Raw genomic sequence first — 72,089 nt, 5'->3', positions numbered from 1 at the left:
AAAAGAGCAAAAATTGCACGTAAATGAACAATCCAGAAATAAACACTATTACTGATATTTTGGTGTATGACCTAGGAACCTGTATCAATCCCCACATATACTTACATACATAGACATATATGCATGCCCCCTCTACAATCATCAGCTTTTTAAAAAAGAGATCATAATGTAATTAATACATTTTTTGACATCTATATCATTAAATATTCAATGTTAAAGTGCTTTAAAATTAGCATACTATAGTGATCCATGCATACCAAATTTATATCAGTGCAGTGCAAAATAGCGGAGTAATGGAAGCAGTCTAGGTGCCCATCAGCAGATGAAAGGATAAAGAAAATGTAATATATATAATGTAATTCTACTCAGCCATAAAGAGGGATGAAATCATGGCATTTGTGAAGTAAACGAGACTCAGAAAATCAAGGGCAAATGTTTTCTCTCATGCTGAAGCTAGAGCAAAATAAGGGGGAAAAGGCAGGGGCCCCATGAAAATAGAAAGGAGACCAATGTAGTAGAAGAGGAGGATTGAAAGGAAGGAGGAGGGACTGTAAAAGGGAGGATGCACAATAAATTGACCAAATTTATGATCTGTACATATATGATTGTACCATGATGAATTCCACCTTTATGTGCACCTATAAAGCACCAATTTTAAAAAAAAAAAACAACAATAAATACATAGAAGGAAGATCAGCAGAGCAGAGGAAGGGAATAGAGCCAGAGAAGAAGGGAGGGAAAGAGAAAGTATCTGGGACTGAAATGGAGCAAATTGCATTCCAGTCATGTATGATTGTATCAGAATTAACTCCACTATTATGTATAATTATAATGTGCTAATAAAAACGAAAATGTTTTAAATAGATGCATATCATTCTATTTTATTAATTTTCATGATTTATTGTACCAACCTTTTGTAGCAGTCGGGTTCTTGTTCTTATTTTGAGATGCTCTGTATTGGACCTCTACCTCTGGGCCATATCCCCATCTCTTTTTTTCCTTTGTAATTAATATTTTTATAAATAAACCATCATAAACATCCATATAGCCCAATTTGGTGCATGATTATTTAGGATTAACACTTAGAAATGGAAATATCTAGTAATGCATGCATGTTTTTAAAACATTTGACATATACTGCCAGTTCACCCTTTTGCATTAAATTGAGTTTTGATGATGAACAAAACTAATAATTATTAAATATCAAAAGTAACCAATATTAGAAAATGCTGTTTGAACATATGGCAGATAATTGTTTACACCCTGGCTCCAGCAATGGCCCTTCTGGGTATGTATACAAAGGCGATTAAATAATTATGCTGAAGAGAAGTCTGCACTCCCACATTCATTGCAAAATTATTCACAATAGCCAAGACACTGAAACAACCTGTCTGTAACAGATGAATGGATTTTTAAAATGTGGTATATCCAATGAAATAATATTCAGTCTTTAAAAAGAAATAAATCCTGTCATTTGTGACAAGGTGGATGAACCTGGAGGACATTATGCTAAATGAAATAAGCCAGGCATAGACAGTGCACATGTGTAACATGAAAAAGGCCAACTCGTGGAAGCAGAGAATAGAATGGTGGTCTCCAGTGCATAAGGGTGGAAGGTATGGGGAATTTCTAATTTCTGTTAGAATGAATAAGTCCCAGAGATATATTGTATATCATAATTATTAGAGTTCATGTACTTTTAGAAATTGTTGAGAGTGGATGATAAATGTTCTGAGAACAAAAAACAAGTGAATTGGTAAAATTATTAACTTAATTGAACCATTTCACAATGTACACATATATCAAAACATCATTATACACCATGTAATAACACATTATGAAATAAATATATAATTGAGTGCATAATTTTTGGTCAACTATATATTAATATAAATAAAGATGTAAGAACAACTCTTTATATCCTCACTGGAAATGGAATCATCAGTTCACTTTATTATAATAGCTGTGATCTACTAGTAGCTAACACTTATTTTAGCACTTTCCTAATATATATATATATATTTTTTTTCAATTAAATTATATGTATATGATCATGTGTATGTATAAAAGTACAAATTTCTCATTCATTAAACACCTTCTGAATACCTAGTAGGCACCAGACATTGGGAAGGGTGTTAGGAATCTCTAGTAATGATGACATCGATACTGGGAATTAAACAGCAGACTTTTCTCTGGAGCCTTCTATGAGGTAGGCATGGAACAGGAATCCTCCACCTAATTTAGTTCCCATTTTATAACTGAAGAACAAAGAATTAGAGAAAATATCTAATGCAAATGATCAGCTCTACTTGCAAAGTGGTTAACTAAATTATGGTCTGTTAGGCTCCAAAACGTGTCCAGCTATGTCACACTGTGCTCATAGAGAAGACGGATGTCCTTTCCCCAAAGACCAAAGGTCACAAAGGACAGTAGATGTGTGGAGAGTGAGGAGACACCATGGTACATGCTGTCCTCCAGCAGGAACTTCACAGATCTCTAACAGAGAAGGGTCAGACCAATACTACAAGGTCCATGGATTTTCTCGTGCATATTTTCTCTGTCTCCAATGCTTCATTTTTAAGTGCCTTCCTTCTGGTACTGTGAAGTTGACTCAGTCAGGCTGCTCTGGCCTGCAGGTCACAGGTGCAGAGGCCACAGGACTCGCTGGATGCATGTGGCGTTAGGCTGCCTGGGGGCCTGTGTAGGGCAGAAGAGCACAAACCTGCTCAGCACACCTCCTAGCTGGCCTGCCACCAAGCCAGACCAGACTCCCTCATGGTGGGATACTAACAGAATCACCAGGGGTCAGAGAGAACAGAGTCTGTTTGTTTAGCCAGCACCCCAGTGGAATCAGCCATTTGTTTCTGCTGATCTCATTTTTTCATCTCTTCCAAGGCCTAATCAGTTTAGTTTTCTTTAAGTTGTGTTTATGTTAGTCACAAGAAGTGGCTGTTGGTGACAAAAGAACTCAGTTAACAGAGGGTATCTACGTGCTGGAGCAACCGAGTGCTCCTCAGGGGTCTCTTCCTTTAATTGTCAGCAAAGCAGATGTGGTAGAAAGGAAATTATGGGCTCTACATGAGAAAGCTGGGGCACAGAGATGTCAGGTCAACTTCTCCATGCCACACAGCTAGGCAGTGATGGAGCTGTGACTCAAACTGGGGTCTGTCAGACCTCTGAGTTCACATCTGGAGCCTTCCTGTAGTCACCACCTCAGTGAAATGTCAGGTGCACACAGTGCTATGGGGCCAGGGAGATGGATGCAGTCAACCCAGCTTATGGGTCAAGAGGGACCTTGCTGCCCAGCTGAAATCCATCAGATGCATCCACAGAGAGGGGACAGGTGGGCCAAGCACACTAGGTGACCAAGTTAGGAAGGACATCGCAAGCAGAGCGCCTGTCCGTGAGACCTGGTCTCTTGCTGGTCTTCAAGAGACCAGGAACATGGATGGCCCAGCACTAGTTGATTTGTAGCTCTTCCCCCTTGGAATGAGGTTCTGCATTCACCTGGATTCTGACGTTTCACCCCAACTCTTGGGGATCAGGCAAGCATTCCCTATCTTATCCCCCACCTCTCAGTGACCCGTTCTTGTGCCTGCTTCTTCCTGGGCATCCGATTACCTTCTGTCTGAATCCACCAGCCACCTCTGCCTCAGGGGTCACTGGAACCAGTGCCTGTTTAGGGGGTGTTCATGGAAAGCTCACAGGGTCCTTGGGGAGATGGGCTCCAGGCACCCCTATCAGGTGGACCATGAACCAACTATGCAGTACCCAGGGCTCCTTCATGGAAGCCAATGGACCATCCCAGACTTACAGAATAAAGGCTTGTTTGAACCCTTTTTGAAAACACACTGTTTGCTTTCTACACATGCACTGGTGGGAATTTCTCCAGGATTTTGTTCAGTTGATGCCCAGGGTTAAATTTTCAGCTTTGGAATGAATTCAGAGGTGTTGAATTGGAGTAGGTTTTGGAGTGAAATTTCAAACAGCTTCACAAAGGATGCTTACTGGGGAAGAGCAGCTGCTTCCAGAGGCTTTGCTGCCACCTTTCCGGCTCCTCCCATGAGCATCTTCTCTCTTTCCTGATGGCTTACCTGACCACCCTTCAGTGGGACATGATATGGTGACAGCATGCAGGCTGTCAGCCAGAGGACTGGACATGGGGGTCAGAGAGCAAGCACTGGAGTTATTTTGGCGGGCTTACCTTGAATAGGCACTTGGATTTAGGTGACCAACATGTTGATCTTGGTTCCTACTGGAGGTCAAAGTCACTAATATGGAGCTGGGAAGAGTCATGTGGATCCCAGGCTTGGTGCTGAGGCCAGCTGTTCTGCTCTCTGTGTTAGCCTTACTCTGGTGCACGCCCCAGAGCGGTGTGTCGGTTGTGCCCAACCTGATGGCAAGGTGCAAGGCGGCTGGGCCCGGCTTCTTGGGCAGACCATGGTCCAGAACTCGTGGTCCAACTGCAGTCAGTTCTGCTGACCAGTGTCATCTATGAACGTTATCCCAAAGTACTCCTTTTGTTTCAGGTTGAAGAGTGAAGCCACAAGGTCCAGCAGCTCTCTTGACAGAACTTTGGGCTGAACCACCAGCTCCAGCCTTCTGTCATCCAGGAGCTGCACCTGTAGTGCCTGTCCTCTGTCATCTGGTACACTTTCACAGCCTGCACAAGTCCGCAGCACCTGGTGGCAAGCCCGCTGCCGCCGCTCTGTGGACCATGTCCGTAGCGTGGACACTGTCAGGTTGCATACGAAGGGGCTGCTGGTGAACAACAGGACCTCCACGCAGCACATGAACACCGAGGCCATCCTCTTGGATCTGGCTGGGGTCCCCACCGCCGTCCCAAAGCCACCTCCGCGGGCAGCAGTGTTAAGCCTGTTGCCTGCCTGGTCTACAGTGTGCATCCCGGCCGGTTCTGGGCGACATGCCATGGGATTGGGCACCGGCCAGCCAAAGGCAGCGGCTGGCACTGGCAGCCTGCCTGAGCACTGCCCGCCGCAGTGCCCAGCAGGCTGCACTAAGCTCCACCAACTCCTAATATATTTTTAAGTCTTTACGTTAATCCTCAAAATAATCCTATGAGGAAGTACTAATATTTTCTCATTACTATTGCTATTATTACCATTGTTGTTGTTATTACTCTCATTTTATACCTGAAGAAATAGAAACACAAAGAATTGTTGAAAAGTCAGCTAGTAAGTGCAGAGCCAGGAGGCAGGCAGGCTCCAGGGTCCATTTTTAATCACTAGACTTTAATGCTGCTTACTGTTTGGGTTGTAGGCTTTCTCAGCTTTATGTTTTAGAAAACCAATACATAAATCTATGTAGTATGATTTTTCCTGAATGTTAGTTATAGGAAATTGGTTCCAATATGTGATACCACTAAATGGGTTAGTAGACCTGGACCTTTTACATTTGCCTCAAGATAGTCATATATAAAAGATAAAAAAAAAAAACATAATACTCATGCATATATACTCTATTTTTCAAGCTTTCTAGTTCTAAGTCTGCAGTATTCTGTCTTATTACTAGGTATTCATGCCTTGTAAAACTTTTGCTAATGCCATTTTATGCCACTAAGTTAATATTCACCATTATATCATTAAACCATGCACACAAGGCAGGAGAATCTGAAATTCAAAACAAGTTTGGGCAACTTGGAGAGGACCCAAAATTTTAAAAAGGGCTAGAAAGTGGCTCAGTGGTAATATACACTGAATTCAGTTCCTCAGTATAAGAGAATGGGGGAGAGATGAAGGTCTTCAAATGCTGAGAATTGAACATATATATATATATATATATATAGACACACACACACACACACACACACACACACATATATATATATATATGCTTATATAGTATATAAAAAATATACATGTATAGTCTAGCTCATATATATACTATATATGCATATATATGCATGTATATTTTACATTCCTAATTTTACCCAATTCTTACAAAACCCCTTTAACAGAAGTAAAAAATCATTGCTACTCTTCTTGGATTAGCAGATATGTGATAACACATTTTTTAAATTTTTAATGTTAAGGAAATTATCAGAATAAGGGTTCAGAAAAAGGAAAATATTCAGAAAAGACCATTCATCCTATTACATGAGAAATAATTGAAGTGCTAGATAGTTTAGGAACTGTATCATAGAAAATAAGTAGATCTGGGGCTGGGGTTATGGCTCAGTGGTAGAGCTCTCACCTCCCACATGTAAGGCCCTGGGTTCGATCCTCAGCACCACATATAAATAAAATAAAATAAAGTTAAAAAAAAAGAAAAAAAGTAGATCTGAACTTACTGTCACAAGAACACAAAATTAGGACCAATAGGTGGGAGCTCCAGGGGAGTAGATTTATAATCAACCTAAAGAGCATATCCCAATGCTTTTTATTGACTGGACATGAATGGGTTTCTTTGAGAGGATGGTGGAGTCCTAAGCACTGACTGAATAACTGTTTTGTGAAATGTTGAAGAGAGAATCTTTGGAAGTTTTTTTTTTTAAATACTTTTTTAGTTGTAAATGGACACAATGTTTTTGTATGTATTTATTTTTATGCGGTGCCAAGGATTGAACCCAGTACCTCACAAATGTGAGTCGAGTGCTCTATCACTGAGCTACCACCCCATCCCAGAATCTTTGCAAGTTTGCTAAGTATTCTGTTCCCCTCTCTCTCCAGTAGATTAAATACCTGTGGAACTCAGAAGTGATCATATGACTTTCTCTGACCAATGAGATGTGAGCAAAAGTGATATCTTCCATTTCTGGGCAGAAGGTTTAAGAGAAATGATGCAGTTTGCTGTGTCTCTTTTCCTTTACTACAAACAGCTGTCCATATGTGGTCAACCTGGACACTAAATGAATATGGTATGGTTCAGAACCTCAGGTGACCTCCACTAGACATTAACATGAACAGAAACAAACCCTTGGAAGTTTTTTGAACCATTAGAATTTGGGGGTTGCATATTAACTGAAGCATAATGGACCCTATCCTGACTGATACAGACTCTTCTTGATTTAGGTGACCCCTAAAACCAATCCTATACATGAAGTTTTCAGGATGTGATATCATCTGCAGTATTTTTTAGTTGTTTACTTCCTGTATTTCTTCTTTATAGTTTAGTTGTAATTGTCAAAGCTTATAGAGTCAAGAAAAAAATCATGAATTGTTGGGTTGTAACTCAGTAGTAGAATGCTTGTCTCATCAGCATGAAGGCCTGGGTTTTATCCCCAGTGCACCCTCCCCCCCACATACACAACATACAAGAATCATGAATTGTCAAAGTTACCCTTGAAAATAATGAGAAATACCCACAAAACCAAAACAATAAATGCAGTAGTATTTGCATATCTCCGTCAGTATTATACATAAATTTACAATGAAGTTGTTGGATTATTTTTTAAGGATAATATTGCATGACAATACATATCTTTAAATTCTAGAATTATACCTGTGTAGCAAGATGTGCATGTTTTAATATTTACCAGGAAACTAAGGACAAAGTAACTGAAGAAATTGAAATTGGTGTTTCCCATTTCATGCTGACTGAGGGCTTATGCTCTCTGAGTGGAGTGGTGGTGGAGACCCTGTGCTCTTTTTCCCCACTATGACTCTAAGTGTTATGTTCCCTAAGTTACATGTGCCATGCCATGGTGCAATTGTACGGTACTTCTTTTCTTCCTTATAGTTTGAGTATTAAGGGCTGGGTTGTGGCTCAGTGGTAGAGCTCTCACCTAGCACATGTGAGGCCCTGGGCTCAATCCTCAGGACCACATAAAATAAATAAAGATACTGTGTCCATCTACATGTAAAAAATAAATACTTCAAAAAAAAAAGTTTGAGTATTAAAAAGGGAGCTTAGGTCCTGAACCAAAATTTCAGGTGACCACAGATTAGAGGAGACCCACAAATTTGGACTATATGTTCTTGTGTCATAACACATTTATTTTTAAAAAGTAACAAGAAACTTAAACTAAATAGAAGTTTATTTCTCTCTTATATAAAGTCCAAACTGGAATGGTAGTTCTGTCTTGTCAAGTTGTCAGGGGCCTGGTCTTTCTTATCTTGTTTTCAGGCTATTGTGCTCACCCACAGGGATTAACTTGGCTCACCCTACATCCAAATTCTAGCCCCAACCTTTGGGAATGAGGAAAGGGGATGAGGAGGTCTTTTCTGCTCAGAGTCCATTGACCAGAACATAAGCAGAATGTCATATTCAATTGTCCGGAAGGATAAAAAAGTGTAATCATTGCTGGGTTCCATATACCTAGAAAAAAAATCTAATTATAATAAATGGAAGGGACAGCAGCTATCAGGAGACAATTAGTTTCTGTACACCTCTGTTTTAGAGATGAGAAAATTGATCCTCAGAAAATAATTTGTTCAAGGCCTCACATAACTAAGATATTTGAAAAACTGTCCCAATAAGAGAACATAGAGTTATGCTGGGTACATCAGAAGTCAGAACCAGGACTGGTAGGGAGATGTTAAAGGAGGCATGTTTCTATACAGTTAATATTAGAACGAATAATTTTCAACATTTAGAAGAGTACAATAATGAATAGGCTACCTCAGTGCAATTACCAATTGAATGGCCTTGTCCATTTGTCAGGGATGTCATTCTTAGCTAGGCACCATGCCTGTAGTCCCAGCACCTTGTTTGAGATGGGAGGATTGCAAGTTTGAAGCCAGCCTCAGCAACTCAGACTCTCAGCAACTTAGTAAGACCCTATCTTAAAATTGAGAGAGATATAGATAGATAGATAGATAGATAGATAGATAGATGGATAGATAGAAAGAAAGAAATATATATCATTCTTCATTAGGAAGATGGGTCACTTGGGTGATTCTTAAATCTTTTCTAATTGCAAGTGTCTATGATTGAGCTTTCAGTTTTGTCTCCTAATACCAGTCTTCCTAAACCTTTCTTTTTTAGCCAGGACCAGTCAGCTTATATTAGCCAAATATGTATGTGTTTGTTTCCTTGTTAACCTATCCTTTCCCTACCTCTCCTTCAAGCTTCTTTTAGTTAATTCACGTTCCAACCTTTCTTCAAGATCTAGATGTAATTTAATGTCTCATCAGTTTGATTGCCACACCTGTCCCAACCTACAGCCTACCCACTTGTTTTTCTCCAACCCTTGGTGTACATACTAAATACGTTGTTAATATGTTGGTTATTTGTTTAATGAATGAAGAACCTTCCTCACCATCCTACTTTGACTTCTCACTCAGTTGTTATAATTCTTGTTCCTACCAGTCCCTTCACACCAAATTTGTTCTTCAAATTACCTTTATTGATAATTACCATGTCGTGTAAAAATTGCAGTAATACAAATATGAAGGAGGAGGAGGAGGAAGAGAAGGAGGAGGAGGAGGAGGAAGAGGAAAGTAAGAAGTATTTACTTTTTTCCCTTTTTTGTGGAGGGGAGTTAGGAGACATGGAAGAGATTTCTTTAGCAAAGTTTTTTTTGTTTCTAAGTCTAACTGGAGGAGGAAATAGAGTGGCAGAAGGAACAGCATACACAGCATGAGCAACATGGTATGTTGAGGGCACAGTGAGGATAGTGGTATTTTACTGATGCCACAGAAAGATAGGGAGAGGAAGTGGTTATTTCAAGGAATCTAGACTTGTGTGCATAGTGTATTTAGGGAGTCAAAAACAGAAGAGTGACTTAAACAAAGTGATAGGTTGGCTTTAGGCTGAAATTGAAGGGAATTCTCATATGACAGACCACCTTAGCTTTCTCAGCAATCAAGAAAGGTAGACAAAGGTACGATAAAATATCAGAAAAGCTTCTACAAGTGATGGAATGGGAAGGAGAACAAAGGGAAGTCCAAAAGGCCCCACTGAAATTTTAAAATATGAATTTTAGTAAGAGTAGCATGCACATTTGTACCGTTTCCTCCAGCAATGCTCATAGGTTAGGTGTAGGAGAAAATGGATGGTAGGATTGATTCAGATTTAGAAGTTGATAGCTAGATGAAAAGGTCAATAGGCAAGGGATTAAGAGTGTTGAGAGAAATTTAAGTAATCAATTATGGGATCCAAATTGCATAAGGAAGGAAACCAGGACAGGAAGATAAATCTGGAAAGTATAGAATGTTTGGAAGATGAGGCCTCAGTGATGTCAAAGAAGGTGAGTATTTAAGCAGTAATGCTATGATGCTTGATTAAGCTGGAGGTGGGGTAGGGATTCAAGAGTGGGATATTAAAGCCTGGGTTTCCTTCAGTAAAGCATTGTAGTGTGGGCAAGGTCAAGGGCGTGGGTGTTGCTAAAATGGCATGAAGGCTTGGTTAGGACAAAGAACGCTGAGCCTAGGGTGTTAGGTTATTTGTCTAGTGTTAAGGTAGCTAGTATGTTTGCAGGTGTTGGGGTGAAGAGAGAGATTGCAAAACAGATATTTCAACTGTAGTATCAACTAGGAGAAGAGCATGACATAACCAGACATGTTGTACCTTGAGATTTTGAGTCTTAAGTTTGAAAGTAGAAGGGTGACAACCTGCAAGTGACAGGGTGCTGCAAAGTGCTGGTGATGCCTCTGGACCTGTGGGAGATGGAGGTGGAGAATTAACCTCCTACCAGCAGGGGCATAATTCCAGTAGTATCCTCTTGAGGTAGCCAGGTTTCAGTTAGGCAGTAAGTGGAGATTAGTGAAAAGACTGAGAATGTGAGGGTTTGTTGAATTCTGGAACAAAGGTTTCAGGTGGTGTGACAGAATGAGGGGAAAGAAATTTGCAACAAGAGAATGAATCAGAGTGAGGTTAGGTGTAGGAGAAATGGATGGTAGGATTGATTCAGGTTTAGAAGTTGATAGCTAGGTGGAAGGGTCAAAAGGCAAGGGATTAAGAGTGTGGAAAGAAATTTAAGCAATCAATTATGGGATCCAACTTGCATACGGATGACAACAAGGCCAGGGAAATTTTTTAAATTCCAAAATAAAGAGTGAGAAAAGACAGAGCAGATTGGGAACTGAAAGAGAATAGGTGACCAGGACTTCCATTTTCATCTTCTCATGTGTATTGTGGGGATGAAATACATAGGTAGAACTGAGAGGCCTGAGGATGTCCAATATGGACATGAAATAGTTTATATCAAAGGCCCCGGAGATACAAGGTGCCTCTCTCACCCATCTATTTATGGACTCAATCCTCCTCATCATCTGCCTATTAGCTCTCATTTCAGAAAAATAGTATTCCTACTATTCCCTGCCATCCCTATATCTTTGACCCAATCCACACCTTATTTCCTTCTCCTTGTTTTGCTATTCAATTCTGATCTAAATTTTATGAAAAAATAATCCACAATTCCTATCTCTTAAGCATTCCTTTTCTCCCTTTTAACCCTTACTCTGAGTCCTGCTGTACCATTTGACTCAAAATATTTTTTTGCTAATATCATCAGTCATCTCCAGTTGACATAACTAATCAATATTTTCTCATTTGTACCTTTGTGCTCTGCTCAGAACTTTATCATTACCTATTTCTTGAAACTTGAGTATTTTGGTTTCATGAACCATATTCTCTACTTTTACCTCCCACTTCTTTATTTCCTCTAATAATTCTCTGAGGGTGTTCTCCCCATTTTTTAAAAATCAACTTTATTTTAAAAACAATTACATAGTTTCCATATACCTCCTGTGCTCCCACTCAAAGAGCCTTCCCCACCATGGTCATCCTGCGTTTGTTACAGTGACATACTTGTTACATTCAGCAATCCACACTGACAACTCATTGTTCCCTAAATTGCGTAGTTTCCATTAAGGATCAATCTTGGTGTTAGGTATTGTATGAGTCTTGACAAATGTATAATGGCATGTATCCAACATTGTATTATAATAGTGAATAATTTCACCACCCTAAAAATCCTCTGTAGATTTCCTATTTTCCCTGTCTCCCCAACCACTAATCTTTTTACTTTCTCCATAATTTTGCTTTTTTTTTTTCAGAATATTATGTAGTTAGAATCAAACAGTACGGAGCCCTTTCAGATTGGTGTCTTTCACTTAGTAATATGCATCTAAGCTTCCTCCATGTCTTTTCATGGCTTCCTAACTTTTTTTGTTTTTCAGTGCTTAATAATATTCTGTTATCTAGAATTCAATTCATTTGTCTTCATAAGAGCAACTTGATTGCTTGCAAGTTTGGGCAGTTATGAATAAAGATGCTATAAACATGTATAGTTAGGGTTTTAGATGGATATGTTTTCAACTCACTGGATTAAATACTAGAGAACATGACTGCTGGACCACATGGGAAAGTATTGTCCACCCTTTTTATAGACAAATGGTCCACAGGAGGCCAGTCATTAGTATTCTGCTTTGTAAACATGTAACTTAAGGTAAAAAACTTAAATGACTTACTGAAGGATTACACAGGAATAAGTGATAGAGCAGGTCTAAACTTTGGGATTTCTCCCTACTGGTCCAAGACTTTTTACTACCTTATGTGGCTTCCTCATTACATAACAGAGAAAAAGTTTGGATTTCTTACCCAGGGGTCTAAGTCTAAAATTATCACACAGCTCAAAAAGACTACACTAATGTTGTACCTAGAACTGGGTGGGGAAAAAGTACAAGCTAGAAAAGTATAATATTTTAAGGCTTTTAAGAGTGATGAGGATATTAAAGTTTCTAAAAAACCTAAGAGTTTTATTTATATTAAAGCATGTTTAGATGATAGTGAAATAGCAACTTATAGGAGGGAAGAAAATATTTACAAATCATATATTCCATAAGGTTTAATATCCAGAGTTGGGCTGAGTTTGTGGCTCAGTCGTAGGGCACTTGCCTAGCATGTGTGAGGTACTGGTTCAATTTCCAGCACCACATAGAAAAATAAATAAAATAAAGTTATTTGTCCAACTACAACTAAAAATATTTTTAAAAAATACCCAAAGTAATGGGCTTGGGTTGTGTCTCAGCGGTAGAGTGCTTGCCTAGCACGTGTGAGGCCCTGCACCACATAAAAATAAATAAGTAAAATAAACATATGTGTCCAACTAGAACTAAAAAATAATTTTTTTTTAAAACACAAAGTGAATAAAGAACTCCTTCAACTCAACAACAATAAAACTTGATTAAAAATGGGCAAAGGACTTCTCCAAAGAAGTTGCACAAATGACCAATAAGCACAAGATTCACAGCATCACTTATTATTAGGAAAATGAAAATCAAAACTACAATAGGAACCACCTCACACCCATTAGGATTGGCTACTATTAAAAAATAATAATAATAACAAGTGTTGACAACGGAATGGAAAAATAGGAACCCTCTTGTGTTGTTGTTATATATTTATTAGTAAATAAGCCTGATTTAGAAAGTTAAGAAGCCAGTAACAAAAAGACCACATATTGTATGATTCCATTTATATGAAATATTTGAAATGTTTTCTCTCATTGAATAAAGTTTGACCAAAGAAAGGGGAAAAAGTGGGGGAGGACTCGTGTGAAAATAGAAGGGAGATCAGTGGAGCAAAAGAAGGGGATAGAAGGGGAGGGAGGAGGAACAGGAAAGGAGAGGAATAATGGAATGAAATTGACCAAATTGTGCTATGTACATGTGAATACACCACAGTGAATTTGACTTTTATGCTTATATATAAAGAAACAATTTTAAAAATTATAAATAAATAGAAGGAATACCAGTAGAGTAGAAGGGAAACAGGAGGAGGGAGAAGGAGGGGAAAAGGGGAAGCACTGGGGACTGAAGTGGAGAAAATTTTATTCTATGATGTATAATTATGTCAAAATGGGCCCCACTATTATGTGAAACTATAATGTACTAATAAAACATTCAGAAATAAAAACATATGTTGTCTTGATGAAGATTTACTACTGATATACCACTCTTTAAAATGCATTTTTTAATTGATTTTTAAAAATGAGAGTGCAATACATTACAATTCGTATTATACTTATAGAGCACAGTTTTCATATCTCTGGTTGTATATAAAATATATTCACACCAATTCGTGTCTTTATACATGTACTTTGGTTGATTATATGCAAACATAAGTCAAAATGTTATTCAAGTCAAAATGTCTGACTTTCTGTCATCTAATTTTCCCTTTTGTGGTTGAGTCCTGTCACTCCTATTTCAAAACTTAGCTCATATACCACTTTTTCTAAGTAGTCTTCTCTAATTTCTCAGCCAGAATTAACAGTTCCATTCTTTTTTTGAACTTAGACTGAACCAGTAAGGGGAAAGAGCATATGACTCAATAAGTCCCATAGGTATATATGCAAGAGAAATGAAAATAAAATGTACATAGAAACTTGCATATGAATTTTATATAGCATTATTCATAAGAGCCAAAAAATATCTAAATGACCCCAGGATCTGTCAGCTGAATAAAATGTGGTGTATCCATAAAAGGGAATATTATTTGGCAACAAAAAGAAATGAAGTATTGATACATGCTGCACTGTAGGTGAAACACCATGTTAACAAGCCAGTCACCAAAAGACCACATATTGTATGATTCCATTTATATGAAATATCTGGAACAATCAAAATATTAGAAACAATTGGTGGATAAATGGTTGTCACTTGAGTCTTAGGGGTGGGAGGGAGGTACAGAATGACTACTAATGGGTGCAAGCTTTCTTTTGGAGGTAATAAAAATGTTCTAAATTTCCGGATCCTCCACTCCATCCCCTGCGGGTCTGCTCTGTGTGCCATAGACAGCATGGTCCCAGACATAGCAGTTGGCATTAAGCGATCTGACGAGCTTTTCTCTACATGTGTCACTAATGGACCCTTTATCATGAGCAGCAACTCTGCTTCTGAAGCAAATGGAAATGACAATAAGAAGTTCAAAGGTGACAGCAGGAGTTTGGGAGTCCCCTCCTGTATGATCCATATCTGCAAGCTGCCCAGCGATGTCACAGAGGGCGAGGTCATCTCCCTGGGGTTGCCCTTTGGGAAAGTCACCAACCTCCTGATGCTGAAGGACAAAAACCAGGCCTTCATTGAGATGAACACCCAGGAGGCGGCCAACACATGGTCAACTATTGCACCTCGGTGACACCTGTGCTGCAGCCAGCCCATCTACATTCAGTTCTCCAACCACAAGGAGCTCAAGACTGACAGCTCCCCAAACCAAGTGCGGCCCAGGAGGCACTGCAGGCCGTGAACTCAGTCCAGTGGGGGAACCTGGCCTTGGCCACCTCCACCGCTGCCGTGGAAGCTGGGATGGCAATGACTGGGCAGAGACCCGTGCTCAGGATCATCGTGGAGAACTTCTTCTACCCTGTGATCCTGGACGTGCTGCACCAGATCTTCTCCAAGTTCGGTGGCACAGTCCTGAAGATTATCACATTCACCAAGAGCAACCACTTCCAGGCGTTGCTGCAGTATGCCAATCCTGTGAGTGCCTAGTGCGCCAAGCTGTTGCTGGATGGGCAGAATATTACAATGCCTGCTTCCCGCTGCGCATGGACTTCTCCAAGCTCACCAGCCCAACGTCAAGTACAATAAGGACAAGAGCCACGATTACAGGCACCCAGACCTGCCCTCTGGGGACAGCCAGCCCTCAATGGACCAGACCATGGCCACGGTCTTCGGTGCACCTGATTTAATCTCAGCCTCTTCATATGCAGGAGCTGGGTTCCCTCCCACCTTTGCAATTCCTTCAGCCACAGGTCTGCCTGTTCCTAACAGGCACGGAGCCCTGGCCCCATTGGCCATTCCATCAGCTTCAGCTGCCATGGCTGCCCGCAAGCCAAATCACCATCCCAGGCCTGGCGGGGCCTGGGAACTCCATACTGCTGGTCAGCAACCTGAACCCGGAGAGAGTAACACCCCAAAGCCTCTTTATTCTTTTCGGCGTCTATGGGGACGTGCAGCGGGTGAAGATCTTGTTCAACAAGAAGGAAAATGCGCTGGTGCAGATGGCAGATGGCAGCCAGTCCTAGCTGGCCATGAGCCACCTCAACGGGCACAAGCGGCATGGGAAGCCCCTCGCATTAGCTGTTCAAGCACCAGAACGTACAGCTGCCGCCTGAGGGCCAGGAGGACCAGGGCCTCACCAAGGACTACGGCAACTCCCCCTGCACCCCTTCAAGAAGCCGGGCTCCAAGAACTTCCAGAACATCTTCCTGCCCTCCACCCCCCTGCATCTCTCCAACATCCTGCCTTCCTTCACGGAGGAAGACCTCAAGGTCCTGTTCTCCAGCAACAGGGGCATGGTCAAGGGGTTCAAATTCTTCCAGAAGGACCACAAGACGGCGCTGATCCAGATGGGCTCCCTGGAGGAGGCGGTGTAGGCGCTAATCGACTCACACAACCGTGACCTGGGCGAGAACCACCACCTGTGACCTGTGAGTCTCCTTCTCCAAGTCCACCATCTAGGGGCCCAGCCACTGGCCGGGGTCCGGAGGCACTTCTGTCATTCCAGAGAAAAGCCATTTTAAGAAGGAGCTGAAGTAACCTTAACAGACCAGAGATTTTATTTTATTTTATTTTTAAAGTGAAATCAGTTTACCTGTTTTTTAAAAAAATAAATCTAGCTCACCTTGCTGACCTTGTGGTGACTGATGGCTCAGAGCACTCGGGGACTACAGAAAGGGTCCCCAACCTGCCCAGGGTCAGGCCAGGCCAGACCCAGCACCCTGCCTTGCAGGGCATGTTGGGCATGCAGCCCTCAGGGAGCCCCCAACCATGACCTGGCCTCCTGGTGCCTTAAACCTCCCTGCCTTGTAGCAGCATGCCCACCCAAGGTGACCCAGGGAGCCGGGGGCTAGGGATCTGCTCCAGGCAAAGGCAAAGCAGACTCCTGCTCTGACGGATCATATGCCCAGTGCTGGGACAGAGTGGAGACCAAGGTGCCAACAGGGCTGGCTGACACCCTCCCATGTCAAGTGACTTGAATCATGTCAAGTGACATGATTCTCCCCATGTCCTCCAGCCACCCAGGTCCCCCTCGCCTGGCCAGGCCCAGAGGGCACAAACCCAGCCTCCTTGAGCTTTTAGCCTTTTGTTATAACCTTTGTATCATATTCTGATGTGGTTGCAGACATCTGTGCCTAGTAATATTTCCAGTTGACCAAATATCCTAATCTTTTTTCATTTATTTGCAGAAGAAATAGTTATAAGTACCTTTTTATAGGAAGAGGATCCAGTAGTATGAGTGTGATCTTTCTCTTGGTATTACTTTGTATGCTGTACTTTCTATTTTATTCTTTTTAATCAATTAAATCATAGGCAGGACCCAGCCTCCCCGGGGGGCAGGGCCTTGCTGTGCAATGCCCTCCTCAGTGGCCTTACTCAGCCTCCAAGATCTGCCTAGGAAGACCAGCTCTAGAACTTTTAGGGTTGGTTTGTTTGTTTTTGTTGTTGTTGTTTTTTTATTCCCTTTGCTTCAAATTTTGGACCAAAGTCATGTTTCTGTTCCTGTCTGCTCTGATGCTGGGACTCTAGGCGGTGGGAACCTCCAGGTTCTGACCACCCTCCTACCCTGGGGGACGCCTTGGTCCCACTGGGCCACCAGGCCAACAACAGGGCCGGTCTCCTCGGATCCCCAGTTTCATAGAGTGTGACAAGGGTGTAAATATTTATAATTTTTTATACCTGTTGAGATGTAGAGGGGCACATCGGTATTTTTATGGTGACACATATATTTTGATAACAGTGATTACAGGCTCAGTATTGTATGTGGAGCGCAGTGGCCATGAGCACATTCCATTGCCTGTCCCTGGGCTTGTAATGCAGATAGAACTCGATTAATGCAGTTTTGTAACAACAACAAAAATGTTCTAAAATTGATTATGATGATTTCACATACTGAATATACTAAAAACCATTGAACATCTTTTAAATAGGTAATTGAATATTATGTAAATTATATAAAAAAGTCATTTTCTAAAACAAGTGTTTTCTGACTAATTCTCATCAAGTGCAATCTAATTCCTTGGATAAGTGCATTCTTTTATTTACTGAATACCTGTTGAGTATCTACTAGATACTGCTTCAGGCATTAAACTACTTGTTATTTTTTGCTTTTTTATATTATGAAATTATTTTTCTTGGTGTTTATTGTCCTATCTGTACAATGTATAAAGATTTTATTATTCTGATTTATCTTGATCTCCACCATCTATAAGTGGCCATTATTTTTATTAAGTTTAGGTTTTTAGGATCAGGTTATTTATCTAAATTCTATTAGGAATTTTTAACTTTTGTGGCAGTTTGTACTCAAGAGAAAATGTTATCATGTATCATGTTAGCCAGTGAGTTTTATGTTTCTTATTGCTACCAGTATATCCATTATGGATTGAATAAAATAATTTCTTTTTTTCTTAGGTGATTCTGAGCATTGTCCTCCAGCTCTGTATTAGGGTTTAGGGAACTAAGTTCTTCAGGGTTGACATTTCCTACTTTTGACAGACTTGCTAAGTCATGGACACAACCATGAAGGAATGCATTGTTGAAAATGTAGTGTCCAGCAAGAGACCAGAGAATATTTTGGGATATAGTGAGGGACAAGACTGGAAAGTGTATTGAGGGTTAGATTTTGTGTGAATGCCAACATAAAAATAGGGCTTACTTCAGTAGGCAATATGATCTTTTAATTATTTTTTAGATATAGATGGACACAATACCTCAATTTAATTTATTTATTTATCTGTTGTGCTGAGGATTGAAACCCAGTGCCTTACACATGGTAGGCAAGCACTCTACCATTGAGCCATAATCCCAGCCCAGCAAATGATCTTGAATTCACTTTTTTACTGAGTCTAAAATTATAACAAGATCAGTATAGAAAATTTGGAAAATGCATAAAATTACCAAGAAGGAAAAATGTTACCCATCAGCAGTTATCACTAATAACATTTTGGAGTATAGCTTTCTAGTTTCCTCTGATTCATCTCTTTACATAGTTGAAACTAAATTGCATACACATATTTAAACTTGTTTTATTTAAAACTGACATTATAAAAATAAGCATTTTCCAAGTTGTTAAGATCTTTAGTGTGGTGAGCCGTTTCTTCAGACCGGTCGCCATTACAAGATGGCGCCGGCCTCGTTGTGGTCTGTGACAAACAACTCCTTCTTTGGGAGAGTTGGCACTTGGTTCTTTGACACCCTATGAGAAAGCTCCACGTGGCAGCTTCACATTGGGTGTTCGGATACTTTATTAAGGCTGGGAGGGGCTTCCGGGGGAGAAAGAACTCTGCAGAGCCTGAATAAACAGCTGTAAGAAGATTCCCGGTGTTGCGTCTTCCTTGCGGGCAAGGGGGTCGCGACAAGTGGTGCCGAGACCCGGGAGAATCAAAACTTGCAAGTCGTCAGAGGTGGTGCACTGAATAGTCCCGGTGAGTGGGACCCGACAGTCCCGTGGGTGGGACCCGACAGTCCCGGTGAGTGGGACCCGATAGTCCCGGTGGGCGGGACCTGATAGTCCCGGTTAGTGGGACCCGCGACCAAAGCGGAATCAGCTCCTCTACTAAGAAAGAGAGAGCCTCATATTTTATTGCAGCTGCACTGTGTACTTTCACTTTTGTTTTCTGTGTTTCTTTTGTTGCTGTGTCCTGTTTTATTTGGCTACTGTCTGAAAAGATCAGCACTCCAGGCGCTAGACACTCCCTTACTAGTTTTTCACACAAATATGTAACAAGGCCTCTGGCCTTGAGCTGGGCTTCACAGTGCTGAGTACATTTCTAAGATAAGGGAGTTACTAACTGGGCTCCATGGTAACAGCTGGCAGGAGGAGGAACTGGAAAGGGAGATAGGGGAACTGGAGGGTCGAATGAAGAAGTCAAGATTTAAAGCATCTACGGCCCCGATCCCTGTTGCGCTCCCTCCTTATAACCCCGATTGGAACGAGGACAACCCCAGAAGGCAGGGGGGGTGTTCAGTGGCAGCCTAAGATATCCCAAACTTTTCCAGTAATTGAAAACCTGGATGCCGATGGACAGCCGGCCAGAGTGTATGTTTCTTTAGCCTTTAAGGACATTAAACAACTAAAGGAGGCAATTACTAATTACAGACCCCATGCCCCCTTTACATTGACTCTCTTCGAGTTTTTCTCTGCCAATCAGCTGACACCTAGTGACTGGCAACAACTTTGCAGGGCTGTATTGTCCGGAGGGATTTTTTTTGTTGTTGTTGTTGTTGTTGTTGTGGAAAAGTGAAAATCAAGAGAGGTGTCGTGAGCTAGCCTGAGTCAATCAGGACGCCGGCTTCCCACAGTGTAACCTTGAAATTTTAACAGGCTCAGGACAATATGCTATCATAAATCAGCAAATTAATTATGGTCCTGGGGTCTATGCTCAGATAGCTACAGCAGCGAGCGTAATTCCAAGTTTGATGCTCAGGGACGCCCACTGCAGCCGGGAAACGGGAACAGGGGCCCACCCCGGGCCCCGGAAGCCAGAGTGTACGGGGCGGTCCAGAGACAGAACAAGCTGCTACCGCAGTAAGATCTTGGCCAGGCGGGGAAAAATGCAGACAAAATCAAACAAAATGCAATCGGCTAGGAAACCTTGGGGAACTTTTGCCTCCAAAATGAGCAGCGGACTCCATGTTGCTTGCATCACCATGGTAACCATGGGGTGCCTAGCCAGAAGAGCGGCTTCCTGGTCCCACCTCCCACACTTTTGGGGGCTACCGATTGGTTCTTCCACAGTCACTCAGACAGGACTTCTAGTCCCGCCTTCCAGCCACTGACCTGTTTTGCTGTGTTTCAGATTTCTACCGGAGCTACTCAGAGCCTATATTTTTGAAACATGCCTGCCTATCAATGCTAACAAAAGATATCTTTTTCAGACAAAATTTATTTCCACGTGTTTCTATGTTACAGTCCTAAATTTAAATTAGTTCTAAGTTAAATAATCTGACCTTTTCTTTATAGTTGTGTTACTAAATAATGTTCTATTGATGAGAGATATCAAATATGCTTCTTTATATTTTACTTTTAATTTTGGAAGTTATGAGGATGCATTTGCTTGCCACAGGAACAAGCCGGCAAAGTTCCTGTGATGACCAAAAAATCCTTATTCTAATTGCTAACTATAAAAATAAAAATGTATACTCAAGGATCTTATTTCAGTACATCAAGTGACGTCACATAGAAGAGTGCACTCCTAGTTAAAAATAAATTAACATGGATCCAAATATTTTAAGACCACGTGGTTACATAAAGTTAATACAATTATAAGTTAAGTTCTTATTCTTAGTATATATTTTTTTAGATATTTACATCGCCTATATTTGTTAATCTATAAATTAATTAGCACATGCCTAATTGATTAATTAATATATATTTGCCTAATTGTTTTTCTTCAACAGGAAACCCATAATTTATGTTTTATATTTACATTTATCAGATACTCTGCCTTTTCAGTTACAGATATTTGAGATAAATGTGTTTACTGTAAATTTGCTTTTAAGTGAAAATGCAATCACGTAGTTTCTCCTTCTCAAAGTTACTGTTTAAACTCATAAGATGATAAATTATTATAATTATTTCTACAAAATATCTAAGGGTTTTAACTATATTTTCATTGATATTTCTTATCAAAGTATAATAATTTGTTTATAGATCCTAAGGTTTTCAGAAATTGTTCCAAAGTGTATTTTTTTTTAAAGAACAAGATGTTCCAACAAAGACAAAGCACACATGGATCCTAAGAAGAAGAAAGAAATCATCTTTGGGTAAAATAAGGTCTTTATATTCATTTCCCTAAGTAAAAAAGATTTTTATATTGTTATCTAACCAGATGATATAAAAGGTTAGAACGAAAAAAAAAAAAAAAAAAAAAAACAAACAAACAACAATAAACCAAGGGGAGATTTTCATATACTAAACTGACTATAATTAATTTAAGGGTATTTCAGTTTATTTTCCTCATTTAACTATACTAATGTGAGCTAAAATTTTGTCCATATTTTGACGTGACAAACACCTATTAAAATGTGAGTTTATTTCTTTAAAGAAAGATCCTTATTGCCTAATAATTCTTACTGTTTCAGATAAAGATTAATTTTAGTAAATAAATTCGCATTGTTGATTAAACATTAAGTATATTGAACTACTAACTTAAACCCCTGTATGACCTTTTGAGAGGGGACCCCTCACCCACCTCCCTGTGAAAACCTACTCCAAAAGCCTTGAAGGCACTCAGGTTAATGGAAACAGCCTTACAAGAGATGCAGGTTACCCAGATAGATTATTCTATACCCCTATCATTTATAATCCTGCCTTCAAAATTAACTCCTACTGGAGTGTTCTGGCAAACAGGTCCCATCTATTGGGTCCATTTACCCGCTTCTAACTCTCGGGTGATAACTCCCTTTTATAAACTAGTGATAAATCTGATCTGGAAAGCCTAATATTTGGGTGATGCATTGTTTGGAAAAACTTTTGACATTCTCATTCAACCTTATACCCAGGATATGATTTTAAAATTACAACAAGAACATGATTTTTGGTGTCTTTTTCTTTGTAATTTCAAAGGTCAAATTGATACTTACTTTCCCCGACATAAACTTCTAGGAGGCCTTAAACAATGTCCTATTATTTTTCCTAAAATTATTAAAGGGGAACCTATCCCGGGAGCTCAGACTGTTTATACAGACGGAGCAAAAGGGGGGTTTGCTGTTGCTTTTGATGGATCTCACGTAATTCGACACCCTGTTCCTAAACTGTCTGCCCAAAGATCAGAAGTTCAGGCTCTAATTATGGCCCTTAAACCATACAATTCCATCCCACTTAATGTGTATACTGATAATCTCTATGTTGCCAATTTAGCCTTAGTTATTGAAACAGCCCCTTATATTGGCAGGCAATCTACTATTATGGAACAATTACAAACAGTTCAGCTCCTTGTTTGGGCTAGACGAGATCCTTTATTCATTGGACATATCCAAGGACACTCAGAGCTCCCTGGGCCTCTGGCGGAGGATAATGCTAAAGCAGATGCTGCCACTCATAATATGGGCCTAGTATACACTATAACCAAGTATGATGAGGCCTCACAACTCCATGCTAAATTCCATCTAAATTCACAATCTTTACGCTTCCGCACAGGATGCTCGCGTGATCAAGCTTTACAAATTGTCTCCCTGTGCCCAGTATGTGCTCCATTTCTTCATTTTCCCAGTTTGGGTGTTAATCCTAGAGGCTTACAACCAAATGATATCTGACAAACTGATGTTACCCACTTCCCTAGTTTTGGTAAGCTGTCTTTTGTACATGTTTCTATTGATACATACTTTGGCTATATCTTTGTTACATTACACACTGGGGAAAAGGCCAAAGATGTTATTGGACATCTCTTAAAAGCTTTCTCTTGCATGGGCAGTCCACGTTGTCTCAAAACAGACAATGGACCTGCATATATAAGCCAAACAGTTCAACGGTTCTGCACCCAATGGGAAATTGAACACAAAACAGGCATTCTTTATAACCCCCAGGGACAAGCAATTGTGGAACGAGCCCATCAACATTTAAAACTTTATCTACAAAAAATTACGGAGGGGGAAATATATAGATGCTGCCAGGGACCACAAACGTTATTATCCATAACCTTGTTCACTTTGAATTTAGAAGGATTCCTATCCCCCTTGTCGGTTCTGATCATGGTATTTATGCCCGGGACGACAACGTACTTGGAAGTGTGGAGGACCTGAGGCCTATTATTGTGCCTCGTGGGGATGTGAAACCCCTAGTAATGGGTATTGGCTTAAGAATTCACCCAGGAATAACTATGCCCACTTCTGGCAAACAATAGAGGGAGAATCAAATATTACTATTCAGTTTATACTTCCAATGGAAAACAACAAACAGATTGGACTCAAGGATATCTCTGGGGGCTGCGTATTTACACCCCCGGACAGTACAATCCTGGCCTGCTTTTTCGACTCAAATTGACCACAGAACAGCCTACTGGGAGTCTAATAGGACCCAATCAGGTGCTCGGAGACCAAAAGGCCTCATCTAGACCCAAACAGCCCATAGCCCCAACATTAAAACCTTCCCCCAGTGGTCAAACAATAACTATGGGCTATCAAACCTTTGATTATACCCCTGAGCCCATACACCCTGGAACTGGAGATCGTCTTCTTAATTTGGTCCGAGGAGCTTTTTTCGCTCTCAAGGCCACTAATCCTAACAGGACCCAAGATTGCTGGCTATACTTGACCTCCAGGCCGCCCTATTATGAGGGGGTAGCAATACTGTCTAATTTATCCTCTAATACCACTACAGATCCTAAATGTTATTCTCTGCCCAGCTGTAAGTTAACTATCACGGAGGTCATGGGACAAGGGGTTTGCTTGGGAAAGGTACCGCTTTCACACCAACATCTCTACAACATCACCCGACCAATAAATCAATCTCAATCTGATTATTTGTGGGGTCCCAAAGGGTCCTATTTTGCTTGCAATACTGGGTTAACTCCCTGTGTTTCCATGGCAGTCTTAAATACAACTACTGATTTCTGTGTGTTGGTACAACTATGGCCGAGGATATCTTATCATGGGTCAGACTACGTCCTGGGACGCCTTGAGGGACATACTCGGCTCCCCAGAGAACCCATAACTATGACTATTGCCCTCCTATTGGGCATAGGTGGAATAACAACTGGAATAGGAACCGGGACAGCCGCCTATGTGCAGGGAGGTCAATTATTAAATCTACAAATGGCTATGAATGAGGATTTAACAGCCATGGCCAAGTCTATTACTGCTTTGGAAAAGTCCCTCACTTCCCTCTCAGAAGTTGTGTTACAATATAGGAGGGGACTAGATTTATTATTCCCAAGGGAAGGAGGACTATGTGTAGCCTTAAAGGACCAGTGTTGTTTTTATGCAGATCACACTGGGGTAATCCGTGAAACTATGGAAAAGGTCACGGAAAGATTGGCTAAAAGACAAAAGGAGTTTGAAGCACAACAAGGATGGTTTGAACAATGGTTTAAAAATACCCCATGGCTGACTCCTTTGATGTCCACTGTAATGGGACCGCTTTTCGGTCTCCTTCTTGTAGCTGCTGTAGGCCCCTGCCTTGTCAAGAGAATGACACAATTTATTAAAGACCAAATTAACATTCTGACTTCTAAGCCAATACAGGTCCATTATCAACGCCTACAAACCAAAGATGATCTTACTGAAGTTTGTCTCCGACCAATTCGAAGATGATTTTTCTACAATGATTCCTGCTTCATGCCTTTCTCCTTTTGCCCCCTTTTCTTCCTTATTTTTATTATTCCTCTCCTCTGACTCTATGCCCTGTTGAACCGGAACCAATTAAAGACCTAATAATGACTGGCTGAATAGATACCACTAAACGCCTTGGCAACAACGAGCTGATCTTGTAGTACCCAGAGACGGGCAACTTTCACGCTTGCACTGCAACCTCAGACAGGGGAATGGGGCCTCCCCAGAGACGGGTAAGCACTGTAAGGGCAGTGAACGACCTAAGACAGGGGCTACTTGATTCCCTTTGACGTGCCACAAACAAAAGAGGGGGAACTGCTGGCACGGACTCCCCCCGGCCCCCAGGGCTTGGATCCAGCCCTGGTTTCTTGTTGTGCACGTCAAAGAGGCCAGCTCACAAGGCCTTGAGGCAGCTCACCAGGCCTTGAAGGACTTGTGGTGTCTGTTTTCATATTATTCAGCCTATAACGGTCATGTGGGAACGTCTTGACCTGCTTGGGTCCGATAAGGTTCCTGGTTGAAGGCTTGGTATGAGTTAACAAGAACTTTCTGTCTCCCCCCGCCCTTGCTCCCGCCTACTGGTAACTTTCCATTCTATCTGCAAGAAATATATAAGTATGTGCTGAGCCATACTATGCAGCCACTTCTGCACAGTGGGATAGGACCTCTACTCTCGCCTGTGTTGTTTTTAGAAAACAAAAGGGGGAACTGTGGTGAGCCGTTTCTTCAGACCGGTCGCCATTACAAGATGGCGCCGGCCTCGTTGTGGTCTGTGACAAACAACTCCTTCTTTGGGAGAGTTGGCACTTGGTTCTTTGACACCCTATGAGAAAGCTCCACGTGGCAGCTTCACATTGGGTGTTCGGATACTTTATTAAGGCTGGGAGGGGCTTCCGGGGGAGAAAGAACTCTGCAGAGCCTGAATAAACAGCTGTAAGAAGATTCCCGGTGTTGCGTCTTCCTTGCGGGCAAGGGGGTCGCGACACTTTAGCATATGTTATTTTAATAGTGCCATACATACTACTCTTTAAGGATTGGAATGTAAATTAAGGATTGTTCATTTTGGATATCCTTTTTGTTTCTAATTTACTGCATTTATCTTTTATACATATTTCTTTTGGATCTCTGAATGTAAGGTTCAAGCAAGGTGTATGAAGGTATGTAGGTGGTGGAGGGATAGCAAATAGAACAATACTCAAGGGCCAGAGGCTGGAATTTTGGTAGAAAGAGACCTGTTTCAGGAAAATGAGGGGCATGATACACCAATAAAAATATGGAAATAAAATGGCTCTGAGACTGTGTGGATACATGGGGTGGGGATAGAGCTGCTGTCTTTATTTGACAAGACATTAGCGAGCTCTGAGGGAGACCTTTCATTGAGTCCCACTAGCAAAAACCAGGTTTCCATTACTAAGCAAGTGAGCAGGCAGTGAAGCTCAGAAGCATGGAGTGTAACTGTACTTTTGGAAGGTTTGTTGATGAAAAGAAGGAGAAAAATGGAATGAGGTAAAAGGAAGGAAATAAGAACAAGTAGCAATTTTATTTTATGTGTTTATTTTTAAAGATAGAGACTGGAACATTTTTAGGGCCAAGGTATAGCATAAGAGCAAATAGGAAGATGGGATTGTGGCTCAGCGGTAGCTCACTTGCCTGGAATGTGTGAGGCACTGGGTTTGAGTCTCAGTATTGCATATAAATAAATAAATAAAGGACTATTAACAACTAAAAAAAACAAAAAAGAGAGAGAAAATAGGGATGTGAGTATTAAAAACAAACTGAAGATTGGAAGTCCATCTGCTGTTTTACATTTTTTTTCCTTTTTGTCTTAACCCTGGTAATTAGTTTCAGAAGAAATTTTTAGACTCTTCCTAATCATTGGTATTTCATGCATCGTGGCTTAGAATCTGATTTACACTCAAGACCTATTTTAGCCTGATGAAATGAGGAACTACACATAATGTTGATTTTAGACTTTGCATGTTTGTTTTTGTTTCATATGAGTCATCAGTAACATAGCATTAGAATAAGCTCATTTAGTAACATCCTTTCTCTAGTTAAAATTTTATATATTTCCTTGTCCACAGACTGCAACCACATTTCAATAGCAGTTTCTGGGAATTCTCTAGTGCTGATGTCTGAACAAATTATTAACATTTTATCTTCTATTGTTAATCTTTTTTGACCTGTTCAGGTTCCCAGTAAGTTTTATATTTTTAAAATATCACTCTATGTCTCATCTGTGCATTTTGGTTATTCCTTATTGTAAATAAATGACATCTAGCAAGCTCACCTGACTATCTTTCTTGGACTGTTCTGTGAACATTGCAATTTTCATGTACAAGATATGAACAACTTCAGATATATTTGCCCCAAAAAAGTCATTAAAAATATTGTTCATAGAGCTTGCAAAATAGGTAATTGGTTCTAAAATTTTGTTTTAGAGTAAAGTAATAAAGAATCATTTTTAAGCAACTGTAAATGAGCCACTATAAATGACACTTACAATTTCTACTAATGGAAAAATAATCAACAAGCTAGTAATACAGATAATATGTATTTGCAATTAAATATTTTGAGAATTGTAAATTTATTATACTAATAATTTTTCAGGATTCCTTCAGCAACCAGGAACTCAGTAATAACTGCAATATCAGCACTTAGCATTTCTTCACTTGAGAAAACTAATATATCAGCTGGTAACAAGTCAAAATGAATTTGAAAACTGTTTTTGCTTCTCTAACTTATATAAAACCTAGCGGCCATATAACTCTCTGCTGTATTATATTGCCTTCAAAGAAACATCTGTTTAGCATTAAAAATAATTAAGAAGATGTTTTAAATATTTTTTGTAGTTTCTCTAACTCACCTACCTTATTCACTTTTAGGTTTCCTCGATGTGAGGAGTGGTGTAAAACAGGTCAAGTGATGCATAAATATGAAGATTATTCGTACTAATCATGATCATTATCAGCAGGAGATTGCACAGTAAAACTGTGCCACTATTGCACTAAAAAACAATTCAACTCCTACAAGAAAATATAGGATCAACACCCCAGCATACAGGCATAGGCAATGACTTTCTCAATAGGACCCCTAAAGCTCAGGAAATAATGCTAAGTGTTAATAAATGGGATGGCTCCAAATTAAAAGGCTTCTGCACAGCAAAGGCAACAATTAGGAATGGAAAGAGAGAACCTACAGAATGGGAGAAAATCTTTGCTAGCTACTGTTTTGAGAGAGGATTAATATCTAGAATATATAAAGAACTCAAAAAAATCAAATAACCCAATTAATAAAAATAAACATACTAATATATTAAACAGACACTTCTTAAAAGAATAAATACAAATGGCCAACAAATATATGAAAAACATGTTCAACATTAGCAATTAGGGAAATGCAAATCTCACAACAGTCAAAATGGCCGTCATCAAGAATGCAAATAATAATAAATGCTGGAGAGGATATAGAGAGAAAGGGACACTTTTACACTGTTGGTGGGATTGTATATTAGTACAACCCCTTTGGAAATCAGTATGGAGTTTCCTCAAATGAAACCACCATATGACCCAGCTATACCACTCCTCAGTATTTATCCTAAAGAATTAAAGTCATCATACTATAAGGATACATGTATATCCATGTTTATAGCAACACAATTCACAATAACCAACCTATGTATCTAGCCTTGGTGTCCATCAACAGCTGAATGTAGTAAGAAAGTGTGGTGTACATACACAATGAAACTTTATTGAGCCATAAATAAAAAAAAATATTGTCATTTGCAAGAAAATGGATGGAACTAGAGACTATTATGTTAAACAAAATAAGCCAAACTCAGAAGATCAAGGGTTGTCATGTTTTTCTCTGATATGTAGAGGCTAGAAAGAAAAAGGAAAACAAAAGTTGGGGTGGATCTCCTAAAAATCAGTGGGAGATCAAAAGAGGAAAGGGACCAGGGAGTGGGAGAAGGGGCATGAGGGAAAAGTGCTGAGGAGTGATATTGGCTAAATTATATTCTTATAAAAGTACATGTATGAACATGTAACAGAAAATTCCATAAATGTGTAATAGCTATGATACCCCAATAAAAATATCAAAAATAAAATTCAAGACAAAAAAAAAGAAAAAAACAACTATGCTACTAAAGAAATACCCCAGCATGTGTGCTCAGTAAAGGCCTTTTATACATAGCCTCCTTGGAATCTCATCCTTTCACATTTGTGTAGGTAGAGCCCTTCCAGGCTCCTCCCCAGACCTTCCTTCAAAGTAGAACTAGCTAGTAGTGTTGCTGTTTCTTTGATGGTAATTTACTTCAGCTGCAGGAGTTTGTATCCTTGTGATATCATTATCATAGGATAACCCAGACAGCCAGAATGGACCTTCACACTAAAGTTTGCAGCACTCTTTGTGCTGTTTTGTTATGCTCCAACTGTCTCATTAGCTCTTTCACTCTTAATCTCAATAATGTCAACATTTTGCATTCTTCTCCTTATCTGTCTCTCCAAGAATGTCTTGGTGGCCTATACAGGCTTTTCTGACTTCACTACTTAATATTCCTGTAAAAGAACCTCCCATACATTTTACTCCTCTAGAATTATGTATTTCTCTTTTGATAAGAACTTTTGTGCTAATACCAACAGAATACTTTCATAATACATATAAAAATTTCACTAAACTCTTATCCCTTGCTCCTGTATCTTTTCTTTACAATGCAACTACTACATACCTACATGTAGAAGACTCAAGGAGTTTACCAGAACAAGAGAAATGTTTTAAGCAGGGACATAAGAAAATCTTTGGAGTGAAGTCTTAAAACAAAACATTTTGTAGTTTATGTAAAGCTTTACATGTATCTATGAAAACCAGTAAATATTCCTATTCAAATTTTATTTTTAATTAATAAACTACTCACATATGTTTATGGGGTACCATGTGATGTTTCAGATAAATTAGCATATGCATCACCTCAGTATTTGTTATTTCTTTGTGATGAAAGCATTTAAAATTCTGTCTTAGCTATTTTGAATTACACATTATTGTTAATTACAGCCCTCCTCCTTTTTAACTTAGCCCTGTGCCTGTTTACCAAAGTCTCCCCTTTTCCCCATCTACCCTACCGGCTGACTCCTGCCACTCTGCCACACACATGAGACTTGGTCAACACCATTCTACTCTCCACTTTTATGATTTTGACTCAGATTCCTCATGTAAGTGAGAGTGTAGGTTTTTTCTCCTACTACTTGGCTTATTTCACTTAACATAATCTCCTCACTTAACATACTGTCATCCATATTGTTATAAATGACAATTTCCTGTTTTTGTAGGGTGAATAGTATTTCATTGTGGCTATATACCACCATATCACCATTTAAAGAATCCCTTCATGTGTTGAGGGACACTTAGGTTATTTCCGTGTTTTGGCTATTGCAAGCAATGCTTCAGTGAACACGGTGGTATATACACTAAGAGCCACATGTTTCTTGAGAAAACTGCCCATAAAATAGTAAAATATGTGATTATAGAAACTGCTCACAGCTATTATTTTCACCTGTGCTTTTATAATATTCACAAAGCAGCAAAAAATCTTTTTGTTCAAATATACAGTACTTTTAAAATAACAGATAGCCTCACTTTTTCTTAATTTTTAAGACCTAACTTTTTATTTATTTTTTATGTTATTGTACATTTCTTTGTCTTATTCAGAAAGGTAATAGTTTTATGCATCTCTGGGAAACATTTTTACCTTCTTCTGAAAGGCATAGTTTGGACTAGGTATAGATGCCACAGTTCACATCACCTTCCGAGTTCTATATTCCCTTGTTGCTTTCTCCATTTTTTTTTTTTATAATTGCAGGACTGGGATTGAACTTCACACTTCATTGCCCTTCATTCACAAAGCTAGATTCCCAACCCTTTTAACAAGTGTGATGAGATGTATCTGTCATACAGTACCATGCAGAATGTATCCACCATCCAGTACTACTATGTAGTGCCAGGTAGAATAGTCCCATTGCCCTAAAAATCCACTATGTACCATCTCATTTTCCTTTCTCTACTCCAACCCTGATTCCTTTCACTTTCTTTTTAGTTTACCTTTTTCAGAGGGTCACAGTTCATAAACTGTTTTCAATTTCCTATGTCCTTGCAGGATTTTTAAATCTTACTGAAATTGGGGTGTTTGTTTGGTTTTCTAGACTGTGGTGTGTGTTCTCAAAATTTCATGATGAGGTCTTTCCTTGAATTAATCTAGGAATTTTTCATTTTACTTTTTATTGTGTCTTCTGCATATGTATTTTTATTTCTAGAAAATGTGGAATTGATGAATTTGTACAGCTGTAGCCAAATAAATTTATTTCATTCAATGAGTTTGACTTTTAGATTCTATACAAGTGAGATCAAGCAGTATTTTTCTCTGTCTGGGTTATTTCACTTGGCATAATATGCTCCAGGTTTATCTACATTGTTGCATATGGCAAAATTTTTTCCCCCATACTTTTTTTTTAAAGCCTGAATAGTACCCTTTGTGTGTGTGTGTGTGTGTGTGTGTATCTCACATCACATTTTCTTTCTTCATTCATCCCTTAAGGCAGTTTTCCTATTTGGGCTATTGCAATAATGCTGAGGTGAATATGGAGTTGCAGTTGTCTCTTCAAAATGTTAATTTTATTTCCTTTGGATGAATACCCAGGGATAGGGTTGCTGGATAATATTATGGTTCTGTTTTTAATTTTTTTAATGGTAATGGGAATTGAACCCAGGCGTACTTTACCACTGAGCTTAATCCCAACCCCCCTTTTTTTAAATCAGGGATTGAACTCAACGGTATTTGACCACTGAGCCACATCCCCAGCCCTATTTTGTATTATATTTAGAAACAGGGTCTTACTGAGTTGCTTAGTGCCTCTCTGTTGCTGAGGTTAGCATTGAACTTGTGATCCTCCTGCCTTAGCCTCTCAAGCTACAGGGATTACAGGCATGTGCCACCGCACCTGGCCCAACCTTTTTTATTTTTTATTTTGAGTTGGTCTCATTGAATTGCTGAGGTCTCATTAAGTTGCTCAGACTTGTAATTATCATGCCTCAAAGCCTCAAGGCTGGGGTTGTTTGTGTGAGCCACCAAACCTGGCTCCCAGCCCTTTTGAGACAGGTTTCACTAAATTGCCCAAGTCAGTTGTGATCTTCCTGCCTGAGCCTCCCAACTAGCTAGAATTATAATTGTTCAGCACTGTGCCCAGCTCTTTTTTGCATTTTTTGAGGAGCTTCCATACTGTTTTGTTTTTTTGGCCATACCAGTTACATCCCCACAAATACTGTATAAGTGTTGTCTTTTCTCCACATCCAGGCCAGAATTGTCGTGGAGTATTATCTCATTGTAGTTTTAGTTACATTTCACTAATGAATACTGTTAAGTTTCTCTTCATATTCCAGTTGGTCATCTATGTGTCTTCTTTTGAAAAAAGTTTACTCAAATTTTTAGCCCATTTTTAATTGAGTTTTGCTTTTTTTGGTTGTTTGTTGTTGTTGTTTTCTGCTATTGAGTTGTGTGAATTCCTTATAAATTTTGAATATTAATCCCTCATCAGAGAGTAACACCTTCTCCTACCCCAGAAAAGGCATGCTATTTAAAAAAAATTTATTTATCATTAGGATTTGTGTGATCCAATTGAAGTATTTTCTTATATGAATCTACAAAGATTTTTGTAAAATTGTAAGAAAATATGTATCACACCAACATTTGAGGACCTGCTACGTGCCAAGTAGTGCTATGCTGTTTCTATGAAAGTTTTCATTAGAACAATTCTGGGCAATGAAAATTCAATGATAAATTTGACTATATCAAATCTTTTTCTTTTATTTTTATTCCTCATAATGAAAGAGGATACATTCTCCTGTCCAGCACCCATTCTCCTAACTGTCCTCTAAATCCCTTCCCTCTGACTTTCTCAGGACTGGATCTCCTCCATTATTCATCTTCAGCTTTTTCCCAGTCTGGTTCTTTCCCACTCCTACTACAGCACACTTAATACTCTTGGATGTTAAAATGAATTCCTTCCTTTATGTCATATCCCATCTTGCTGCCACCCTGAATTCTCTCTTTATTACTCAAAGACTTGAGATGAGTTGTCTGTGTTCCCTGTCTCCATTTCCAATGGTCATCTGGCTTCCACCTTTTCACTGAAACTACACTCACCCGTGTGCCCTCTTTAGTTCTATCTTACCTGACCTCTCTGACACACTTGATAATGTTGAGCAATTCTTTCTTAAAAATCTTTTCCTTTGGTTTTGGTGATAACAAAATCTTTGCTTCTTCCTCTGTTGGCATTTTAGTCACCTCTGACTGCCCACCTTCTCCAATACCCAAAATATTGGTGTTCCTTGGAGGTCTAGGCTTTCTCTTCCATTCCTTCTCTGTCCACTGTTCCCAAATGGCCTCATCCATTCCCATGTCTTCAGTGACCATTTACATGATTGGACCTTCACATTTGTATTTTCAGTCCTCACCTCTTCTTTGAGTTCTAGCACTATATGTCTGCCTGCCTACTAAATATTTCCAAATGAGCCACTCCAAAATCAGATTTTTTTCTCTACCTAATCCCACTAGCAAAATGCATCAGTGAATAAATAAATAAAACAAAATATTCTTGTGTTCAGTTTTTCCCAATGAAGGATACTGCCTCCTACCCACGTAAGCCAAATAAAGAAACCTCTGGGGTTGACAGATTAATTTAACCTTAATGTTGCAATTAAAAGCCACAATTTTACTTGTTTTTGCCTCCTCCCCAAAGGTTTCTTTTCTCTCTGTGTCCCAAGAAGCTACATCTCTTTTCACACAGAGATCTTCATTAATGGTGAAGAAGAAAATTCTATTCTTACAAATTTGTCCATTGTTTTACTTTAGTGGACAAATTTAAGTAGACTTAGAACTACTCCACATATTCTTGATAACAGCAGCTTCTAAGATTTATATTTGAGACACACTATAAGCCAGAGACTGTTATGAATACTGTGTAATTTTATTTCATTTCTCCAGATACCTTCTCTGTTTCTTAGAGGAGAAAAATTGAAATATGGGGAGGTTAGAGAATGTGTCCAGTGTGAGTGACAAGGGGCAGATAGCAGAGGCAGGATCTGAACCTGGCTCCGGGTATGATCTTTTAACCTTTGCACAATGCTACCAGCCAAACATCTGCATTCCTCATAGCAGTTTTTTAAAATTATTTTTTGAGGTTGGACATAATACCTTTATTTTATTTATTTTTATGTTGTGCTGAGAATCGAACCCAGGGCCTTGCACGTGCTAGGAAAGCACTCTACTGCTAAGCCACAACCCCAGCCATCAGTGGACTTTTTTTAATCACTCTTTTAACATGTTTAAAATACTTTGAATTACCAAGACATGATATAATTTGAAATGTGTCCCAAGAGTATACTTTTTTTTTCTATTTTATTTTTTTTATTGATTATTTAAAGCATTACATAGTTCATGATATATCATCTTTCATACATTTGACTCAAATTGTGTTTTGAACTCCCATTTTCACCCAAAATACAGATTGCAGAATCACATCTGTTACATATTCACATTTTTACATAATGCCATATTAGTGACTGTTGTATTCTGCTACCTTTCCTATCCCCTACTATCCCCCCTCCCCTCCCCTCCCCTCCCATCTTCCCTCTCTACCTCCCCTGCTGTTGTTCAATTCTCTCCCTATTTTTCCCTCCCCCTTGCCCCTCATAACCTCCTATAATTTTATGTATCATTGAAGGTCTCCTACCATTTCCATATGCTTTCCCTTCTCTCCCCGTTTCTCTCCCCCCATTCGTCTTTGTTTACTGTAGTCTTTTCCTCATGTTCTTCCTTCGTGTTCTGTTCTTAATTGTTCTCTTTATATCAAGGCAGACATTTGGCATTTGTTTTTTAGGGCTTGTCTAGCTTCACTTAGCATAATCTGTTCTAATGCCATCCATTTCCCTGCAAATTCTATGATTTTGTCATTTCTTAGTGCTGCATAATACTCCATTGTGTATATATGCCACATTTTTTTATCCATTCATCTATTGAGGGGCATCTAGATTGGTTCCACAGTCTAGCTATTGTGAATTGTGCCGCTATAATCATTGATGCAGCCGTATCCCTATAGAGCGCTTTTTTAAGGTCCTCTGGGAATAGTCCGAGAAGTGCGATAGCTGGGTCAAATGGTGGTTCCATTCCCAGCTTTCCCAGGAATCTCCATATTGCTTTCCAAATTGGCCTCACCATTTTGCAGCCCCACCAGCAGTGTACAAGTGTGCCCTTTTCCCCACATCCCCGCCAACACTTATTGTTGTTTGACTTCATAATGGCTGCCAATCTTACTGCAGTGAGATGGTATCTTAGGGTGGTTTTGATTTGCATTTCTCTGATTGCTAGAGATGGTGAGCATTTTTTCATGTACTTGTTGATTGATTGTATGTCCTCCTCTGAGAAGTGTCTGTTGAGGTCCTTGGCCCATTTGTTAATTGGGTTATTTGTTATCTTATTGTTTAATTTTTTGAGTTCTTTGTACATTCTGGATATTAGGGCTCTATCGGAGGTGTGAGGGGTAAAAATTTGTTCCCAGGATGTAGGCTCTCTATTTACCTCTTTTATTGTTTCTCTTGCTGAGAAAAAACTTTTTAGTTTAAGTAAGTCCCATTTGTTTATTCTAGTTGTTAACTCTTGGGCTATGGGTGTCCTATTAAGGAATTTGGAGCCCGACCCCACAATATGTATATCGTATCCAACTTTTTCTTCTATCAGATGCAGTGTCTCTGATATCTAGCTCCCTGATCCATTTTGAGTTAATTTTTGTGGATGGCGAGAGAAAGGGATTCAATTTCATTTTGTTGCATATGGATTTCCAATTTTCCCAGCACCATTTGTTGAAGATGCTATCCTTCCTCCATTGCATGCTTTTAGCCCCTTTATCAAATATAAGATAGTTGTAACTTTGTGGATTAGTCTCTGTGTCTTCTATTCTGTACCATTGGTCCACCTGCCTGTTTTGGTACCAGTACCATGCTGTTTTTGTTACTATTGCTTTGTAGTACAGTTTGACCTCCGGTATCGCTATACCTCCAGATTCACACTTCCTGCTTAGAATTGCTTTTGCTATTCTGGGTCTTTTGTTTTTCCATATGAATTTCATGATTGCTTTGTCTATTTCTACAAGATATGCCATTGGAATTTTGATTGGCATCGCATAAAACCTGTAGAGAACTTTGGGTAATATCGCCATTTTGATGATGTTAGTTCTGCCTATCCATGAACAGGGTACATTTTTCCATCTTCTGAGATCTTCTTCTATCTCTCTCTTTAGGGTTCTGTAGTTTTCATTGTATAAATCTTTCACCTCTTTTGTTAGGTTGATTCCCAAGTATCTTATTTTCTTTGAGGATATTGTGAATGGAGTGGTTTTCCTTATTTCCATTTCAGAGGTTTTGTTGCTGATATACACGCCTTTGATTTATGCGTGTTGATTTTATAACCTGCCACTTTGCTGAATTCATTTATTAACTCTAGCAGCTTCTTTGTAGACTCTTTTGGGTCTGTTAAGTATATTATCATGTCATCCGCAAATAGCGATAGTTTAATTTCTTCTTTTCCTATTTTTATGCCTTTAATTTCTTTTGTCTGTCTAATTGCTCTGGCTAGTACTTCAAGAACTACATTGAATAGAAGTGGTGATCGAGGGCATCCCTGTCTTGTTCCAGATTTTAGAGGGAATGCCTTCAGTTTTTCTCCGTTTAGGATGATGCTAGCCTGAGGTTTAGCATATATAGCTTTTACAATGTTGAGGTAAGTTCCTGTTATCCCTAGTTTTTCTAATATTTTGAACATAAAGGGATGCTGTACTTTGTCAAATGCTTTTTCTGCATCCATCGAGATGACCATGTGGTTCTTGTCTTTAAGTCTATTGATGTGGTGAATAGCATTTATTGATTTCCGTATATTGAACCATCCTTGCATCCCAGGAATGAATCCTACTTGATCATGGTGCACAAGTTTTCTGATATGTTTTTGTATTCAATTCGCCAGAATTTTATTGAGAATTTTTGCATCCAAGTTCATTAGAGATATTGGTCTGTAGTTTTATTTCTTTGAAGTATCTTTGTCTGGTTTTGGGATCAAAGTGATGTTGGCCTCATAGAATGAATTTGGAAGAGCTCCTTCTTTTTCTATTTCTTCAAATAGCTTGAAAAGTATTGGTATTAATTCTTCTTTGAAGGTTTTGTAGAACTCCGCTGTATACCCATCCGGTCCAGGGCTTTTCTTGGTTGGTAGTCTTTTGATGACTTCTTCTATTTCTTCTTTTGTTATTGGTCTGTTTAAATTGTGTGTGTCTTCCTGTCTCAATCTGGGCAAATCATATGTCTTAAGAAATTTATCGATATCTTCATTATCTTCTATTTTATTGGAATATAGGTTTTCAAAATACTTTCTAATTATCTTCTGTATTTCTGTAGTGTCTGTTGTGATATTGCCTTTTTCATCCCGTATGTTAGTAATTTGAGTTCTCTCTCCTCTTCTTTTCATTAGCATGGCTAAGGGCTTGTCTATCTTATTTATTTTTTCAAAGAACCAACTTTTAGTTTTATCAATTTTTTCAATGGTTTCTTTTGTTTCAATTTCATTGATTTCTTCTCTAATTTTAATTATTTCTTGTCTTCTACTACATTTGCTGTTGTTTTTCTCTTCCTTTTCTAGGTTTTTGAGGTGTTGCGTGAGTTCATTTATTTGTTGTTTTTTTCTTTTTTTGAGGTAAGAACTCCAAGAAATGAATTTCCCTCTTAAAACTGCTTTCATTGTGTCCCATAGATTCCGGTATGTTGTGTCTGTGTTATCATTTGATTCTAAGAATTTTTTCATCTCCTCCTTTATGTCTTCTATTACCCATTGATCATTCAATAACATATTGTTCATTTTCCATGTGATGTAGGATTTTTCCTTCCTTCTTTTATCATTGATTTTTAATTTCATTCCATTATGATCAGATATGGTGCATGGTATTATCTCCACATCTTTATATTTACTAAGAGTTGCCTTATGGCATAATATATGGTCTATCTTTGAGTAGGATCCATGTGCTGCTGAGAAGAACGTATACCCACATGATGATGGTTGATATATTCTATATATGTCGGTTAAGTCTAGGTTATTGATTGTGCTGTTGAGTTCTATAGTTTCTTTATTCAGCTTTTGTCTAGAGGATCTGTCTAATGGCGAGAGCGGTGTGTTGAAGTCACCCATAATTATTGTGTTGTGGTCTATTTGACTCTTGAACTTGAGGAGAATTTGTTTTATGAACATTGCAGCTCCATTGTTTGGTGCATACAAATTGATGATTGTTATGTCTTGTTGGTGAATGGTTCCTTTTAACAGTATATAGTGACCTTCTTTATCCTTCTTGATTAACTTAGGTTTGAAGTTGATTTTATTCGATATGAGTATGGCCACTCCTGCTTGCTTCTGAGGGCCATGTGAGTGGTATGATTTTTCCCAACCTTTTACTTTCAGCCTGTGTATGTCTTTTCCTATCATATGAGTCTCCTGAAGGCAGCATATTGTTGGATTTGTTTTTTTGATCCAGGTTACTAGCCTATGTCTCTTGATTGGTGAGTTTAGGCCATTAACATTTAAGGTTACAATTGAGATATGATTTGTACTTCCAGTCATGCTTCTTTATTTATTTATTTTAGTTTGGCTAGTTTTGCTTTTTGGTTATTTTCCTCCCCCTTTACTGAGATACCTCCTGCTGTTAGTTTTGGGCACTATTTTTCAATTCCTCTTCTTGTAGTGTTTTGTTCAAAATGCTTTGCAGAGCTGGTTTTCTTGCTGCAAATTCTTTTAGCTTTTGTTTATCGTGAAAGATTTTAATTTCATTGTCAAATTTGAAGCTCAATTTTGCTGGATATAGTATTCTTGGTTGGAATCCATTATTTTTCAGCGTTTGAAATACATTATTCCAGGATCTTCTCGCTTTCAAAGTTTGTGATAAGAAATCGGTTGTTAACCTAATTGGTTTACCCCTGAATGTAATCTGCCTCTTTTCTCTCGTAGCTTTTAATATTCTCTCCTTGTTCTGTACGTTGGCTATCTTCATAATTATATGTCTTGGAGTTGGTCTATTATGGTTTTGAATGTTTGGGGTCCTGTAGGCTTCCAGGATTTGGCAATCCATTCCATCTTTCATCTCTGGGAAGTTTTATAGAATTATTTCATTTAATATGCTGTCCATTCCTTTGGTTTGAAACTCTGTGCCTTCTTCTATCCCTATGACTCTCAGATTTGATTTTTTTATGACATCCCATATCTCTTGAATAGATTGCTCATGGGATTTAAGCATCTTTTCTGTGTTGACTATATTCTTTTCAAGTTGATAAACCTTGTCTTCATTATCTATTGTTCTGACTTCTACTTGATCAAGTCTATTTGTAATATTCTCGTTTGAGTTTTTAATTTGGTTTATAGTTTCCTGCAATTCTAGGATTATTGTTTGATTTTTTTTAAGATCTCTATCTCCTGGTGGAGCTCGTTCTTTGCCATTTGAATTTGTTTGTTTAATTCATTTTCAAAATATACTTTTATTTCTTGGACTTGCTGTCTCATGTGTTCTCTAATATTCCTTTCCATTCGAGTTAGGTATGCTTTGAGTTCTTTCGCTATCCCTGTTTCTGATGTTTCTATGTCCTCCTGGAGAATTGAGTTGTCTTGCATTGTTTGTAATCCTTTTTTCCCTTGTTTTCTCATGTTGTCCACGTTACTTTCTAGCTCTTTTTGATTGTCGTGTTTCTGCTCTCTTCTATAGATTTGTTTTGTTTCTGTATTACTCTGATGTCTCTCCTTTGTGTTGTTAAACTATGCCTGTTAACGTGGATTCCGCTGGGAAGGAATTCCGATGTCTGAGCTCCAGTGACGACACTACTCTGCTATGACGGGCCCCAGTCTCCTTGCCAGGGTGCCCTAATGGGGGTGTGTGACTGGACTGTCTCTGTTTGGTTTCAGCTCCCTGTCGCGGCAGGCGGGCAGTCTCCAGCCGCCCAGTAGAACAGGCCGCGGGCAGGTGATCAGTCGCCAGCGGGTGGGCCTTCTCCTACCGCCCAGTTACGCGGTCAGTGGGTGAGCTGTCGCCAGCGGGACTGCAGTTTATAGCTGCCCAGTCGCGAGGGCCTTGCCTCTAGTCTCCTGGTTTCTCCTGCTAGTCTTGGTTTCTCCCGCTAGACCAGATTTCCCCTGAGTGATGGTTCTCGGCAGTTCAAACTGTACTCTGGGCCTGCCGTTTGTTGGGTGTGGAGGGTGGCTATTGGGAACCCCGGCACTCTATTGTTTTGTTTCCCTTGTGGGAAATAGAACTGTACCGCTTCCTTCCCCGTCTGAAATCCCGTACTCAGCCCGGGGGTCAGTGCGGGCTTGGCTGGCGGGATTCCACTTTGTGGCAACCACTTATCTCCCTGCTTGCTAGTTAATCCCTTCTCTGCAGCGCCACGCCTTCTGTAGCCGCGGGGCAGGCCGCCAGAATCAGACAGCCTGGATCTCCCGGGTCACACCGTTGGCTTTTGGGATCCCCGGCACTCTATGGTTTTGATTTTTTCTGCTTGCCCCTCCCCCAGCACTGGCTAGACAGGTTTTGTTTTGGCTGCTGATGGGAGGGGGAGTTGAAGGTCAGGTGCCTCTAGTTCTCCTTTAGTCTTTATGCAGGCTCACTGTGATACTCCCTTCCCCTGAAAGTCTAGGAAAGATTTTATGCGAAATCCCCCTATGTATAAGGGCTGAACTGAGTGACACACACCCGTTTTGCCGCCGCAATCTGTTGGAGAGTGGCGGTGGATACCTCAGCTCTCCAAGATGGTGGCCGCTGGTTGCCTTAGTGGAGTGTCCCTTGTGGGGGAAGGGACTGCACCGCCTCCTTCCCCGTCTGCAATCCCGAACTCAGCCTGGGGGTCAGTGCCCGCTTGGCAGTTGGGACACCACCATGTTGCAGGCACCTATCTCCCTGCTTACCATTTAATCGCTTCTCTGTGGCACCACGCCTTCTGTAGCCACGGGGCAGGCTGCCAGAATCAGACAGCCTGGATCTCCGGGGTCACACCGTTGGCTTTTGGGATCCCCGGCACTCTATGGTTTTGATTTTTTCTCCCAAGAGTATACTTTTGCATATTGTTCTGAGAATAATAATGGAGTTTGCTGGTAGAATAAATAGTCACAAAAGTTTGGTTCATAATTTTTATTCTATTTTAAATTACTTTTATTTTTAACATCTTTCTAGATTTTATTTTGAGTGTTTTGAAATATAATCAATGGCCATAGCAACTTTATCTTCTGAATTCTTTGCTGATTTTACGTCACTTACAGAAGCTGTATCATTTCATCTTATAAGTGACTAACTCACTTTCTGAGCTGCCTACACCAGAAGTTTCTGGGAAACCATTTGAAGCAGAGTTTCTACATCTGCCATGGACACCAAAGATGTTGTGGTTCCTGAGCCAGGGGAGTACTCATGAAGAAAATGTGGCATTTACCTAAGGGTTTCATACTGCCTTGACTGTATTTTCTGGAAGTACTGTAAATCAGGATGTCTGCATATTTAGTGGAAGAAGATTCAGCACTTATCCCAACTACAGATGAAGAGGGGTAAAAATTCTGATAGTGAAGTTTACTTGAGTAGAATCCTGATAGTGAAGAGAGATCAAGTATTACCTGGAACTGTCTCCCTGACCCAAAGGTTTTTGATAGCAATTTGAGCAGTGTGGATATCACCTGGGCCCCGTGAGGCAGTGACCCAGCCTTGAGAACTTTGCTATGTGTGACTCAGGCCAGAGAAGCACACAAAGGGAAAAATCTTGAAGCTGGTAATGCTGGAGCAGTTTTTGCAATACTACTCAAGGAAGCACAGAATTGGGTTCAAGAGTATCATTCAGAATACAGAGGGGGCAGGGACTATGCTGGGGGATTTGAGAGTGAACTGGTTAATCATGAAGAGCTGATTCTATCCAATGATGGGAAGTGCTAGTAGGAGGTAGTATCCCAAAGAGAAGCTCAAAGAATATTGAGTTCTGAGCTTCATGCTGTGGAAAACCAGCTCGTATATGCATGCTGGACATTCTGTTCCCTGAGGCACTGTGATGATGACACTAGACCTGAAATATCACTCTTTGTCTTTGATAGTGCTTCTTCACTTAAAATCTGTTTTATCAGATGATAGTGTAGTTAGGTGAGCTTTTACATTGAGAGTTCCAAGTTTCTTTTTCCAGCCTTGTACAAAGTAACAAAAATTTGGTGATTCCACTTGCAAAAAGGTCAGTAAAACAGGCAAAATTGAATACTATGTTCATGGCAAATTAAAACAAACAAACAAACAAACAAACAAACAAAAAATAATAATACTCAAGATAATGTCTGGGTGATGTGGTGCACACCTGCAGTCCCAGCTACTTGGGAGCTGAAGCAGGAGGATCTCAATTTCTAGGCCAGTTTGAGCAAGTTAGAACCTGCCTCAACATCCAATAGAAAAAGGGCTGGGCTTTTAGCTCAATGGTAAAATGCTTGCCTGGTATGTGCAAAATGCTTGGTTGATTCTAGCACCCCCAAGCTCAACCATTCACAAATGTTTACCCTGGTGGGGGAAGAAACAGGCCTATGATTAACAGGGGATGTAAGTTACTGATTAACAATCTGTTAGCGATATATGGTTAGATAAGATTTTATTTTATTCTTTTTCTTCTTTTTAGGTGCTAGGTTTAAACTGGCTGATTGTAAAGACATTTTAGAACAGCATAACATATATGGTTTACTAATTAACTTATCACTATTATTTGAAATTTGTTACAGTCAAAAGTAAAATCATACTTTATTTTTTACAAATTATTTCTAAAAATGTAATAAATACATGCTTGTTTAATTATTTCTGGTAAATATGTATAACCATTGTTTTTTAAACTTTCCTTAGTAAACTCAAAATTCAATAAATGCTCATTTTCAAAAGATAGTTGATTCATTTTTTGCCTCTCTCTAGCAAATGATAGGGACCTAAGATTCCAATGGTGGGCCCAGCAAGAAATTCCTTGGGGCTAAGAGTTCAATTAGTGTGGTCTGGGCTGCTGTAGTAGAGGTTATGTTTCAAGTGGCATTTCAGGGATCCATGTGGACACAACCAGTACAGCAATGACTGAGGACTGGATTTGGCATATTTGAGACCAAGCAGAATGAAGGAACAGTTGACCTTGTCAGGAAATTAAGGGAACAAATAAAGCATTTAGGATTATAGAAGCCAGATTGGGATGTCTTCAAGCATCCCAATCCAGGAGAAAAGGGATTTACAAATATGGAAAGGGAAATAGTTGAAATCCCAAAGTATCAAAGAAGAACAATTAAATATCAGTGTGAACTCAAGGTTGTCAAGGTTTACAATGTATGCTTACATGAGAATGCACAACAATGTGTTTTTGTCTACATGTGTATATGTACAACTTTGTCTCCCAATAGGTTAAAGCCAGTAACTTCCCAATTAGCTATGAATCCTTCTCCAGTCTTGGATTCCATATACCATTCCCCATTTAAAGAAAACAGTGTTCCTTTGAAACTGTCTAATCTAGATCTGGGGTAGGAAAAAGTACAAGATGACCTTGTAACATTTTGATGTACCAAAAATAAGGAAGAATCCAAAAAGACATGTAGACATCTCAAAGGGACTTAGAAGATAGTGTAAAAAGATTCCCACAGACAAAATCTGGAAAATTTTTAGCATGAAAATAAATGATATATTATCAGCTACTTAAGTAAAATGAGAACCCAGAAGCCTAAACTGATATAAATGAATAAACACATAGAGAAGGGAAGGTTCTTCTTTGCTATAGGATATCAAAGCAGAAGTGGTCGACTCACCACCTGGCAATCAAAATAGTAACTGATTCAGGAAAGAATTGTCAACAGACTCAAACTAGCTGTCAGAAATTCAGTAGGAATTAGAACATTTCATGGTCTCCAGGAATCTCCTCAATTACTAACGTTACAATGAAAAAACTTTGTAGATACTATCCTAACCTAGTGGCCAAAGACCACATCACCAGTAAGGGGACAAATAAACACTGTGCATCTTCTAGTAGGATACAATGAAAAGAATCAATCATCATTTTGGATATTTATGACACAAATGTATATCCCTACTCTAATCATGAGAAATATTACAGAAACCCAAACTGAGCAAGCAACACTCACTTTACAAATTGGCTTATGCTCCGAAAGTGTCAATGTCACGAATGAAAAGACCAAAAAAGTATTCCAGATGGAAGGAGACCAAAGAGATAAGACAACAAAATGCACCATGTGATCCTAGATTGGGATGCTTGAAGACAGCAGCATTATTGGGGCAATTACCAAAATGTGAATTCAATCTGTGGGTTAGATGTCATCATGTTAATGTCCGGAGTTTGATGTGTATACTATGGTTAAAAAGGAGCATCACTGTTTAAGTACACACTCAAGTGGTTAGAGGTAATGGAGAATTATGTCTTTAATTTTCAAATGATCCAAAAATATTTTGGATGGGATTATATTGAATCCATAAATGTAAGTTAAATGAATGTCTTTACAATATTGAGGCTTCTAATTTCTGATGTGGTCTAAAATTTTATACCTTTTTATTCTTTTTTTTTTAAAGAGAGAGACAGAGAGAGAGAGAGAGAGAGAGAGAGAGAGAGAGAGAGAGAGAGAGAGAGAGAGAGAGTATTTTAATATTTATTTTTTAGTTTTCGGCAGACACAACATCTTTGTATGTGGTGCTGAGGATCCAACCCAGGCCGCACACATGCCAGGCAAGGGCGCTACCGCTAGAGCCACGTCCTCAGCCCTTTTTTTTTTTTTTTTGAGAGCAGGTACTGTTTTATTAACTGACCAGATTACAAAAATACCATGGTAGATACCTTAGTTCATCCTTCTAATAAGCCTGTTGATCTGGTCTTCCCTGTTGCCAGCATCTCCAACTTCTACAAAATGGGTGGTCTTTTTCTTCATTCCACCTCTTGGAGAAGACAATTTGAAGGGCCACAGAAAGTTATTTGCTTCTTTGGAGCATTTTCCAACAGTGTAGATCTCATGAATCAGATCTTCCATGCAGATGATGCCATATTTACCAAGAGATCGAGCAATCAAAGTGTTATCTGTCAAGGCAATTCATTTCTTATTGATTTTGCCATATCCACGCTTGTAGATTAGTTCATTCACTGATTCCACTTTTCATTTCATTATTAAAGAGATCTTAATTTCTGTTAGTGGCCCATATCCAGGAATAGGACAGACTACTCCATACTGATGGTGAATGAAACTTTGCCAAACTACAGATGTGCACTGAATTGTCCACATATATATTCATACCAACACTGTACATTAAAAGTAGTTTAAAATACTCATAAATTCTCATGAAATTCTCAGCATGTAAAATAGGCTCATGAAAGGAAATACTTCTCATAAATACGAACAATATGCTTTGCACAAAGCTTTCTGGTGGCCTGGCAGCTCTAAAAGGAATCTCCATGATGCCCTTTCCCCTTGCTCACATCTGTTTCCAAGTGTCCTAAAACAACTTTTCAATGAACAATTTCTACCACATTATTGGTAGCAGGGCACTGTGTGTGCTCTGGGTACTCTAGGAACAGCAACCCCTTCTCCAGAGACACTTTGCTTCAGTGCCTCCAGGAAGCTGGAACATTCAGGCTGAAGGCTCCAAGCTGAACAAAATCCCAAGAAGGACATGAAAGTGCAACTCTATTTGTGAGGTTTGACTGGGTTGTATCCACATCTTTAAACTGAAGGAGTTTAAATGTAAGTAAATTTTCTCACAGGATGATGAATAAGTTCTGGAAATGGACCCATGAGTATAGTAGCAGAATTATGTGAATATAATTAGTGTTCCTGAATTGTATACTTCAAAATAGTTCAAATGGCTAATTTTATGTGTATTTTACAATAAAATCATCGAAAGATGCATTTTCTATCATTCAGTGTTTCCTGCTATTATTTAGTAATCACATTCATTAAGAGCACTAACCACCTGGGCATACTGGCACATAGCTGTAATCCCATTGGGAGACTGAGGCAGGAGGATTGAAAGTTCAAGGCCAGCCTCAGCAGAAGCAAGGTGCTAAGCAATTCAGTGAGACCCTGTCTCTAAATAAATTATAAAATAGGATTGTGGATGTGGCTCAGTGGCCAAGTGCTTAAGAATTCAACCTCTGGTACAACCCCCCCCCCAAAAAAAAAAAAAGAGGCACTAATCAAAATTTGACAGCCCTGTATTTGAGATTTGGATCTGCTTCCTGCTTCTCTGGAAACTAAAGACATGTCAGTTAGCTAAGCCTCAGTTTCCTCACCTGTAACACAGGAATTATAAAATGCTTACTTACCCATTATAGGTTGCTGTGAAATTTACACTTGGTAAAGTCTAAATTCACAAAAGAAGCTCAATAAATGCTAGCTCCGATTTTATTTTTAAGTTCAAACCAATATGATTTTTGTACTTTGTATAAAGAAGGCTAACAAAATTGCTTTATTATAAAAAACGCCATTTGTTCATTTCTCCTTAGTCCTTAATGTTATGGAGAATTATAAGACAACATGCCCTAAAACCCATTTCATATTATAGTCAAGTGATGAGCCCATGTGTTGACCACTGAGTCAATAGTTAATAATCTTAAGGTATCATACTCCAAGAGGCAACAATTTCAGATAAGCCACAATTACTTGATGTACTTGAAATAATTTACATACAATAATGTGTGTATAAACCTGTACATACAATTTTTTATCAAGTATAATATGATCATACAAAAACATTGACTCACAATATAGTTCAAACATAGAAAAGAAGGCTATTTTATTTTTGTCCCTTTTACATCCTATTTTAGGCAAGATGATGAAACCCAGAAAATAACAGGAATGAATTAGTTTATAAAAACTGGGTATTTTATAAGTGAAACAAATTCAGTAATCTACATTTCTCAAATTGCAAACAATGAGACTTACTATACTCTCAAAATGAACTTAAATAAATTATTGCTCCATTCTAATGACATAAACGTTTTCACTGGTTGACAGTCCAGGTAGAAAGAGTATGTAAAGTGATTTATAAGTAAAAACATTTCATTCAAAAGGATTTTTTTTTTTTGATACTGGGAATTGAACTCAGGGACACTGAAACATTGAGCTGCATCTGCAGCCCTATTCTGAATTTTATTTAGAGACAGTGTTGCTAAGCACCTTGCCACTTCTAAGGCTAGCTTTGTACTTGAGATCCACCTGTCTCAGCCTCTGGAGCTACTGGGATTACAGGCATACATCCCTGTTCCTGGCCAAAAGGAATGGTTTTAACAAAACCCACATGATCTCAAGAGAAAATACATAGAAATATTCATATAACATTCTCATTTATATTAATTTATATGATATATATTATTATTTTATTATGTGTACATATAATATATGTAAAGTATATATATAAATTAAATATATATAAATTATAATTACTAATATATAATTATATTATGTATTACATAATTTATATAATAATATAAATTACATATAATATATACTATAAATTATATTATATGTTATATATTCATGTATTTATATATTATATATTTATATAAATTATATATATAATATATTTATATACTTATATATAAATTATATATTAATATGTAAATATATATGTAAAGTATATATATGATATAAATCATATATAAATTTTATGTATTTCTATGTAAAATATGTATGATTTATACATATTTAATAAAAATTATTTGTAATATATGAAATATATATTTTATATACACATATAATATATAAACTAAATATAAATATATATTATTTTATTTTATATAACATTATTATCATATATCTAAATTTATATTAATTTATGTTATATTAATTATTATAATGTAATTATATAATAATATAATTTCTATTATTAATAAGATAATGATATGATTATTATATTATAGTCTAATTTATTTTAATATAATATATAAAATATATGGATTCTATTATAATTATATATAAATTACTTATAATATATCATATATATATTTAATTCTATAATATGTAATATATAATATATAATATATAATACATAATATATTATATATAAATATAATTTAAATTATATAGTTTAGTTATTTGACTTTAGATGGTTTTAATGCTTCTGATAGTGTTTTTTCCCCTAGCTTTATCTGTATAAATTTTTATTTTATGACAGTTCCAAACTTTTTAGTATTTTGTTTAAATAACAAACATTTATTGGTGTGACTTATGGTAGAAAAATGTTTCTACACTAGATGTGCATGACCAAATCATTAAATAGAACATTTCTGAGGTGAACACACATCCTCACCCACGTTTTTATATCCAGTTTTTAAGATAGCCAATTCCTCCTCTCTCTCCACCCCAAAACATGTGAGCAACTGCTAATGGAAAGCAGTAAACAACCACTTGGGCTATAACATTTTGAACTCCACTCTGAGGTGAAGATTCCAAGTACATTCGAGACTTAAGTTCTCTCAATTGTCCCCTAATGAAAGTTCCTGAGTCCAGTATTCACAGTATTACAGCACTAGTAGATCATTGTCTAAAACTCTTCTCTTACTGCTGTATCCTCTTCACCAGCCCGGGGAGGGTCTGCACTTCCATAGAGTTTGCTGATAATTGGCTGAACAATTTCTTCTAGTTCCTTCTGTTTAGCTTTGAAGTCTTCAATGTCAACATCTTGGTGGCTTTCCAGCCATTCAATCTTCTCCTCTACAGCTTTTTCAATGGTCTCATTATCTTCAGAGAAAACTTTGACTCCCAACTTTTCTTTATCTCCAATCTGATACTTTAGAGAGTAGCATAGCTTTCAAACTCATTCCTAGTATCAATGCACTCCTTCAGTCTTTTGTCTTCCTCAGCAAACTTCTCATCAATTTCTTCAGTTGTCCGTCAATTTTGGTCATTGGTAATTGTAATCTTAATTTTGTTCCCTGTACACTTGTCTTCAGCTGTCACCCAAAGAATACCATTCACGTCTATCTCAAAAGTGACTTCAATCTGAGGGACTCCCTGGGGAGCAGGAGGAATTCCAGTGAGATAAAATGTACTCAGAAGGTGGGTGTCTTTTTTCAGGGGTTACTTACCTTCATAGACCTTGATTGGAACAGTAGGTTGCTTATCAGAAGCTGTAGAAAAGATCTGAGACTTTTTGGTGAGTACCACATTGTTCCTTGGCATCAGCTTGGTCATGACACATCCGACAGTTTCAATACCAAGTGTCAGAGGACATACTTCAAACAGTACTAGTTCACCTGTATGTTGATCACTGGAGAGAACACCAGCCTGGACAGTGGCACCATATACATCAGCCTTATCTTGTTTTATGCCACAGGACGACTCCTTGCCATTGAAGAACTCTTTAACAAGTTGCAGAATCTTTGGAATTTGAGTAGAGCCACACACAAGAACAATCTCATCAACATCAGACTTCTTCAAGTCAGAATCCTTCAGTACTTTCTGAACAGGCTTCATGGTAGACTGAAACAGGTCCATGTTTACCTCTTCAAATTTTGCCCAAGTCAGGGTTTCAGAAAAGTCTTCTCCTTCATAGAAGGACTCAATTTCAATTCTTGCTTGATGTTGAGAAGACAGGGCCCGCTGGGCCTATTCTACTTCATGCCAGAGATCCTGCACAGCTTTGTTGTCTTTCCTAACATCTTTGCCAGTCTTCTTTTTGTACAGCTTGATCCATAACATGCTGGTTGAAGTCTTCTTCACCCGAAGAGTATCATTATTAGTGATCATAACTTCAAAGACACCATTGTCAATGGTGAGAAGGAGCACATCAAAGGTTCCACCACCCAGATCAAACACCAGGATGTTCTTCTCTCCCTCCCTCTTATCCAGGCCACAAGTAATAGGAGCTGCTGTAGGCTCATTGATGATCCTCATAACATTCAGGACAGCAATAGTTCTATCATCTTTGGTTGCTTGTTGCTGGCCATCATTAAAATAGGCTGGTACAGTAACAACTGCATGTGTAAACTTCTTTCCCAAATAAGCCTCAGCAGTCTCTTTCATTTTAGTGAGAACCATAGTAGAAATTTCTTATGGAGCAAGTGTCTTAGTTTGCACACCTCCAATATCAACCTGAATGTATGGTTTAGTTTTTTTTTTTCAACCACCTTGAAAGGCAAGAACTTGATATCTTGCTGTACAGATGGGTTATTCCTAGTGCGGACGAGAGCCCCATGGTATCAAAGACTGTGTTCTCAGTATTGAAGGTGAGCTGATTCTTGGATGCATCACTGATCAGACATTCCCCTACAGGGGTGAAGGTCACATAAGATGGCATGATGAGGTTGCCCTGATCATTGGAGATGATCTCCACGTGGCCATCCTTGAGCACCCCTATACAGCAATAAGTGGTCCCCAGGTGGATGCCAACCATGGTACCCACGTCCTCCTTCTTGTCTTTATCTTCAGCCAGGGCTTCTGTGCAGCACCCCAGCTACCAGAGAGAGCTTCATCTTGCTGTAGCTGTTGGCCACTTGCTCTCGGTCAGCAGCCAGAGAAGCAGAAGCCAGAAGACACAGGCCATCCAGCAACAGGCCACAGCTAAGAGCAGTGAGGTTATGGGTCTGTCACACTGAGACACCTCAACTCTGTCCATCTGTGTTGTCTCTGCCAATGTCTCAAACTTTTTAGTATTGAAGTGCATTTTATTTCTACAATTGTATTGACCACCATATGTAAAAATTGACAAGTAGTTAAATATAGATTCACAAGCATTTTGGCCACTATGTAAATATTAAAAAGTTAAGTGAATTGCCAATGCTTCCATACATACTATAACAACACAAGTGGTCAAAGATGCACTAGAACATTATGTGGGAAGAAATATATTCATACCCAATCAACATTTTTCAGGTACTTGCATTCAGAAGCATTTTATGAATCAGCACCAGATTTGCTCCAAAATAAAACTCATTTTCCCATACTGCCCCTATTGGTTGAGAACAATACCATACATTAAGGATGCATTTACATGGATCATTTTATATAGAAAATCATTTGAAATTTAAAATTATAATACTTATTTTATGCACAATTTCAAAAACACAGAATTTAAAGACAATACCAGTGAGCCACTATCATTCTATATGACTAAAACACTACCATTCTATATGACTAGCAAACACAACACAAGGCCAAAAGGCAAAGTACACACTTTGGCCATCCTATATAAAAGGGTTCTGTCACAACATTCTTTCCTAAAATAAACACAATACCAAAAAATGAAACAAGAAAAAGAAAAACTGAATTTTGACAACCCTACACAAACTGTGGCATTTCAATTTCAAGGTCTTGTAACTCTTCCGTTTCTTTTAGCCTGAGCCCTTGGCACATTGGATTCATGTCAGGCAGGCCAACCTCCTCACAGTTCTCTTAGGCTCAGCAGCTAGCTTCAAAGCATAAGCTTATGTGCTGTCTGCTTCTGGAACAGATTTCTCCACATGACTCAGGGGAGTAAGGGCTGTGCTAGGAGGCACTGCTGCTGAAGCTGAAGCTGGTCTCTCCTCAGTTCCCCTGACTTTGCTGGTCAGAGTAGGTGGTTCGTAAAATGTTGTCCCGAGGTGGGTCTGCAATATTCTGGGTTCTCTTCAAGGATCAAGATGGTGAGAATGAGACGAATGTCTCTCTAATGCCTCTCTTGCTGAACTGGCTGGTGTGTTGGCCTGTGTGGCATCCCTGGAATGGTCACCACTAACCCTGAAGCTCATTGTGACTTTTTCCTGGAGTGCACTTGGCACAATCACTGCACTCATGCCAGTTAAGTTCTTTGGTTCACATTGTTGTTCCTGAGATTTTTGTGGAATCTACTGATCAAAGCCATTAAATTGGAAACCAGCAGTAGTAGCGGTATCTTTTCTATTAAGTACTTCACATGTAAGATTCTGGCAAAACTTGTCTGAATTCACATTTCCCACATTTCTGTTGTTTCTCTCATTAGGAGAGCTGCAATATGGAACCTATCTATAGGCAAATGGAAATGTCTTCAAATATTTTAAAGTTATTTATTGTTATTACCTGGAAATCCAATTTTCTTGGACAGAGAAACAAGGTAACATTTAGGAATGAGACAGGATGAGGTTCAAATCCTGAATCAACAATAATTTAGGGACATCACACTTGGCATTATTTACCTTCCTGAGACTGTTAACTATGGCTTAAATGAGGCCAAAATTCATAGCACAGAAATGCTAATAAGATCAAATCAGATAAATGGAATCAGTGAGTTCAGTGCTTTTCTTTGCAGAGGTAATGGAATGTTTTTGTTTTCAGATTTTCTCAGGCTACTCATTGATATTTCATTAATTTAATATATCAAATTTAACATTTATGGCTATATGTTGAAAAATTTGGATTTAGCTCTACTAAAACAGTAATGAATGGAAGGTTTTCAACCCCCTTACCAGAAACCATTCACTGAAATAAAATGATCAAAAAATAGTGAACAAAAAGACTGGAGCCAAGAAAATGGGAGACATGTGTGCTTAATGTGCTAAAGTTAGGCCATAGGTAAAGGGACATCAAAAAACTTTAGGAGTCTATTTTTTTTTTTTTTGAGTTTCAGGAGTACAGCTTTTTTGTCCTTTGACTTTAATTGATGACAAAGAAGAAAGGTCAAAACAAATTTCAGAAAGAGAACAGAAATAATTTATGAATTTCAAAATATCTTTCACAAGAAAGAAACAAAGCATGATATTCATTTAAATGACATTCATTAAACTTTCTCAATGGCTAGCAAAGTTAACTAATAAAACCTTGAAGTTTGAAGCAACCTCAACTTAATTAACCATTTTTTTAAAGAATGAGAATTGTTGATGGACACAATATATTTATCTTTATTTATTTGTTTTTATATGGTACTGAGGATCCAACTGATGGCCTCACACATGCTGAGGCAAGCATTTTACCACTGAGCTACAACCCCAGCCCTCACCTTGGTTTTTAATCATGACTTCTTGCAAGGTTTGAAATATGCAAACATATATGTTACATGACCACTCACCAATAAGTCATGCATCCCATTTTTCCAATGCATTTTGCTTGCATTCTGATTCCTCAAATGATCTAGCCAATTCAAAATTTTCAATTTCAATATCTGCATTGTGGATATTCTATTGATACAAGAAAAGTGTTAAACTAAAAGCAAAACACATCTCAAAACAAACAGTTCAAAGACTATTAACTTAACATAAACATCACAAATTTAATGCAATTATATAATGGTCAAAACTCACTTGCTTTGTAGAAAAATATTGTGACTTTGTGGAAAGTTCTGTTGATATTACAGGTTTGGAAAGAGAGCTTTTACCCACCCGAGGTTCAACAACATAAGTACTACATGGAACATTTTGTGTCTCTAGAGACCTATTGAAGATCATCTGTGCGTTGGTAATGAGGAACTCTACCAAGAGGGCCTGATTGGCATATGCAACAATGGAGGAGGAGATGGTACCAGGAGTCGTTGTAGGCCTGGGCCTCATAAGACAGGGTCCAAATACCACCCCCAAGTTTTTTTAGTTCATCAGGTTTTCTTTTGAATGGTCTACAACCCTGAAAATAAGAACACATAAAGTGTATGAGATTTGCCTAATAGAAGTCCTTAATGATAGTTTACTATGACTTGAGAAGGGTCAAGAAAACTCAGGCTGTAGAAGACTACAAAGGGTTTGTCAAGGGTCAAGTTTGGTGGGTCTAGAGAAAGAATCCTTTGTTTCATTATGATACTTACCACACACCAAACTGAGTTTCAGAGTACTATATTAGGATAAATTCATGTAAGTAGAAGGAACTACTGAATTCTTAGTAGCAGAAGGAAAAAGAATACCCCTAAAAATTGCTCCATCTTTGTATGTGGGATATACTCCCCATTTCTTATACTAGAAACTGAAACAGCACTGTCAATTTCTCTCTCACAGTTAGTTTTCTTTTTTTAAAAAAAATAATTTTTACCTAGAGATGGACACATACCTTTATTTTATTTATTTATTTTTATGCAGTGCTGAGTATCAAACCCAGTGTCTAATATGTGCTAGGCAAGTGTTCTACAACTAGCCACACTCCCAGCCACCACAGCTAGTTTTCTAGCCTAGATGACTCTTTCTCATGAACATCTCTCTATTCTATGGCCACCATCAATGTTCTGGTTTTACTTCAAACACTGTCAGCTTGTTATTTCTATGACTATCCAAGGAAATCTGTCTCTGCCTTGTTTAGCTATCAGGATGATACTAGCCTTATGTATGGGTAAAGAAGCTGTGATATATATATATATATATATATATATATATATATATATATATATATATATATATATATAGTGAATGTGGTAGTTTTGCTATTTGTCTTTCAGAGAATTCATCACTGATGTATAGAAATGCATTTGATTTATGGGTATTGACTTTATATCCTGCTACTTTGCCAAATTCATTTATTATTCTAGAAGATTTCCCGTGGAGTTTTTTGGATCCTCCAACTCTAAAATTATGTCATTGGCAAAGAATGATAGTTTGAGTTCTTCTTTTCCTATTCGTATTCCTTTGAATTTGTTTCATCTAATTGCTCTCGCTAGAGTGGCAAGGATTATGTTGAACAATTTTTAGATGGAATGCTTCCAATTTTTCTTCACTTAGAATGATGTTAGCCTTAGGTTTAGCATAGAGAGCTTTTACTAAGTTGAGGTATATTCCTACTACCCATACTTTTTCTAATGTTTTGAACATGAAAAGATGCTGTGTTTTGTCAAATGCTTTCTCTGCATCAATTTATATTATCATAGGACTCTTCTTTTTAAGTTTATTGGTGTGATAAATTAAATTTATTGATTTCTGTATGTTGAACCAACCTTGCAACCCTGGAATACACAACTTGATCATGGTGAATTGTTTGTTTCATATGTTTTTGTATGTTATTTGCCAGAATTTTATTGAGAATTTTTGCATCTATGTTCATCGGGGACATGGATCTGAATTTTTTTTTTTTCCTTGATGTGTCTCCGGCTGGTTTGGGTAATAGGGTGATACTAGCTTCCAGAATGAGTTTGGAAGGGTTTCCTCCTTTTCTATTTCATGGAATAATTTGAGGCCTTCAACAGATAAATAGATAAAAAACTTTGGTATATATACACAATAGACTCTTACTCCGCATTACAAGAGAATAAAATAATGGCATTTACACGTAAATGGATGGAGTTGGTGAATACCATGAAATAAGCCAATCCCCCGAAACCAAAAGCCAAATATTCTCTCTGATAAATAAATGCTGATCCATAATTGGGTGTTTGTTGCTGGAGGAACATTGATTGGCCACAGGGGAGGGAAGGAAGAGGAGGGGTATGTGGTAGGAAAGATGGTGGAATGAGACAAACATCATTACCCTAGGTACATGTAAAATGGCATATGAGATGTGACTCTACATCATGTACAGAGAAATGAATATTTCTGCTCCATTTGTGTACAATGTATTAAAAACATTCTAGTGTCATGTATAACTGATTCAAATTAAAAAATAAATATTTTTAAAATTTTTAAATAATTTATTTATTTTTATGTGGTGCTGAGCTTCGAACCCAGGGCTTTGCACATGCTCTACCTCTGAGCCAAAACTCCAGCCCCACCAAAATAAATTTAAACAAAATCTTAAAAAGGAGATCTGAATTGCTGTCAGAAAGGTCTAGCAGGAAAATCTGCATATGTAAAATTCCTGAAGCCAAGTTCTTTAGTGAGTACAGAAACAATATGGTCAACTCATCTGCCAGGAAGGTAAGATTTTCTTATCAGACTTCTAGGAATGGTAGCACAGTTCCTGCTACTGTTTGCTATATTCTATCCTAATGAAATCAAATTTTCCAAATGCAAAATAATTTCTTGTCACTCCAAGTCTGTTACCCTCTGCCTAGTATGCTGTTCTGCACATTCTCTACCAAATCATCACACAGTTTTTAAAGTTGAACTCAAGAGCTTTTGCCTCTTCTGCTCTAACCCTACCCCCAAAACTTTCTATGCATGCCTACAAGCTGTGCATAGCTAAAAGAAAAAGGATGATTATATACTGTGGTTATATACAGGTCTGTTCCCCACGATGATGAGCCCACAAATAGTAGAAACCCTGTGTTTTCATCCTAGTTTCCCCAGCCAGAGCCTGACACACAGGAGGCATCTGAGAGAACCATGTTTGCTGCATGAACATATATTCAATGTTTCCCAACACATAATAAAACATCCTAAAAATCATTTTGAAAATTATACCACAACAATATATATGTACTGAATACTATTGCCCTGTACAATTAAAAATGGTTAAGATGGTATAAAAATTCTTACCATTTAAGATGGATGACAAGGTATTGTAGAGTGTTAAAATTGGATGGTGGCAATTTTCTTAGAAGGTCCTTGGTTTTGAGAAGAATTTGGTTGATTTCCATACACATATTTGTGTATGTGTTGTCTTCATAGTTGTCCCTTTTTGTGTCCTGTTCTTGGTTAATCTGTTGAATGACATTTGCAAGCTCCATAAATTCCTGGTACCACTGGGATAAAACCAATGGTTCTGGTAGCTAAAGAAACAAAATTATATTAAAAATACCTTTGGGCTGCAGTTGTAGCTCAGAGGTAGAGCACTTGCCTAGCACATGCGTGGACCTGGGTTTCATCCTCAGCAGCACATAAAAAATAATAAATAAAATAAAGGTATTGCATCCTGCTATAACCAAAAAATAAATATTTTGAAAAAATCTGTTTTTTTTTCTTATAGTCAACTGTAAGTGAGAATTACTCAAATAATTTAGTATGTCCCTTTAGATTAACAAAATCTAAAGACAATCTGTATTCATTTATTTCTTCTTCAGTACTGGGGGTTGAACATAGGACCTCAAGCATAATAGGCAAGCACTCTAGTACTGAGCTTCATCCCTTCCCATAAAATATATGTGTTTGGTAGGGAATTGACTTAGAAAGCAAATCAAAATCTTGACTATAAATTTTATTTATGGTAGTAACAAATTAATAGATAATGAGTGAAATTCTAAACTTTAAATGAATTTTAAAGTTTAAGCTTCATGATAGGATTTTAAAAGTCTTCATCTTTATCCTAAGCACATTATACTCCCATCTGCCCCCCCTCCCCAAATAGCATGATCTTCAGCTATTTTACTGGAACAAACATAGGATAGTGCACAAAATCAATAAAATGAATCAGAAAAGGCATCGATTTTATGAGTAAGGGTTAAAAATATCAAAGTGCTACAGGGCCCAGATTTTACTTGGGCATGAATGAAGGTCAGCAAAAGACAATATGACCTACAAAAACATACTGTCAACATCTTATGAATCTTGAAAACAGGCTTATTTGCCATGAATAGATCAAAAGAAAAAGTTCTTACAACAAATATCCACTGCCATAAGAATTTCAATGTTTCTACTGATCTACAATAGAAAATTCAGTGAACCTTTAGCTGCCTGATATCCTGTAATATCTGTGGCAAGTTAGGGTGTTGCCCTGTGATCAGTTTCTATCTTCACCATTCTGAGATCTGAAGCAAGTCACTTTACCTCTTGGAGCTGTAGGTCAATGAGTCAAATAAAGGCTACTCTCTGACACTATTGCAAGAACTGAGCACACTTTCCCAAATGAAAGTCTTAGACATACAAAATTTCTCAACAGAATGCAAGCTTATTATATTGGACCCTATTCATCTCCTCTCCCTGACTCACTAAACAAGATTAAGGATGACACATTATGAGACTTACAGTCATTCAAAGGTTTAACCCTCCATTTCTCAGTTGATGTGTCTGTAAAATGTGATTAAAGAGTTATCAATGCTTTCCTGGGCTATCATTGTAGATCCAGCAATTTATACTTAATTTCTTTCCCTCCTGAAACCCCACTAAGATACTGTAGGCTCATAAGGACAGGAAAATAGAGAGAACAAAAAGCAACAAAATTCACAAGTAGAAGAGCAGATGAACAAATCCTGATGCAGCATTTACAAGAGAGCTGACCCTTTGTCACTTAACATGATTTTCAGAATCCTAAAGGGACATGGACAATTAATACCAGGTTTAGGTTAGGTTGATCTTGGGTTAGGTTGCAGGTAGGCTAGCTGAGAAAGCTTAGCTCTCTATAGAATCCTGTCTCTACTTCATGTACTAGAGCAATCTCCTTCCTTCCTAAAACTCTGGAAATTTTTTCTCTGAGCAATGTGATACAGAGGCTCTCTGAATTGAGGCAATGCCAAACATAAGGCACAGAGAGGTAACTGTCTTCCAATGGGGATTTGTTGGGTATATGCACCCTGAAAGCACAGATCCTACAGTCATCTTAGGCACCCTGGCTCCCACAGTATTGGTACTGTATCTCTAGGCAAGGAAAAAACCCTTTCCTGGGGGACTGGGGTTGTGGCTCAGTGCTAATGCACTCATCTGGCATGTGTGAGGCACTAGGTTTGATCCTCAACACCACATAAAAATAAATAAATAAACTAAAGGTATTGTGTCCATCTACAATTAAAAAATGCCTTTTTGGAAGGATCACACCAGTGCCAGAGCAGAGAACTAGAGTCATGTAGTTAGGCATATAACAAACAGTCCACCTAGACCACTTTATAGTAAAGTTCAAAGTTTTTAAAAAGCCTTGATGTGTTCAAGTGCTTCCAAAGTAATTTCAAGTCCAAACTTTAACATAATTAGATACCATGAAAAACAAAAATCAAAAAGGGTAGAAAAAGAACAAATTGAAGGTCTAAAACAATGCTGTCAATATTCTGGCAATGAGTCAGATATGGCGAAAGAGTACTGGAAATGCAACTGATCTAAATTGAGATGTGCTCTAAATGAAAAATAGATACCAGATTTAAAAGAAGAAGAGCTGCAACACAAATAAATAAATAAACAAAATACCTCATAATTTAAAACACTAGATATTCAAAATATTAAATGATATATTAAAATTTACTTCACCTAATTTTTAAATTTTGTGTTGCTATAAAAAACTTAATGTTATATATGAGGGTGACATTATATTTCTACAGAGGTTAGAGGCTAAATAGAGAAAAAACACTTAATGAGAAAAATCAATGAATTTCCACAATAAAATCATAATATAATCTTTTAAAAAACTTTATCAAAGGAAGAGAAAATCAGAATTCTTGAAAATTAAAACATGATCTCACAAATGGAGTAATTTACATTACTCAAGAAGAAAAAGACAAGGAAATGTCTTAGAAAGGTTTTGAAGAAAAAAATATCAATACAGGAAAGGTAAGGGAAGTAGAGAACATGTATGCTTGCCAGGCAAGTGCAAGACCCTGAATTTTTAATTCCCAGGATTACAAAAAACAAATTTATAAATATTTATATGTGTGTTGTGTATGTGCACACACACACACACACACACACACACACACACACCTCCAAAAAAGAGCTTCATGTGCAAATTACAAAGACAGAGGGTTGGTGGGGAAATGGGCAATAAAAATAAAGAAAAGTTCCAAGAACTAAAGTGCTCACAATTGACAGAGCTCATGGAGTGGCCAGAATATGGGATGGAAATATATCCACATCAGAGTAAATCATTAAAAAATCTTAGAATTATTGGGGGTGCAATATTTATATGAAATATAAAATATTTTCTCTTTTTATTTGATGATAGATTTAGAACAAAAATTTAACCTGTTATAGGTGTAAATTTAACACTTCACAGATGTTATGTGAAGTAAATTGGGACATATCTACTAAATGCCTACTGTTTTCCAGAGCTTGACACAGTCTTGCCATTTTTGCCTTATTGCCACTGACACAATAAATTCCTTTGAAGAGAAAAGAAAAACAGTATGAAATGTTTTACTTTAGTACAAAGGGCTAAATAGAGACATCTAAACAGAGTTGATGGATCTACTTCAATTTTTATTGGTATTTAAAAAATACAAGTTGAATCAAATAAATAAACATTTTCCAAATAAATATGAATAAATTCAGTTATTACAAAGGGAGAGTGCTGATTTTCTTAAAGTCTCTTTTTCATGAAAACAAATCAAAAAGACATTTATGTTTTTAGAGTGTTAAGAGTTAACAACATACTTCTAAACACAAGGCTGTCTTTTTAATCTCTGTAGAACACATTTTTATTATGAAAAGAATGCCATCTGGCTCCTTTTGGCAATACATGAGAATTCTGCTCCAAATAAATGAGTTTTCCCCTGAAGTTTCTGATGTCCACAAACAATGGCTAAGTTTGCCATGCATTTTTTATGGCAGACAAGAAGACACTAAAAGAAAATGATTTTTGAAAGATAATTGACACACCTTAAAATTATTCATAGCTAAGCAAAATACAGGCCAACTAATAATGACAAAAATAAATTAAAAAGTACTACTTGTGGTTCTTGAATTATATTTAACAGCAAAACAAAGTAGAAAACTAGAAATAAACTGTGGGACTTTATTAAAAATGTACTGGCAGAGCCAGGTGTGATGGCATATGCCTATGATTCCAGCTACTTGAGGGGTTGAAAAAGGAAGATCATAAGTTGAAGGCCAGCCCAATCTAGCAAGACCCCATTTCAAAACACAATTTTAAGAATGGGTAGAGTGACAATGCATTCACAGTATCTATATCTTTTGGGAAATCTCCATTTTCTGAACTTATGGGTGGCAGCTGCTTTTGCCAATAATGGATGCTAAAATGTTCCAAGGGAACTGGGTCCTTACAACAGAAATGTTAGTATGTAAGAAGGGTAAAATGACAAAAAAAAAAAAAACAACAACACATATTCCACATGATATTATACTTGGAATAATTTTTAGACTTTGAGATTTTTTAATATATTACAAATAGCTATTATTTTGCATTTCTAATATGAAAAAAAGCATCTCATTTATTGATCTCTTATAAAACACACATTTTTTCTTTTTTCTTTACTTATGACAGTGGAATGCATTATAATTCATTACACATATAGAGCATAATAGTTCACATCTCTGGTCATATACAAAGTATATCCATACCAATTTTTGTCTCCATACATGTATTTGGCACAATGATGACCATCTCATTCTACCATGATTTCTAACTCCATTTTCTCTGCCTTCCCCTGCCACCCCTCTCCTCTAGAGTTGGTCTACGCCTCCCTTGTTCTCCACTCCCTACCCCACGATGAATCAGCTTCCTTATATCAGAGAGAACATTTGGCATTTGTTTCTTTGGGTTTGCTTAACTTTACTGAGCATTATCTTCTCCAGCACCATCCATTTATCGGCAAATGCCATGATTTTATTCTCTTTTATTGCTGAGTATATAGGATTTTGGAAGAACCCTGTGTGTATTTATGCAGAAATTAAAAAGTTGATTCTAAAATTTATATGAAAATGTTAAAGATATGGACGAGCCAAAGAAATTTTAGAGAATTTAGACTGCTTAAGATTAACTTTAGACCTACAGGATTCAAGATTTGAGATATTGGCCTAGAAGGAGACATGCAAATCAACAGAATAAAATAGAATTCAAAAGTAGAGACTCATGTATTTAGTGAAGCTATTTCTTTTTTTTATACACCATGGAATATTATGCAGCACTAAAAATGACAAAATCATGGAATTTGCAGGGAAATGGTTGGCACTAGAGCAGATTATGCTTAGTGAAGCTAGTCAATCCCTAAAAAACAAATACCAAATGTCTTCTTTGATATAATGAGAGCAACTATGAACAGAGTAGGGAGGAAGAGCAGGAAGAAAAGATTAACATTAAACAGAGACATGAGATGGGAGGGAAAGGGAGAGAAAAGGGAAATTGCATGGAAATGAAGGGAGACCCTCATTGCTATACAAAATTACATATAAGAGGTTGTGAGGGGAATGGGAAAATAAACAAGGAGAGAAATGAATTACAGTAGATGGGGTAGAGAGAGAAGATGTGAGGGAAGGGGAGGGGGGATAGTAGGGGATAGGAAAGGTAGCAGAATACAACAATTACTAATAGGGAATTATATAAAATTGTGGATGTGTAACCGACATGATTCTGCAATCTGCATTTGGGGTAAAATTGGGAGTTCATAACCCACTTCAGTCTAATGTATGAAATATGATATGTCAAGAGCTTTGTAATGTTGTGAACAACCAATAAAAAATAAAATAAAATTGATTTTATTTTTTTAATACCTGACAACTGGAATGCATTTCAATTCTTATTACACATATAGAGCACATATTTTTGTATCTCTGTATGTAAAATATGTTCATGTCAGTTTATGCCATTACACGTGTAGTATATATTTTTTTGCATTACAATTCTTAATGCACATATAAACAACATTTTTTTTCATATCTCTGCTTGTATATAAGCTATGTTGACACCCATTTCAAGTCTTCATATATGTACTTTGTATAATGTTGTCCATCACATTCCACCATCCTTGCTATTCCCCTTCCCCCTCCCTTTCCCTCCCACCCCTCTTCCCTATCTAGAATTAATCTCATCCTCTCATGCTCTCTGTTTCTACCTAACTATGAGTCACTCCTCTTATATCAGAGAAAACATTCATCATTTGTCTTTTGGGGATTGGCTGACTTCAGATAGCATTATCTTCTCCAAAGCCATCCATTTACCTGCAAATGCCACGATTTTGTTCTTTTTAAATGCCGAGTAATATTCCATTGTGTATAAATGCCACTCTTTTTTTTTATCCATTCATTGATCCAAGGACATCTAGGTTGGCTCCACAGTTTAGCTATTGTGAATTGTGCTGCTATAAACATTGATGTGGCTGTGTCCCTGTAATATGCTGTTTTTAAGTCCTTTGGGTAAACTGTGAGAGGAGAAATAGCTTGGTCAAATGGTGGTTCCATTCCCAGATTTCCAAGGAATCTCTATACTGCTTTCTCAACTGCTTCCACCAATTTGCAGTCCTACCAGTAATGTATGAGTGTACATTTTTCCCCCATATCCTAGCCAACACTTGTTTTTCTTCATAATAGCTTCCATTCTGACTGGAGTGAGATGATATCTTAGAGTAGTTTTGATTTGCATTTCTATGCTTTCTAGAGGTGATGAGCATGTTTTCATTCATTTGTTGATTGATTTTATATCCTCTTCTGAGAAGTGTCAGTCCAGATCCTTGGCCCATTTATTGATTATTTGTTTTTTGGTGCTTAGATTCTTGAGTTGTTTATATACCCTAGAGATTTGTGCTCTATCTGATGTGTGAGGGGTAAAAATTTGCTCCCAGGATGTATACTCTCTGTTTACCTCACAGATTGTTTCTTTTGCTGAGAATAAAAATTTTAGTTTGAATCCATCCCATTTATTGATTCTTCTTTTTAATTATTGTGCTATAGGAGTCTTATTAAGGAATTTGGGGCCTAATCCCACATGATGAAGATTTGGGCCTTATTTTTCTTCTATAAGAAACAGAGTCTCTGGTTTAATTCCTAGGTCCTTGATCCATTTGAGTTAAGTTTTGTGCATGGTGAGAGATGGGGGTTCAATTTCATTTTGTTGCATATGGGTTTCCAGTTTTTCCAGCACAATTTGTTGAAGATGCTCTCTTGTTTCCAGTGCATGTTTTTGGCACCTTTGTATAACATAAGATAATTGAAAGTTTGTGGGTAAGTCTCTGTGTCCTCTATTGTGTACTATTTGTCTAGTGGCCTGTTTTGGTGCCAATACCATGCTGTTTTTGTTACTATTGCTTTGTAGTATAGTTTAAGGTCTGGTATAGGGATACTACCTGCTTCATTCTTCCTGCTTAGAATTGCTTTAGCTATTCTGGGTTCCTTATTTTTTTATGAATTTCATGATTGCATTTTTCTATTTTTATGAGAAATGCCATTGGGATTTGGATGGGAATTGTGTTCAACCTGTATGATGCTTTTGGTAATATAGTCATTTTGATAATTTTAATTCTGCCTATTCATAAACAAGCAATGTAGATCTTTCCATCTTCTAAGGTCTTCTTTTTATTTTTCTCTTCAGGGTTCTGTAGTTTTCATTGTATAGTTCTTTCACCTCTTTTGTTAAGTTGATTCTCAAGTATCTTATTTTTTTGAGGATATTGTGAATGGAATAGTTTTCCTCATTTCCTGCTAAGAGGATTTGTCAATGATATACAGAAATGCTTTTGATTTATGGGGGTTGACTTTATATCTTTCTACTTTGTTGAATTCATTTACTATTTCTTGAAGTTTTCTGGTGGAGTTTTTGGGGTCTTCCAATTATAGAACCATATCATCAACAAATAGTACTAGTTTAAGTTCTTCTTTTCCTATATTTATTCCTGTAATTTCTTTCTTCTGTCTAATTGATCTGGGCCAGTGTTTTAAGAACTATGTTGAATAGAAGTGGTCAGAGAGGGCATCCCTGACTTTTTTCAGATTTTAGAGGGAATGCTTTCAGTTGTTCTCCATTTAGAATGATATTGGCCTGAGGCTTAGCATAGACAGCCTTTATAATGTTGAGATATGTTCCGGTTATCCCTAGTTTTTCTAGTGTTTTGAACATAAAGGGGTGCTGTCTTTTGTCAAATGCTTTTTTTTGAATCTATCAATATGATCATATGATTCTTATCTGTAAGTCCATTCATATGATGAATTACATTTATTTGATTTCTGTATGATGAAACAACCTTACATCCCTGGGATCAATCCCACTTGATCATGGTGCACAATCTTTTGGATATATTTTTATATTGGATTTACCAGAATTTTATCAAGTATTTTTGCATCTATGTTCATTAGAGATATTGACCTGAAGGTTTCTTTATTTGAAGTGTCTTTGTCCGGTTTTGGAATCAGAATGATATTGGCCTCAGGAATGAGTTTGGAAATACTCTCTCTTTTTTTCTATTTCCTGAAATACATTGAAGAGTGTTGGTATAAGTTCTTCTTTAAAGTTCTTGTAAAACTCAATTGTGTATACATCTGTTCCTTGGCTTTTCTTGGGTTGGTATTCTTTCGATGGCTTCTTCCATTTTTTCACAGAATATTGGTTTGTTTAAGTTGTGTATATCTTCCTGACTCAATCTGGGAAGATCATATGACTAAAGGAATTTATCAATGCCTTCACTGTCTTCTATTTTATTAGAGGATAAGTTTTCCAAATAATTTCTAATTATCTTCTGTATTTCTGTAGGGTCTGTTGTGATATTGCCTTTTCATCATGTATGCTGGTAATTTGAATTCTCTATCTCCTTCTCTTCATTAGCATGGTTAAGAGTCTGTCAATTTTATTTATTTTTTCAAAGAACTAACTTTTAGTTGTGTCTCTTTTTTTCAATTGTTTCTTTTGTTTTGATTTCATTGATTTCAGCTCTCATTTTAATTATTTATTGCCTTCTACTGCTTTTGCTGCTGATTTGTTCTTCTTTTTCTAGGGCTTTGAGGTATAGTGTGAGGTCATTTATTTGTTGACTTTTTCTTCTTTTAAGGAAGGAACTCCATGCAATGAATTTTTCTCTTAGTACTGCTTTCATAGTGTCCCAGAGATTTTGATATGTTGTGTCTGTGTTCTAATTTACCTCTAAGAATTTTTATTGTCTGCCTTAATGCCTTCTGTAACCCATTGTTTATTCAGCAACATATTGTTAATCTCCATGTGATGCAGAATTGTTAATGTTTAGTTTGTTGTTGATTTCCAATTTCATTCCATTATGATCTGATAAAATGCATGGAAGTACCTCTACTCCTTTGTATTTGCTAAAAGTTGCCCTGTGATATAGTATATTGTCTATTTTTGGGAAAAAATCTATGGGCTGCTGAGAAGAAAACTGGTGAAGGTGATCCCCCACTCACTGTCTTGACAGGGTCACAGTGAGAAAAAGTGTTGGCAAAGCTGCTCTCCCACTGTCTTGACAGGGTCACAGTGAGGATGAATGCTGGCAAAGCCATGCTGGTTGGTGGGTAACTGAAACCATGAGACCCTTTTTTATGTAATTGGGACTTTGCATTTTCATGCTTATGTTTCTCACAGGAGGCATGAGTATGTTAAATGCCAAACAAATTAAATTTCAGATGGCTAGAACAGAACAGGTAGTTCATGCCTTGGAGGCCGTTCTACCATCCCTCAGCATATCAAGGAAAAAATAAAAGGCTATTCTTCTATCTTAGTACATTGTGGACAAACCTAATAACGGACAACAATCATCCTCTGAAAGGACATGAGAACTAGTGCACCTTGACTGAGAAACAAACTCTTTGAGAACTAGTGTACCTTGACTGAAAAACAAAGAAACTCTTTGAGAAAGCAGCTCAACCAGTTTTATGAGAATAAATTTAGGAATTAATTAAAATAGCTTTATAAGACACAGTTTTAGAATAATGTTAGAAATATTATTTTATTTAGATTCTTAAGTTTAGAAATTCTTAAGTCTTTAGTTGTATAGGTTTCTGATATATTTTAAGGATGATTCATAAGTTTTAGGATATTTAAATATAAGATTTAAAGGGACTTTTTAAGATGGGAGTTTTAGATTAAAAATAAAGTACAAGTGTACTTTAGGTTAATGATTGGTTAGGAGACTTAGAGTCTGGTTACGTAGTTTGGCATTAGTTAATAAGAAAATAACATATCTTGGGAAAAATAGTAAATCTTGGGAAAATCTGAAGGGTGTAAATTGGTGACATGTTTTATTGATGATTCTGTACTTTTGATGATTGTATGGCTGGGGGTCATATCCTGGAAGGATGTAGATTTGTGTGCCCTCAATCATGGTTAAGGAAATGTCATGTCTTGGCAAAGTTTTAAATTATATAATTAATGACGTATTGTGAATCTATAATGATGAGAAAAATTGTAATAAAAGGGGACCCAGAGAAAGCTGCTTTAGCTCTCTCTCTGGAGATTGCACGAACAGAACGACTCCTGTCTCCTCTTTTCGCAGACGCCACTCATTTTTCAGGACTCCCTGGACCCCTCTGGGGCTGGACCCCTGCAGAAAACATATCTGCTTGATGCTGGTTGATATATTCTATATATGCCAGTTAAGTCTAAGTTATTGTATTATTGAACTCTATAGTTTCTTTATTTAACTTTTGTTTGAAAGATCTGTCTAGTAGTGAGAAAGGTGGGTTAAAGACACCCAAGATTATTGTGCTGGGAGGTCATTTTGACTCTTGAACTTGAGCTTGATGCTGGTTGATATATTCTATATATGCCAGTTAAGTCTAAGTTATTGTATTATTGAACTCTATAGTTTCTTTATTTAACTTTTGTTTGAAAGATCTGTCTAGTAGTGAGAAAGGTGGGTTAAAGACACCCAAGATTATTGTGCTGGGAGGTCATTTTGACTCTTGAACTTGAGAAGAGTTGTTTGATGAACATTTTTGCACCATTGTTTGTGGCATGTATATTTATGATTGTTAAATCTTGTTGGTGTATGGTTCCCTTTAATAGTATGTAATGTCCATCTTTATCTCTTTTGATTAGCTTTAGCTTGAAGTCTATTTTATTTGATATGAGTATGGAGACCCCTGCTTGCTTCCTCAGTCTAGGTGAGTGGTATGATTTTCCCAACCTTTTACCTTCAGTCTGTGTATGTCTTTTCCTATCAAATGAGAATCCTGTAGGCAGCATATTCTTGGATATTTCTTTTTTAAATCCAATCTGCTAGCCTATGTCTTTTGATTGGTGAGTTTCAGCCATTAACATTGAGGGTTACTACTGAGATATGGTTTGCATTTCCAGCCATATTTATTTATTTTTGTTACTTAACTTTTCTTGGTTTCCTCTTTGATTAGTTTTTCATTTAGTGTACTACTTCCCTCTGCTGTTTTTCATGGTTGTTTTTCACTTCCTCTTTATGAAATATTTTGCCAAGGAAGTTTTGTAGTGCTAACTTTCTAGGTGTAAATTATTTTAACTTTTGTTTCTCATGAAAGTTTTAATTTCTTCTTCAAATCTGAAGCTTAGTTTTGCTGGATACAATATTTTAGTTGGAACCCATTATCTTCCAGAGTTTGAAATATATTGTTCCAGGATCTTTCAGCTTTCAGGGACTGTGTTAATAAATCTGCCATTATCCTAATTGTTTTTCCCTTATATGTAATGTGATTCCTTTTTTTTTGGTATTATTTCATTGAACAGATTGATCATTCCTTTGGTTTGGACCTGTGTGTCTTCCTCTATCCAAATAACTCTTAAATTTGGTATTTTTATGCTATCCCATATTTCTTGGGTGTTGTGCTTGTGGTTTCTTATCATTCTTGCTGTGCTGCTACATTCTTTTCAAGATGATAGACTTTGTCTTCCTTGTCTGATGTCCTATCTTCTAAGTTGTCTACTCTCCTGGTGATGCTCTCATTTGTGTTTTTAATTTGGTTTATTATTTATTTCATTTCAAGGATTTCTTTCTTTCTTTCCTTCTTTTTTTTAATACTTCAATCTCCCTGTAGAGGTGATCTTTTCTTCTTGGATGTGTTTATGTAGCTCATTGTCAAAGTGATCTTTCAATGTCTGTATTTGTTGTCTAATGTCTTCTTTGAGATTCCAAAACATCTGAATAATGTTAATCTTGAAATGTTTCTCTGTCATTTTTTTCTGCTGTTTCTGATAATTCTTCTAATGATGTGTGTCTTCAATTGTTTCTGGTATTTTCTTCCCTTGTCTTTTCATGTTGCTGGAATTTCTTTCCTGCCCTGTGGGACTGGTGTTATTGCTTTTATCCTATATATTTGTAGTGATCTTGTATACTCTAAGATCCTTCCTTTGTGAGGAAGGACAATGTTGACAGTTCTCAATATCAACAATACATCATCTATTTGTAAATTATTGCTATTAAGACATTTATAGTTAGTCTCAATGTCTAGTAATGTTGGTTTAAATTATAATTTAAAATATAATCAGTAATTTCATAGAAGGTGTACACTTTCTGGCGGTGGACAGAGAACTGGGGGTCACCTGTCTGATGATATGTTAACAGGAAAGATGTGAGGGCAATGGGGTTAATAAAACTTAGAAAATTTGGAGGAGAACTCTAATCAAGAGTGTTAGTAGCAGGAGAATAGACAGGAGGTAATTTAGGGGAGACAAGTAGGTAGGAGGACAGTAGAATGCATAAAAACAAACACATATCTGTATTCAGAAAATTACAAGAAGTAAAAATTAGGAGGTTGAAAGAGGAAAAGAGAGAGGAAGAAAAATAAAAATAAAAAAGAGAACAGAGAGAGAGAGAGAAATATAAAAGGGGGTCTTATGCAATTCCTCTATATGATATTATTCTGGTGACTCAGTTCTTAAAGTTCCATTTCATGCACAGTTCTTGGTTGCACATATGTTGGGGTTGTGAGGACCAGAGGAGGATGGGTACAGGAGAAAGAAAGAGGATAAAATGGAAGAGAAGAAAACAAAAAACAAAACAAACAAACAACAAATTACTCTCAGAGTTCCATTTTCTTCTCTTCTCTTTCAGTAGGTGGAGTTGTCTATTCCAAGCATGAGTCTCTGCCCTCAGTGTGGTGCAGGCAGTTCATCTTGAGGTACTTTGAATTGAGCTGGGTGAGCAGCAACTCCTGGTCTTCTGGGGAGGTGTCCACAGGCACACAGACCTGGGAGGCAAGCAGCTTCCTCAGGTTCCTCATATGGTCCAAAAAATGAGCACAAGCATCCAAAGTGGAGGATGCTCAGGTGCAGTGCACTTCCACCTTCTGGACACAGTCCAGCAGCAGCAGTCTCAGGACCTTCCTGGTGTGGCCAGTGGGTTTCTCAAAGATCTTCAGCCTCTTGCAACACAGGTGTACCATGTCCCTTCTCTGTGTGACCCACAGGAACAAGTGGGTCATGAATTCATCCAGAGGCCTTTCTGTGAGGCACAAGTCTATGACTACCTTCAAGGGTGGCCTAGCTGCCATTGCTGGACCATGTTTAATGTTCGATTCTTCTTCATGGCCTCTGATGAGCAGGCATCGACCATGGCTCCAGACCAAGTCCTCCAGAAGTTCTAGAGAACATTCCGCAAATCCAGCACCTGCAGTTTCCACCTCCTGCGGGGATGAAATCAGAGTCTCAGCCCTGAGGCTCCTTCCTTCATCTCTCAACTGCTGCTCTCTGCTCCACTTCTTCCTTCTGTCTCACTCTTCTGTAACCTTTCCCTTCCAATCCGGCATAGTGTCATCCCATTTCTACAGGCTGAGAAAGGGTCAGGTACAGCCTCCATCATGGGTCACCATAGCTGCCACAAGCACCTCCACATCCAGAAGCCACTCCCAGATGGGGCTCAGCATGGCCAAGTTCTCTCCACCCCTCCTTGCTCACAGAGTAGGAAACCCTTGGTCCACCCTTCAACATCCACTTTTCCTGGATCCATCAGTCATGGTCAGTTTCTTGGAACACAGGGTGTCCCCTTCCAGGCCACCTGTGTCCCCCTTACCTGGGGCAATCCTGCTGGGCAAGCAGCATGTCCAGCCCATCCAGTGCCGCTTGGGTCATGTCAAGATGTGGCTTCCTCATCAGGGCCCCCAGGGGCAGGCAGGTGAAGGGCCAGGCCTGCACCATTTTCTTCAGGACCTCAGTGTGTAACCTGCTGAAAACCTCTACAAAGATTGGTGGGAAGAGCTCTATGGGCAGGTCCTCCAGACCCAGAATGGCCCTAGAATTGTCGCTCTGCAGGCTGCACCCTGCCAGCTCCAGCAGCGTGGGTGGGGACTGGATGCTCAACCTGGGGAGTCTGAAAGAAGAAGGATCCTGTAAAATGGTCCAGGGAAAAGGCCACTATCCCATCCCTTGCCATTCACTGGGAAGGGGGTACTGGGGAGTCTAAAAGCACACCTCACCCTTATGGGAGAAAGCCTTCTATTATTATTTTGTCCTTGTAAAAGTGAAATTGGAGTGTCATGTGACCTAAGGCAGTAGGCTCCTCAGTTTCAGCAACTACCATGGCTGGGAAAGGACATGTCCTCACATGGGTGACATTAGTTTTAATTTTAAAAAATTAAATGAGCAATTGTAAAAGCACATGCCCATACTATCACACCCGGCAATAAAGTATCATTTTAAAGGCACACAAAGTAAATATCTTAAACATCAAAAAATAGAATTCCAATCAATTAGAATGATATAGAATTTCAATCATTCTCCTTGGTTAAGAAATATTAAAGCGGCTTTGGCTGAAGGTCAGTGGTAAAGCTGTCACCTAGCAAGTGTGAGGCCCTGGGTTTGATTTTCATCAGCATATAAAAATAAATAAATAATGGGCAGAGGATATAGCTCAGTTGGTAGAGAGCTTGCATCACACACACAAGGCCCTGGCTTTATTTCCTAGTACCACCTAATACATAGATAGATTCATAAATGAAATGTATTGTGTCCCTCTCAACTAAAAAAAAAAAAAAAAAAAAAAAAGAAGAGTTGGGTCTGTTGCAAATGCCTGTAATTCTAGCAGCTGGGAAAGCTGATAGAAGGATCACAGTGGGTTCAAGGGGAGCCTCAGAAGAGTAGGTACTAAGCAACTCAGTGTGACCCTATCTCTAAATAAAATACAAAATAGGCCTAGGGATGTGGCTGAGTGGTTGAGTGCCCTGAGCTCAATCTCTGGAACAAAAGTTGAGAAAGAAAAAAAAATTGAAATGAACATAAGCTAAAGTGGAAATTCTAATGTTCAGCATAAAGGTAAAATCACACTGAGAGGAAAAATCTAAGTCTTAAATAAGTCAAAATTGTTCCTGCCTCCGCACAGATGAGATGGGAACAGGGTAGTGCTCAGAGCGGTGATTGTCTTACAGGATCTGAGCAGATGGACCAGGCTGGGATCCTCAGCATGCCAGGGTTGGACTCCTGGGCTCCAGGACTCTTGTGTTTCTCCTCTGGCTCTGAAGAAGCTTTTA

General features: G+C 38.0%; 2 pseudogenes across 2 annotated transcripts; one reads left to right on the top strand and one right to left on the bottom strand.

Annotated features, from left to right (window-relative positions):
• The first annotated feature begins 14,703 nt into the window (after positions 1-14,703).
• On the top strand, positions 14,704-16,333 carry LOC308656775 (polypyrimidine tract-binding protein 1-like; annotated as a pseudogene). Its single transcript has 2 exons — positions 14,704-15,580; positions 15,659-16,333. The product of its transcript is annotated as a polypyrimidine tract-binding protein 1-like (transcript).
• A 32,484-nt stretch (positions 16,334-48,817) lies between these two features.
• On the bottom strand, positions 48,818-50,747 carry LOC308656774 (endoplasmic reticulum chaperone BiP-like; annotated as a pseudogene). The gene has a single exon. The product of its transcript is annotated as an endoplasmic reticulum chaperone BiP-like (transcript).
• Between the last annotated feature and the right edge of the window lie 21,342 nt (positions 50,748-72,089).

Source organism: Spermophilus citellus (genome assembly GCF_964194105.1).
Source record: "Spermophilus citellus genome assembly, chromosome: 9".
Lineage (NCBI taxonomy): Eukaryota > Metazoa > Chordata > Mammalia > Rodentia > Sciuridae > Spermophilus > Spermophilus citellus.
The sequence above is the reverse complement of the archived record's forward strand: the minus strand, read 5'-3'. Positions and strand labels throughout refer to the sequence as shown.